The sequence below is a fragment of the Mytilus trossulus genome, chromosome 1 (genome assembly GCF_036588685.1).
Source record: "Mytilus trossulus isolate FHL-02 chromosome 1, PNRI_Mtr1.1.1.hap1, whole genome shotgun sequence".
Classification (NCBI taxonomy): Eukaryota; Metazoa; Mollusca; class Bivalvia; order Mytilida; family Mytilidae; genus Mytilus; species Mytilus trossulus.
In genome coordinates this window covers 69186042-69253841 of record NC_086373.1, presented here as the reverse complement: position 1 = coordinate 69253841, position 67800 = coordinate 69186042, and the positions used below count along the sequence as shown (strand labels likewise).

Here is a 67800-nt window from a genome sequence, read left to right as displayed (position 1 = left end):
TATTATAAATATCTTTTTATAGAAATGCTCATTCGTGATTTATTGCACAATTGTCACTAGCTTTTTCTTATTTAAAACTCTCCAAACAATAGAAAAACGTCATTTTATTCGTTATTTCTTATGAATAATACTGTTTTACTTGGCTACTTTTTTAGGTTCATATGTTTATCAAAATTAAACCATATAACAGTGTGCCGTTATATAAGATAACATAAATGTCCAGTTAAATATCTTGATCTTAATGTAATGCTGTTTTTCTAACAGTCAGTCGAATATTCATGTCTGAAAAGTCGCCGAAATTTTTGCGTCTTATCTTTTAAGAGTATTCTTCATTTTTTGAAATTGTAGTGAAATTAATAATAACAAATCGTAAATAATTGTATATTAATGAAGTAAGTTATCAATGTTTAAAAGAAAACAGTGTATACTAAATTTGTTTGAGATCAATCACATGTTTACGACTAATTGTCTAAAATATTACGTTGGCAATTGTATGTTCCTTTAAAGCATCTATTGATAGCAGTGCCTATATTTTTTGGGGCATAATTTGTCACCATAATGTGTTGAAAACTTCCGATGCAATTTAAAAACGTTATTTTTTCGCATTTTCTTATAAAAAAGACTGTCTTACGTGGCTTTATGTCTGGGTCAATATGTTTATCAAAATTAAACCACATTACACTGGGCCGTTATGTATGATGACATAAACGTACAGTTAGATATCTTGATCTTGATGTAATGCTGTTTTTCTAACAGTCAGTTGAATATTCATGTCTGAAAAGTCGCCGAAATATTTGCTGTTAATGTTAAATTTTTTGACAAGTTTTCAAATTCTAGTAAAATTAATAGTAGCAAATAGTCAATAATTGAATATTAAAGAAATATAACACAGTGATCACTAAATTTGTTAAAGTTCATAAAGTCTTTGTTTTCAAAAATAATTAGTCAGCTCAAATGTAAGACTATTCTTTAAGTTTTGAAATTCTAGTGAAATTAATAATTACTAATCGTAATTAATTGTATATTAATGAAGTAAGTTATAAATGAACAATAGAAAACAGTGTATACTAAATTTGTTTGAGGTTTATCTCGTGTTTACAAAAATAATCAATATCTGCGAATGCAGATTCGTGTGTTCGAATGCGTTTACGACTTATTGTCTAAAAAAATACGTAACCAATTGTATGTTCCTTTATAGCATCTATTGATAGCAGTGCCTATCAAATTTTTTTGGCATTATTTGTCACCAGCTTTGAAGTGTTGAAATTTTCCCATGCAATTGAAAAACGTTATTTTTTTTGCGTTTTCTTATAAATAAGATTGTCTTACGTGGCTTAATGTCTAGGTCAATATGTGTATCAAAATGATATTAGATTTTTTGACAAGTTTTCAAATTCTAGTAAAATTAATAGTAGCAAATAGTCAATGATTGCATATTAAAGAAATATTACACAGTGATCACTAAATGTGTTAAAGTTCATAAAGTCTTTTTTTTACAAAAATAATCAGTTAGCTCAAATGTAGACATCTGTGTTCGAATGCGTGTACGAGTAGTTTTCTGAAAACCAACGTTACCAATGTTATGTTTATTATAAACATCTTTTTATAGAAATGCTTATTTGTGTTTTATTGCACAATTGTCTCTAAGTTTTTCTTTTTTAAAACTCTCTAAACAATAGAAAAACGTCATTTTATTCGTAATTTCTTATAGATAATACTGTCTTACGTGGCTACTGGTTTAGGTTAATATGTTTATCAACATTAAACCATATAACAGTGTGCCATTATATAAGATAACATAAATGTACAGTTAAATATCTTGATCTTGATGTAATGCTGTTTTTCTAACAGTCAGTCGAATATTCATGTCTGAAAAGTCGCCGAAATATTTGCGTCTTGTCTTTTGAGAGTGTTCTTCAAGTTTTGAAATTCTAATGGAATTAATAGTTACAAATAGTAAATTATTGTTTATTTATGAAGTAAGTTATCAATGTACAATAGAAAACAGTGTATACTAAATTTTTTTGAAATCAATCATATTTTTACCAAAGTAATCAATATCCACGAATGCAGATACATGTGTTCGAATGCCTTTGCGACTACTTGTCTAAAATATTACGTTACCAATTGTATGATCATTTAAAGCATCTATTGTTAGCAGTGCCTATCTTTTTTTTGGCACAATTTGTCACCAGCTTTGATTAGTTGAAAATTTTCCATGCAATTGAAAAACGACATTTTATTTGCAATTAATTATCTTTAGGAAATATTATTTACAAAACTAAACTACATACAAGTGCGCCGTTATCAAAGGAAGAATAATTGTCCAGTTAAGTGTTTTATCGTGGTGTTTTGCATGTTTAATAACAGTTATTTGAATATACCTGTTTACAAAAGTTCATCCAAAAGATATGCTTCTGATTTGAAGAAACTATTCTACACAATCGGATAATCTCCTGAAAATGTAAATAAAAAATAGTCATTACTTGAATATTTATGCAGTAACTAATAATTGTACAAATTAAACAGTGTACATAGCAAAAATTAAGTTCATTTTTTTACGGAAATAATGAGTTACCCTTGGTGCAGATGTATATGTTCAAATGTTTTCACGACTGATTGTCTGAATTGTTAATTTACCCTTGGTATTTGTTTTGAACGCATCTTCTTATATAAAAGAGCTTATTTGTGTTAGTTTGCACACTATGTCACTAGCTTTGTCTTTTAAAAAACTTGTCTATAACTAGAAAACGCCATTTTATTTGCAATTTATTATTAATAAGATTGTCTTACGTAGCTACTTCTTGAGGTCAAAATGTCTATAAAATAAACCACATAACAAGGTGCCGTGATATAAAATAACATTAATGTACAGTTTAATATCTTAATCTTCATGTTTTGCTTTTTTATAGCAGTTAGCAGAATATTCCTGTCTAAAAAAAAGTCGCCAACATGTTTGCTGTAAATGTAATGAAATTATTTGACAAATTTGTAAAATTTGATAAAGTCTTTTTTTTACAAAAAATAATCAGTAAGCTCAAATGTAGATATATGAGTTCGAATGCGTGTTTGACTTAATGTCTGAAATATTATGTTACCAATGTAATGTTCATTTAAAGCATCTTTTATAAACGTGCTTATTTGTGTATTTTTGCACACTATGTTACTAGCTTTGTCTTTTTTTTTAAACTCTCCTAAAGTTCTTTTTTTTTTCAATTTCCTCTTAAATAATACTGTCTTACGTGGCTTTTTGTCGTGGTCAATATGTTTATAAAATTAAACCACATAACACTCTGCCGTTAAATAAGTTAACATAACTGTACAGTAAAATATCTTGATCTTTTTTCTTTTTTTTTTCAGAATTTAATATTTTATCAAAATACCTAGGCCCCCATTGTATATATAATTAACTGATAGTTGTCATCAAATAGGGTAAAAGTTAATCCTTAATATCGACTGTAGTGTTATAACCTAACTGGGATTCCGTTAATAGTACAACATCATAACTTCTTATTTATTAAAGAAAAAAGTGGATCTGTTATTTTATCATATTACTTTGAAATAAACCCACCTATGTTCTAGACACAAAATTTCATGTTGTGGAAAAAAACCTTCTCTTTTGACCGATCAGAATGGTTATTTCAGTAAATCTTTTAAAAATCATTCTGACCACCTAATTTGTTAGTTGTACAATAATCCAATATCATGATTGATAGGGTATTAGGCCTGATTATCCACAATGTCACTAATATATCACTATTCAACATGCCTCAGACACTTTATTTCACAAAGTCACCAATGGATTTCTATGCAATATGCATCATGGAATATCACACAAAATGTATAAACACGTTAACACATATATACAACATGTATTAACAATATCCACCAATTTATAATATCACCTTGGGATGTTCAATTATCCACAATTACACAATGACACAATGATGCGTGTACAATGCTTCCATGCACAATGAATTTATATGAACACAGCTAAACGCACACACTATCCCTTCGTTTGATATGTTTGAGCTATTGATTTTGCCACTGTATTAGGATTTACGTCAAAAGAGTAGGTTTCAGCTTCCCAATAGTGAAGCATTGGGAAGCTGAAATCATCACTTCGTAATTTTAACGGACGCCATCACGAGTATGTTTACCGTCATGAAATATTTGTTATATTAATGATATCGGATATGTTCCTAACATGTATGTCGTAACTACAATCCCGTTCTCTTTTCGAGAATGTGACCTTTCGAATTAGAGTTTTTACCTGTAATGTCTGTTTGTTAAGTTGTTGTTATACATTCGTTTGATGTGGGGTTTTTTTTGTCATTTAATTAGGGACTTTCCGTTTTGAATTTTCCTCTGAGCTCAGTAGTTTTGTGATTTTACTTTACACTGTTTATCACTTTGTATCTGAACCAAATGAATATATTCCAAACTGGTAAAATCAAACACACTTGACTTTCACTTATAAACTTCCACAATATAACGACTTGCAACACCAGCAAGTATACATCGTATATTCTGACTAATACACATCGATGAAGTATTCATATTTCCCAATAGTACAACTTGCAACACCAGGAAGTATACACCTTGCTATATCACTAATATACTGCCGCAATAGCAAAACTTGCAATGGCAGCAAGTACTGCTTGATTTCTTTTACTTGACTGGGCAGAGTTTTATCGGTTTGCTCATAATAGACTAGTTCATCTATATATAGGTGTTTTATACACTCATCAGTGAACTGTCCACATCATACACTCATTTTGTTTGTAAATTCGTTTGGTGACATGATAGGTGATTAGAAATCAATAATAATTGAAGTGGCAATCCTCTTTATCACACACATCTTCAAATAGACTGTCCTTATGTTAATCAAAACGTAAGCTCCACCCAATCAGGTGAATTAACATTTGTGATAAACACCTTGTATTCTCACTAATACAACAACGTAATATATAAGTTTCACTTTGTATCAATTACTTTTGATTAAGTTCGTAATTTGTTTTTCTTCACAAAAATAATCAGTAAGCTCAAATGCAGATATATGTGTGTGAATGCGTTTATGACTGTTTATCTGAAATATTACATCACAAATGTAATGTTTATGAAAAGCATCTTTTTATAGATATTCTTATTTGTGTTTTATTGCACATTTGTCATTAGTTTTGTCTTTTCAAAACCCTCCTAATACATGTAACAGTAAAAAATGTCATTTTTTCGCAATTTTTTATAAATAAGACTGTATAACGTGGCTACTTTTTTTCATCAATATGTTTCCCAACATTTAACCACATTATACTCTGCCGTTATATAAGATAACATAAACATGATAAATGTACAGTGAAATACCTTGATCTTGGTGTTAAGCTTTTTTTCTTACAGTCATTCGACTATCCCTGTCTGGAAAAGTTGCAGCAACCTTTGCGTCAAATTTAATGAGAGTATTCCTTAAGCATTAAAATTATTGTGAAATTAATTATTACAAATCGTCAACCATTGTATATTAATGAAGTAAGTAATCAAAATACAATAGAAACCCGTATATACTAAATTTGTTTCAGATCAATAATTGTTTTACAAAAATAATCAATATCCATAAATGCAGATACATGTATCTATTAATAGCATTGCCTATCTATTTTTTTTTGCATAATTTGTCACCAGCTCTGATGTGTTGAAGACTTCCCATGCAATTAAAAAACGTCATATTATTTGTAATTACTCATAAAATAAGCTTTTGTAAATATAACGGAATTTGATGAGACTGTCACCAAAGTCAGAGGGTTACCGCTATGAAACCAGGTTTAATTCACCATTTTCTAAATTTGAAAATGCCTTTACCAAGTCAGGAATATGAGTTCTTGTCCATTCGTTTTTGATGCGTTTTGGTATTATGTTTTGCCATGTGATTATGGACTTTCCAAATTGATTTTCCTCAAAGTTAAGTATTTTTTTGTTATTTTACTTTTAACGTTTAGTAAATATTATTCACAAACCTGAACTACATACAAGATCACCGTTATAATAGGAAGACTAAATGTGCAGTTGGTTGTCTTGATAGCGGTGTTTTGCATGTTTATTAACAGTTATTTGAATACCTGTTTACAAAAATTTGTCCAAGATGTATGCTTCTGATTTGAAGAAACTATTCCAAGAAATCAAAAAGTATCCTAAAAATAGAAAAAAAATTGTCAATATTTGTATATTTATGTAGTAAGTTATAATTGTACAAAAGAAACAGTGTACACTAAAAACAAAAAAGTTCTTTTTTTATTTTTTTTTTTGGGGGGGGATTATCAGTTACCTTTGGTACAGATATATGTGTTCGATTGTTTTTACGACTATTTGCCTGAACTCTTAAATTACCAATGTTATTCCTATTAAAAGCATTTTTTTTTATATAACAGTTCATATTTGTGGTTCATTGCACACTATGTCACTAGCTTCGTACTTCAAAAAACTCTTCTTACAATAGCAAATCGTCATTCTGTTTTCAATTTATTACAAATAAGTCTGTCTTACGTAGCTACGTGGTTTGGTCAAACTGTTTATCAAAATTAAACCACATGACACTGTGCCGTTATATGAAATAACCTAGTGTACAGTTAGATATCTTGATCTTCATGTTTTGCTTTTTTCTAACAGTAAGTCGAGTTTCTATCCCCAAGTTAAGAAATTGCAGTTAAATTAAGTTCATAAAAAAAAAATTTGTACAAAAATATTCAGATGCAGATATATGTTATTGAATGCGTTTACTACTAATTGTCTGTAAAATGACGTTTCCAACACAATGTTCATTACCAGCATCTTTTCATAAGAGTGCCTATTTGTGTTTTATTGCACATTTGTCATAAGCTTTGTCTTTTTCAAAATTAATCCTTCAGCTCAAATGTAGTCAGCTATCTTCGAATGCGTGTACGAGTAATTGTCTGAAAAACGACGTCACCAATGTTATGTTTATTATAAACATCTTTTTTATAGCAATGCTTATTTGTGTTTTATTGCACAATTGTCACTAGCTTTTTCTTATTTAAAACTCTCCAAACAATAGAAAAACGTCATTTTATTCGTTATTTCTTATGAGTAATACTGTTTTACTTGGCTACTTTTTTAGGTTCATATGTTTATCAAAATTAAACCATATAACAGTGTGCCGTTATATAAGATAACATAAATGTCCAGTTAAATATCTTGATCTTGATGTTATGCTGTTTTTCTAACAGTCAGTCGAATATTTATGTCTGAAAATTCGCCGAAATTTTTGCTTCTTATCTTTTAAGAGTATTCTTCATTTTTTGAAATTCTAGTGAAATTAATAATTACAAATCGTAAATAATTATATATTAATGAAGTAAGTTATCAATGTTTAATAGAAAACAGTGTATACTAAATTTGTTTGAGATCAATCACATGTTTACAAAAATAATCAATATCCGCGAATGCAGATACATGTGTTCGAATGTGTTTACGACTACATATGTAATTGTCTAATATATTACGTTTCCAATTGTATGTTCCTTTAAAGCATCTATTGATAGCAGTGCCTATATATTTTTTTGGCATAATTTGTCACCAGCTTTGATGTGTTGAAAACTTCCCATGCAATTGAAAAACGTTATTTTTTCGCATTTTCTTAAAAATAAGACTGTCTTACGTGGCTTAATGTCTGGGTCAATATGTTTATCAAAATTAAACCACATTACACTGGGCCGTTATGTTTGATGACATAAAAGTACAGTTAGATATCTTGATCTTGATGTAATGCTGTTTTTCTAACAGTCAGTTGCAAATTCATGTCTCAAAAGTCGCCGAAATTTTTGCTATTAATGTTTTTAGATTTTTTGACAAGTTTTTAAATTCTAGTAAAATTAATAGTAGCAAATAGTTTATGATTGTATATTAAAAAAATATTACACAGTGATCACTAAATGTGTTAAAGTTCATAAAGTCTTTTTTTTAATAATCAGTTAACTCAAATGTAGACTTGAATGCGTGTACGAGTAGTTTTCTGAAAACAAACGCTACCAATGTTATGTTTATTATAAACATCTTTTTATAGAAATGCTTATTTGTGTTTTATTGCACAATTGTCACTAAGTTTTTCTTTTTTCAAACTCTCTAAACAATAGAAAAAAATCATTGTATTCGTTATTTCTTATGAATAATACTGTTTTGCGTGGCTACATTTTTGGGTTAATATGTTTATCAAAATTAAACCATATTACAGTGTGCCGTTATATAAGATAACATAAATGTCCAGTTAAATATCTTGATCTTGATGTAATGCTGTTTTTCTAACAGTCAGCCGAATATTCATGTCTGAAAAAGACGCCGAAATTTTTGCGTCTTATTTTTTAGGAGTATTCTTCAAGTTTTGAAATTGTAGTGAAATTAATAATTACAAATCGTAAATAATTGTATATGAATGAAGTAAGTTATCAATGTACAATAGAAAACAGTGTATACTAAATTTTTTTGAGATCAATCATATGTTTACAAAAATAATCAATATCCACAAATGCAGATACATGTGTTCGAATGTGTTTACGACTAATTGTCTAATATAATACGTTACCAATTGTATGTTCCTTTAAGGCATCTATTGATAGCAGTGCCTATATTTATTTTGGCATAATTTGTCACCAGCTTTGATGTGTTGAAAACTTCCCATGCAATTGAAAAACGTTATTTTGTCGCATTTTCTTAAAAATAAGACTGTCTTACGTGGCTTAATGTCTGGGTCAATATGTTTATCAAAATTAAACCACATTACACTGGGCCGTTATGTATGATGACATAAAAGTACAGTTGGATATCTTGATCTTGATGTAATGCTGTTTTTCTAACAGTCAGTTGAATATTCATGTCTGAAAAGTCGCCGAAATTTTTGATGTTAATGTTATTAGATTTTTTGACAAGTTGTCAAATTCTAGTAAGAGTAATAGTAGCAAATAGTCAATAATTGTATCTTATAAGAAATATTACACAGTGATCACTAAATTTGTTAAAGTTCAAAAAGTCTTTTTTTACAAAAAAAAATCAGTCAGCTCAAATGTAGACATCTGTGTTCGAATGCGTGTACGAGTAAATATCTGAAATACGACGTTACCAATGTAATGTTTATTATAAAAATCTTTTTATAGAAATGCTCATTCGTGTTTTATTGCACAATTGTCACTAGCTTTTTCTTATTTAAAACTCTCCAAACAATAGAAAAACGTCATTTTATTCGTAATTTCTTATAAATAATACTGTTTTACGTGGCTACTGGTTGAGGTTAATATGTTTATCAACATTAAACCATATAACAGTGTGCCGTTATTTAAAATAACATAAATGTACAGTTAAATATCTTGATCTTGATGTTATGCTGTTTTTCTAACAGCCAGTCGAATATTCATGTCTGAAAAGTCGCCGAAATTTTTGCGTCTTATCTTTGAAGAGTATTCTTTAAGTTTTGAAATTCTAGTGAAATTAACTATCACAAATCGTAAATAATTGTGTATTAATGAAGTAAGTTATCAATGTACAATAGAAAACAGTGTATACTAAATTTGTTTCAGATCAATCACATGTTTACAAAAATAATCAATATCCGCGAATGCAGATACATGTGTTCGAATGTGTTTACGACTAATTGTCTATTATATTACGTTACCAATTGTATGTTCCTTTATAGCATCTATTGATAGCAGTGCCTATATTTATTTTGGCATAATTTGTCACCAGCTTTGATGTGTTGAAAACTTCCCATGCAATTGAAAAATGTTATTTTGTCGCATTTTCTTAAAAATAAGACTGTCTTACGTGGCTTAATGTCTGGGTCAATATGTTTATCAAAATTAAACCACATTACACTGGGCCGTTATGTATGATGACATAAAAGTACAGTTAGATATCTTGATCTTGATGTAATGCTGTTTTTCTAACAGTCAGTTGAATATTCATGTCTGAAAAGTCGCCGAAATTTTTGATGTTAATATTATTAGATTTTTTGACAAGTTGTCAAATTCTAGTCAGAGTAATAGTACCAAATAGTCAATAATTGTATATTAAAGAAATATTACACAATGATCATGAAATTTGTTGAAGTTCATAAAGTCTTTTTTTTATAAAAAAAAAAAACAGCTAGCTCAAATGTAGACATCTGTGTTCGAATGCGTGTACGAGTAGTTTTCTGATATCGTTACCAATGTTATGTTTATTATAAACATTTTTTTATAGAAATGCTTATTTGTGTTTTATTGCACAATTGTCACTAGGTTTTTCTTTTCTAAAACTCTCCAAACAATAGAAAAACGTCATTTTATTCGTTATTTCTTATGAGTAATACTGTTTTACTTGGCTACTTTTTTAGGTTCATATGTTTATCAAAATTAAACCATATAACAGTGTGCCGTTATATAAGATAACATAAATGTCCAGTTAAATATCTTGATCTTGATGTTATGCTGTTTTTCTAACAGTCAGTCGAATATTCATGTCTGAAAAGTTGCCGAAATTTTTGCGTCTTATCTTTTAAGAGTATTCTTCATTTTTTGAAATTCTAGTGAAATTAATAATTACAAATCGTAAATAATTGTATATAAATGAAGTAAGTTATCAATGTTTAATATAAAACAGTGTATACTAAATTTGTTTGAGATCAATCACATGTTTACAAAAATAATCAATATCCGCGAATGCAGATACATGTGTTCGAATGTGTTTACGACTACATATGTAATTGTCTAAAATATCACGTTGCCAATTGTATGTTCCTTTAAAACATCTATTGATAGCAGTGCCTATATTTTTTTTGGCATAATTTGTCACCAGCTTTGATGTGTTGAACACTTCCCATGCAATTGAAAAACGTTATTTTTTCGCATTTTCTTAAAAATAAGACTGTCTTACGTGGCTTTATGTCTGGGTCAATATGTTTATCAAAATCGAACCACATTACACTGGGCCGTTATGTTTGATGACATAAAAGTACAGTTAGATATCTTGATCTTGATGTAATGCTGTTTTTCTAACAGTCAGTTAAATATTCATGTCTGAAAAGTCGCCGAAATTTTTGATGTTAATGTTATTAGATTTTTTGACAAGTTGTCAAATTCTAGTAAGAGTAATAGTAGCAAATAGTCAATAATTGTATATTATAAGAAATATTACACAGTGATCACTAAATTGGTTAAACTTCATAAAGTCTTTTTTTACAAAAATAATCAGTCAGCTGAAATGTAGACATCTGTTATCGAATGCGTGAACGAGTAATTGTCTGAAATACGACGTTACCAATGTAATGTTTATTATAAACATCTTTTTATAGAAATGCTCATTCGTGATTTATTGCACAATTGTCACTAGCTTTTTCTTATTTAAAACTCTCCAAACAATAGAAAAACTTCATTTTATTCGTAATTTCTTATAAATAATACTGTCTTTCGTGGCTACTGGTTTAGGTTAATATGTTTATCAACATTAAACCATATAACAGTGTGCCGTTTTATAAAATAACATAAATGTACAGTTAAATATCTTGATCTTGATGTAATGCTGTTTTTCTAAGTCAGTCGAATATTCATGTCAGGAAGTCGCCGAAATTTTTGCGTCTTATCTTTGAAGAGTATTCTTTAAGTTTTGAAATTCTAGTGAAATTAACTATCACAAATCGTAAATAATTGTGTATTAATGAAGTAAGTTATCAATGTACAATAGAAAACAGTGTATACTAAATTTGTTTGAGATCAATCACAAGTTTACAAAAATAATCAATATCCGCGAATGCAGATACATGTGTTCGAATGTGTTTACGACTAATTGTCTAAAATATTACGTTGCCAATTGTATGTTTCTTTAAAGCATCTATTGATAGCAGTGCCTATATTTTTTTGGCATAATTTGTCACCGGCTTTGATGTGTTGAAAACTTCCCATGCAATTGAAAAACGTTATTTTTTCGCATTTTCTTATAAATAAGACTGTCTTACGTGGCTTAATGTCTGGGTCAATATGTTTATCAAAATTAAACCATATTACACTGGGCCGTTATGTATGATGACACAAAAGTACAGTTAGATATCTTGATCTTGATGTAATGCTGTTTTTCTAACAGTCAGTTGAATATTCATGTCTAAAAAGTCGCCGAACTTTTTGATGTTAATGTTATTAGATTTTTTGACAAGTTGTCAAATTCCAGTAAGAGTAATAGTAGCAAATAGTCAATAATTGTATATTAAATAAATATAACACAGTGATCACTAAATGTGTTAAATGTCATAAAGTCTTTTTTTTACAAAAATAATCAGTCAGCTCAAATGTAGACATCTGTGTTCGAATGCGTGTACCAGTCATTTTCTGAAATACGACGTTACCAATGTTATGTTAATTATAAACATCTTTTTATAGAAATGCTTATTTGTGTTTTATTGCACAATTGTCACTAGGTTTTCTTTTTTAAAACTCTCCAAACAATAGAAAAACGTCATTTTATTCGTTATTTCTTATTAATAGTACTGTTTTACGTGGCTACATTTTTGGGTTAATATGTTTATCAAAATTAAACCATATTACAGTGTGCCGTTATATAAGATAACAATAAATGTCCAGTTAAATATCTTGATCTTAATGTAATGCTGTATTTCTAACAGTCAGTCGAATATTCATGTCTGAAAAGTCGCCGAAATTTTTGCGTCTTATTTTTTAAGAGTATTCTTTAAGTCTTGAAATTCTAGTGAAATTAATAATTACTAATCGTAAATAATTGTATATTAATGAAGTAAGTTATAAATGAACAATAGAAAACAGTGTATACTAAATTTGTTTGAGGTTTATCTCGTGTTTACAAATATAATCAATATCCGCGAATGCAGATTCATGTGTTCGAATGCGTTTACGACTTCTTGTCTAAAAAAATACGTAACCAATTGTATGTTCCTTTATAGCATCTATTGATAGCAGTGCCTATATTATTTTTGGTATAATTTGTCACCAGCTTTGACGTGTTGAAATTTTCCTATGCGATTGAAAAACGTTATTTTTTCGCATTTTCTTAAAAATAAGACTGTCTTACGTGGCTTAATGTCTGGGTCAATATATTTATCAAAATTAAACCACATTACACTGGGCCGTTATGAATGATGACATAAACGTACAGTTAGCTATCTTGATCTTGATGTAATGCTGTTTTTCTAACAGTCAGTTGAATATTCATGTCTAAAAAGTCGCCGAAATTTTTGATGTTAATGTTATTAGATTTTTTGACAAGTTGTCAAATTCCAGTAAGAGTAATAGTAGCAAATAGTCAATAATTGTATATTAAATAAATATAACACAGTGATCACTAAATGTGTTAAATGTCATAAAGTCTTTTTTTTACAAAAATAATCAGTCAGCTCAAATGCAGACATCTGTGTTCGAATGCGCGTACCAGTCATTGTCTGAAATACGACGTTACCAATGTTATGTTAATTATAAACATCTTTTCATAGAAATGCTTATTTGTGTTTTATTGCACAATTGTCACTAGGTTTTCTTTTTTAAAACTCTCCAAACAATAGAAAAACGTCTTTTTATTCGTTATTTCTTATTAATAGTACTGTTTTACGTGGCTACATTTTTGGGTGAATATGTTTATTAAAATTAAACCATATTACAGTGTGCCGTTATATAAGATAACATTAATGTCCAGTTAAATATCTTGATCTTAATGTAATGCTGTTTTTCTAACAGTCAGTCGAATATTCATGTCTGAAAAGTCGCCGAAATTTTTGCGTCTTATTTTTTAAGAGTATTCTTTAAGTTTTGAAATTCTAGTGAAATTAATAATTACTTATCGTAAATAATTGTATATTAATGAAGTAAGTTATAAATGAACAATAGAAAACAATGTATACTAAATTTGTTTGAGGTTTATCTCGTGTTTACAAATATAATCAATATCCGCGAATGCAGATTCATGTGTTCGAATGCGTTTACGACTTCTTGTCTAAAAAAGTACGTAACCAATTGTATGTTCCTTTATAGCATCTATTGATAGCAGTGCCTATATTATTTTTGGTATAATTTGTCACCAGCTTTGACGTGTTGAAATTTTCCTATGCAATTGAAAAACGATATTTTTTCGCATTTTCTTAAAAATAAGACTGTCTTACGTGGCTTAATGTCTGGGTCAATATATTTATCAAAATTAAACCACATTACACTGGGCCGTTATGAATGATGACATAAACGTACAGTTAGCTATCTTGATCTTGATGTAATGCTGTTTTTCTAACAGTCAGTTGAATATTCATGTCTAAAAAGTCGCCGAAATTTTTGATGTTAATGTTATTAGATTTTTTGACAAGTTGTCAAATTCCAGTAAGAGTAATAGTAGCAAATAGTCAATAATTGTATATTAAATAAATATAACACAGTGATCACTAAATGTGTTAAATGTCATAAAGTCTTTTTTTTACAAAAATAATCAGTCAGCTCAAATGCAGACATCTGTGTTCGAATGCGCGTACCAGTCATTGTCTGAAATACGACGTTACCAATGTTATGTTAATTATAAACATCTTTTTATAGAAATGCTTATTTGTGTTTTATTGCACAATTGTCACTAGGTTTTCTTTTTTAAAACTCTCCAAACAATAGAAAAACGTCTTTTTATTCGTTATTTCTTATTAATAGTACTGTTTTACGTGGCTACATTTTTGGGTTAATATGTTTATTAAAATTAAACCATATTACAGTGTGCCGTTATATAAGATAACATTAATGTCCAGTTAAATATCTTGATCTTAATGTAATGCTGTTTTTCTAACAGTCAGTCGAATATTCATGTCTGAAAAGTCGCCGAAATTTTTGCGTCTTATTTTTTAAGAGTATTCTTTAAGTTTTGAAATTCTAGTGAAATTAATAATTACTAATCGTAAATAATTGTATCTTAATGAAGTAAGTTATAAATGAACAATAGAAAACAATGTATACTAAATTTGTTTGAGGTTTATCTCGTGTTTACAAATATAATCAATATCCGCGAATGCAGATTCATGTGTTCGAATGCGTTTACGACTTCTTGTCTAAAAAAGTACGTAACCAATTGTATGTTCCTTTATAGCATCTATTGATAGCAGTGCCGATATTTTTTTTGGTATAATTTGTCACCAGCTTTGACGTGTTGAAATTTTCCTATGCGATTGAAAAACGTTATTTTTTCGCATTTTCTTAAAAATAAGACTGTCTTACGTGGCTTAATGTCTGGGTCAATATATTTATCAAAATTAAACCACATTACACTGGGCCGTTATGAATGATGACATAAACGTACAGTTAGATATCTTGATCTTGATGTAATGCTGTTTTTTCTAACAGTCAGTTGAATATTCATGTCTAAAAAGTCGCCGAAATTTTTGATGTTAATGTTATTAGATTTTTTGACAAGTTGTCAAATTCCAGTAAGAGTAATAGTAGCAAATAGTCAATAATTGTATATTAAATAAATATAACACAGTGATCACTAAATGTGTTAAATGTCATAAAGTCTTTTTTTTACAAAAATAATCAGTCAGCTCAAATGCAGACATCTGTGTTCGAATGCGCGTACCAGTCATTGTCTGAAATACGACGTTACCAATGTTATGTTAATTATAAACATCTTTTTATAGAAATGCTTATTTGTGTTTTATTGCACAATTGTCACTAGGTTTTCTTTTTTAAAACTCTCCAAACAATAGAAAAACGTCTTTTTATTCGTTATTTCTTATTAATAGTACTGTTTTACGTGGCTACATTTTTGGGTTAATATGTTTATTAAAATTAAACCATATTACAGTGTGCCGTTATATAAGATAACATTAATGTCCAGTTAAATATCTTGATCTTAATGTAATGCTGTTTTTCTAACAGTCAGTCGAATATTCATGTCTGAAAAGTCGCCGAAATTTTTGCGTCTTATTTTTTAAGAGTATTCTTTAAGTTTTGAAATTCTAGTGAAATTAATAATTACTAATCGTAAATAATTGTATATTAATGAAGTAAGTTATAAATGAACAATAGAAAACAATGTATACTAAATTTGTTTGAGGTTTATCTCGTGTTTACAAATATAATCAATATCCGCGAATGCAGATTCATGTGTTCGAATGCGTTTACGACTTCTTGTCTAAAAAAGTACGTAACCAATTGTATGTTCCTTTATAGCATCTATTGATAGCAGTGCCTATATTATTTTTGGTATAATTTGTCACCAGCTTTGACGTGTTGAAATTTTCCTATGCGATTGAAAAACGATATTTTTTCGCATTTTCTTAAAAATAAGACTGTCTTACGTGGCTTAATGTCTGGGTCAATATATTTATCAAAATTAAACCACATTACACTGGGCCGTTATGAATGATGACATAAACGTACAGTTAGCTATCTTGATCTTGATGTAATGCTGTTTTTCTAACAGTCAGTTGAATATTCATGTCTAAAAAGTCGCCGAAATTTTTGATGTTAATGTTATTAGATTTTTTGACAAGTTGTCAAATTCCAGTAAGAGTAAAAGTAGCAAATAGTCAATAATTGTATATTAAATAAATATAACACAGTGATCACTAAATGTGTTAAATGTCATAAAGTCTTTTTTTTACAAAAATAATCAGTCAGCTCAAATGCAGACATCTGTGTTCGAATGCGCGTACCAGTCATTGTCTGAAATACGACGTTACCAATGTTATGTTAATTATAAACATCTTTTTATAGAAATGCTTATTTGTGTTTTATTGCACAATTGTCACTAGGTTTTCTTTTTTAAAACTCTCCAAACAATAGAAAAACGTCTTTTTATTCGTTATTTCTTATTAATAGTACTGTTTTACGTGGCTACATTTTTGGGTGAATATGTTTATTAAAATTAAACCATATTACAGTGTGCCGTTATATAAGATAACATTAATGTCCAGTTAAATATCTTGATCTTAATGTAATGCTGTTTTTCTAACAGTCAGTCGAATATTCATGTCTGAAAAGTCGCCGAAATTTTTGCGTCTTATTTTTTAAGAGTATTCTTTAAGTTTTGAAATTCTAGTGAAATTAATAATTACTAATCGTAAATAATTGTATATTAATGAAGTAAGTTATAAATGAACAATAGAAAACAATGTATACTAAATTTGTTTGAGGTTTATCTCGTGTTTACAAATATAATCAATATCCGCGAATGCAGATTCATGTGTTCGAATGCGTTTACGACTTCTTGTCTGAAAAAGTACGTAACCAATTGTATGTTCCTTTATAGCATCTATTGATAGCAGTGCCTATATTATTTTTGGTATAATTTGTCACCAGCTTTGACGTGTTGAAATTTTCCTATGCGATTGAAAAACGATATTTTTTCGCATTTTCTTAAAAATAAGACTGTCTTACGTGGCTTAATGTCTGGGTCAATATATTAATCAAAATTAAACCACATTACACTGGGCCGTTATGAATGATGACATAAACGTACAGTTAGCTATCTTGATCTTGATGTAATGCTGTTTTTCTAACAGTCAGTTGAATATTCATGTCTAAAAAGTCGCCGAAATTTTTGATGTTAATGTTATTAGATTTTTTGACAAGTTGTCAAATTCCAGTAAGAGTAATAGTAGCAAATAGTCAATAATTGTATATTAAATAAATATAACACAGTGATCACTAAATGTGTTAAATGTCATAAAGTCTTTTTTTTACAAAAATAATCAGTCAGCTCAAATGCAGACATCTGTGTTCGAATGCGCGTACCAGTCATTGTCTGAAATACGACGTTACCAATGTTATGTTAATTATAAACATCTTTTTATAGAAATGCTTATTTGTGTTTTATTGCACAATTGTCACTAGGTTTTCTTTTTTAAAACTCTCCAAACAATAGAAAAACGTCTTTTTATTCGTTATTTCTTATTAATAGTATTGTTTTACGTGGCTACATTTTTGGGTTAATATGTTTATTAAAATTAAACCATATTACAGTGTGCCGTTATATAAGATAACATTAATGTCCAGTTAAATATCTTGATCTTAATGTAATGCTGTTTTTCTAACAGTCAGTCGAATATTCATGTCTGAAAAGTCGCCGAAATTTTTGCGTCTTATTTTTTAAGAGTATTCTTTAAGTTTTGAAATTCTAGTGAAATTAATAATTACTAATCGTAAATAATTGTATCTTAATGAAGTAAGTTATAAATGAACAATAGAAAACAATGTATACTAAATTTGTTTGAGGTTTATCTCGTGTTTACAAATATAATCAATATCCGCGAATGCAGATTCATGTGTTCGAATGCGTTTACGACTTCTTGTCTAAAAAAGTACGTAACCAATTGTATGTTCCTTTATAGCATCTATTGATAGCAGTGCCTATATTTTTTTTGGTATAATTTGTCACCAGCTTTGACGTGTTGAAATTTTCCTATGCGATTGAAAAACGTTATTTTTTCGCATTTTCTTAAAAATAAGACTGTCTTACGTGGCTTAATGTCTGGGTCAATATATTTATCAAAATTAAACCACATTACACTGGGCCGTTATGAATGATGACATAAACGTACAGTTAGATATCTTGATCTTGATGTAATGCTGTTTTTCTAACAGTCAGTTGAATATTCATGTCTAAAAAGTCGCCGAAATTTTTGATGTTAATGTTATTAGATTTTTTGACAAGTTGTCAAATTCCAGTAAGAGTAATAGTAGCAAATAGTCAATAATTGTATATTAAATAAATATAACACAGTGATCACTAAATGTGTTAAATGTCATAAAGTCTTTTTTTTACAAAAATAATCAGTCAGCTCAAATGCAGACATCTGTGTTCGAATGCGCGTACCAGTCATTGTCTGAAATACGACGTTACCAATGTTATGTTAATTATAAACATCTTTTTATAGAAATGCTTATTTGTGTTTTATTGCACAATTGTCACTAGGTTTTCTTTTTTAAAACTCTCCAAACAATAGAAAAACGTCTTTTTATTCGTTATTTCTTATTAATAGTACTGTTTTACGTGGCTACATTTTTGGGTTAATATGTTTATTAAAATTAAACCATATTACAGTGTGCCGTTATATAAGATAACATTAATGTCCAGTTAAATATCTTGATCTTAATGTAATGCTGTTTTTCTAACAGTCAGTCGAATATTCATGTCTGAAAAGTCGCCGAAATTTTTGCGTCTTATTTTTTAAGAGTATTCTTTAAGTTTTGAAATTCTAGTGAAATTAATAATTACTAACCGTAAATAATTGTATATTAATGAAGTAAGTTATAAATGAACAATAGAAAATAGTGTATACTAAATTTGTTTGAGGTTTATCTCGTGTTTACAAATATAATCAATATCCACGAATGCAGATTCATGTGTTCGAATGCGTTCACGACTTCTTGTCTAAAAAAGTACGTAACCAATTGTATGTTCCTTTATAGCATCTATTGATAGCAGTGCCTATATTTTTTTTGGTATAATTTGTCACCAGCTTTGACGTGTTGAAATTTTCCTATGCGATTGAAAAACGTTATTTTTTCGCATTTTCTTAAAAATAAGACTGTCTTACGTGGCTTAATGTCTGGGTCAATATATTTATCAAAATTAAACCACATTACACTGGGCCGTTATGAATGATGACATAAACGTACAGTTAGATATCTTGATCTTGATGTAATGCAGTTTTTCTAACAGTCAGTTGAATATTCATGTCTAAAAAGTCGCCGAAATTTTTGATGTTAATGTTATTAGATTTTTTGACAAGTTGTCAAATTCCAGTAAGAGTAATAGTAGCAAATAGTCAATAATTGTATATTAAATAAATATAACACAGTGATCACTAAATGTGTTAAATGTCATAAAGTCTTTTTTTTACAAAAATAATCAGTCAGCTCAAATGTAGACATCTGTGTTCGAATGCGTGTACCAGTCATTGTCTGAAATACGACGTTACCAATGTTATGTTAATTATAAACATCTTTTTATAGAAATGCTTATTTGTGTTTTATTGCACAATTGTCACTAGGTTTTCTTTTTTAAAACTCTCCAAACAATAGAAAAACGTCTTTTTATTCGTTATTTCTTATTAATAGTACTGTTTTACGTGGCTACATTTTTGGGTTAATATGTTTATCAAAATTAAACCATATTACAGTGTGCCGTTATATAAGATAACATTAATGTCCAGTTAAATATCTTGATCTAAATGTAATGCTGTTTTTCTAACAGTCAGTCGAATATTCATGTCTGAAAAGTCGCCGAAATTTTTGCGTCTTATTTTTTAAGAGTATTCTTTAAGTTTTGAAATTCTAGTGAAATTAATAATTACTAACCGTAAATAATTGTATATTAATGAAGTAAGTTATAAATGAACAATAGAAAATAGTGTATACTAAATTTGTTTGAGGTTTATCTCGTGTTTACAAATATAATCAATATCCACGAATGCAGATTCATGTGTTCGAATGCGTTCACGACTTCTTGTCTAAAAAAGTACGTAACCAATTGTATGTTCCTTTATAGCATCTATTGATAGCAGTGCCTATATTTTTTTTGGTATAATTTGTCACCAGCTTTGACGTGTTGAAATTTTCCTATGCGATTGAAAAACGTTATTTTTTCGCATTTTCTTAAAAATAAGACTGTCTTACGTGGCTTAATGTCTGGGTCAATATATTTATCAAAATTAAACCACATTACACTGGGCCGTTATGAATGATGACATAAACGTACAGTTAGATATCTTGATCTTGATGTAATGCAGTTTTTCTAACAGTCAGTTGAATATTCATGTCTAAAAAGTCGCCGAAATTTTTGATGTTAATGTTATTAGATTTTTTGACAAGTTGTCAAATTCCAGTAAGAGTAATAGTAGCAAATAGTCAATAATTGTATATTAAATAAATATAACACAGTGATCACTAAATGTGTTAAATGTCATAAAGTCTTTTTTTTACAAAAATAATCAGTCAGCTCAAATGTAGACATCTGTGTTCGAATGCGTGTACCAGTCATTGTCTGAAATACGACGTTACCAATGTTATGTTAATTATAAACATCTTTTTATAGAAATGCTTATTTGTGTTTTATTGCACAATTGTCACTAGGTTTTCTTTTTTAAAACTCTCCAAACAATAGAAAAACGTCTTTTTATTCGTTATTTCTTATTAATAGTACTGTTTTACGTGGCTACATTTTTGGGTTAATATGTTTATCAAAATTAAACCATATTACAGTGTGCCGTTATATAAGATAACATTAATGTCCAGTTAAATATCTTGATCTAAATGTAATGCTGTTTTTCTAACAGTCAGTCGAATATTCATGTCTGAAAAGTCGCCGAAATTTTTGCGTCTTATTTTTTAAGAGTATTCTTTAAGTTTTGAAATTCTAGTGAAATTAATAATTACTAATCGTAAATAATTGTATATTCATGAAGTAAGTTATAAATGAACAATAGAAAACAGTGTATACTAAATTTGTTTGAGGTTTATCTCGTGTTTACAAATATAATCAATATCCGCGAATGCAGATTCATGTGTTCGAAGGCGTTTACGACTTCTTGTCCAAAAAAACATAACCAATTGTATGTTCCTTTATAGCATCTATTGATAGCAGTGCCTATATTTTTTTTGGTATAATTTTTCACCAGCTTTGATGTGTTGAAATTTTCCTATGCGATTGAAAAACGTTATTTTTTCGCATTTTCTTAAAAATAAGACTGTCTTACGTGGCTTAATGTCTGGGTCAATATATTTATCAAAATTAAACCACATTACACTGGGCCGTTATGTATGATCACATAAACGTACAGTTAGATATCTTGATCTTTATGTAATGCTGTTTTTCTAACAGTCAGTTGAATATTCATGTCTGAAAAGTCGCCGAAATATTTGCTGTTAATGTTAAATTTTTTGACAAGTTTTCAAATTCTAGTAAAATTAATAGTAGCAAATAGGCAATAATTAAATATTAAAGAAATATAACACAGTGATCACTAAATTTGTTAAAGTTCATAAAGTCTTTGTTTACAAAAATAATTAGTCAGCTCAAATGTAGACATCTGTGTTCGAATGCGTGTACGAGTAGTTTTCTGAAAACCAACGTTACCAATGTTATGTTTATTATAAACATCTTTTTATAGAAATGCTTATTTGTGTTTTATTGCACAATTGTCACTAAGTTTTTCTTTTTTAAAACTCTCTAAACAATAGAAAAACGTCATTTTATTCGTAATTTCTTATAAATAATACTGTCTTACGTGGCTACTGGTTTAGGTTAATATGTTTATCAAAATTAAACCATATAACAGTGTGCCGTTATATAAGATAACATAAATGTCCAGTTAAATATCTTGATCTTGATGTAATGCTGTTTTTCTAACAGTCAGTCGAATATTCATGTCTGAAAAGTCGCCGAAATTTTTGCGTCTTGTCTTTTGAGAGTGTTCTTCAAGTTTTGTAATTCTAATGGAATTAATAGTTACAAATAGTAAATAATTGTTTATTGATGAAGTAAGTTATCAATGTACAATAGAAAACAGTGTATAATAAAAAAATTTGAAATCAATCATATTTTTACCAAAGTAATCAATATCCACGAATGCAGATACATGTGTTCGAATGCCTTTGCGACTACTTGTCTAAAATATTACGTTACCAATTGTATGATCATTTAAAGCATCTATTGTTAGCAGTGCTTATCTTTTTTTGGCATAATTTGTCACCAGCTTTGATTAGTTGAAAACTTTCCATGCAATTGAAAAACGACATTTTATTTGCAATTATTTTTAGGAAATATTATTCACAAAACTAAACTACATACAAGTGCGCTGTTATCAAAGGAAGAATAATTGTCCAGTTAAGTGTTTTATCGTGGTGTTTTGCATGTTTAATAACAGTTATTTGAATATACCTGTTTACAAAAGTTCATCCAAAAGACATGCTTCTGATTTGAAGAAACTATTCTACACAATCGGATAATCTCCTGAAAATATAAATAAAAAATAGTCATTACTTGAATATTTATGCAGTAACTAATAATTGTACAAATTAAACAGTGTACATAGCAAAAATTAAGTTCATTTTTTTACGGCAATAATGAGTTACCCTTGGTGCAGATGTATATGTTCAAATGTTTTCACGACTGATTGTCTGAATTGTTAATTTACCCTTGTTATTTGTTTTGAACGCATCTTCTTATATAAAAGAGCTTATTTGTGTTAGTTTGCACACTATGTCACTAGTTTTGTCTTTTATAAAACTTGTCTATAACTAGAAAACGCCATTTTATTTGCAATTTATTATAAATAAGACTGTCTTACGTAGCTACTTCTTGAGGTCAAAATGTCTATAAAATAAACCACATAACAAGGTGCCGTGATATAAAATAACATTAATGTACAGTTTAATATCTTAATCTTCATGATTTGCTTTTTTATAGCATTTAGCAGAATATTCCTGTCTAAAAAAAAGTCGCCAACATGTTTGCTGTAAATGTAATGAAATTATTTGACAAATTTGTAAAAGTTGATAAAGTCTTTTTTTTACAAAAAATAATCAGTAAGCTCAAATGTAGATATATGAGTTCGAATGCGTGTTTGACTTAATGTCTGAAATATTATGTTACCAATGTAATGTTCATTTAAAGCATCTTTTATAAACGTGCTTATTTGTGTATTTGTGCACACTATGTTACTAGCTTTGTCTTTTTTTTTAAACTCTCCTAAATCTTTTAAAAATCATTCTGACCACCTAATTTGTTAGTTGTACAATAATCCAATATCATGATTGATAGGGTATTAGGCCTGATTATCCACAATGTCACTAATATATCACTATTCAACATGCCTCAGACACTTTATTTCACAAAGTCACCAATGGATTTCTATGCAATATGCATCATGAAATATCACACAAAATGTATAAACACGTTAACACATATATACAACATGTATTAACAATATCCACCAATTTATAATATCACCTTGGGATGTTCAATTATCCACAATTACACAATGACACAATGATGCGTGTACAATGCTTCCATGCACAATGAATTTATACGAACACAGCTAAACGCACACACTATCCCTTCGTTTGATATGTTTGAGCTATTGATTTTGCCACTGTATTAGGATTTACGTCAAAAGAGTAGGTTTCAGCTTCCCAATAGTGAAGCATTGGGAAGCTGAAATCATCACTTCGTAATTTTAACGGAAGCCATCACGAGTATGTTTACCGTCATGAAATATTTGTTATATTAATGATATCAGATATGTTCCTAACATGTATGTCGTAACTACAATCCCGTTCTCTTTTCGAGAATGTGACCTTTCGAATTAGAGTTTTTACCTGTAATGTCTGTTTGTTAAGTTGTTGTTGTCCATTCGTTTGATGTGGTTTTTTTTTGTCATTTAATTAGGGACTTTCCGTTTTGAATTTTCCTCGGAGCTCAGTAGTTTTGTGATTTTACTTTACACTGTTTATCATTTTGAATCTGAACCAAATGAAAATATTCCAAACTGGTAAAATTAAACACAGTTGACTTTCACTTATAAACTTCCACAATATAACAACTTGCAACACCAGCAAGTATACATCGTGTATTCTGACTAATACACATCGATGAAGTATTCATATTTCCCAATAGTACAACTTGCAACACCAGGAAGTATACACCTTGCTATATCACTAATATACTGCCGCAATAGCAAAACTTGCAATGGCAGCAAGTACTGCTTGATTTCTTTTACTTGACTGGGCAGAGTTTTATCGGTTTGCTCATAATAGACTAGTTCATCTATATATAGGTGTTTTATACACTCATCAGAGAACTGTCCACATCATACACTCATTTTGTTTGTAAATTCGTTTGGTGACATGATAGGTGATTAGAAATCAATAATAATTGAAGTGGCAATCCTCTTTATCACACACATCTTCAAATAGACTGTCCTTATGTTAATCAAAACGTAAGCTCCACCCAATCAGGTGAATTAACATGTGTGATAAACACCTTGTATTTGCACTAATACAACAACGTAATATATAAGTTTCACTTTGTATCAATTACTTTTGATTAAGTTCGTAATTTGTTTTTCTTCACAAAAATAATCAGTAAGCTCAAATGCAGATATATGTGTGTGAATGCGTTTATGACTGTTTATCTGAAATATTACATCACAAATGTAATGTTTATGAAAAGCATCTTTTTATAGATATTCTTATTTGTGTTTTATTGCACATTTGTCATTAGTTTTGTCTTTTCAAAACCCTCCTAATACATGTAACAGTAAAAAATGTCATTTTTTCGCAATTTTTTATAAATAAGACTGTATAACGTGGCTACTTTTTTTCATCAATATGTTTCCCAACATTTAACCACATTATACTCTGCCGTTATATAAGATAACATAAACATGATAAATGTACAGTGAAATACCTTGATCTTGGTGTTAAGCTTTTTTTCTTACAGTCATTCGACTATCCCTGTCTGGAAAAGTTGCAGCAACCTTTGCGTCAAATTTAATGAGAGTATTCCTTAAGCATTAAAATTATTGTGAAATTAATTATTACAAATCGTCAACCATTGTATATTAATGAAGTAAGTAATCAAAATACAATAGAAACCCGTATATACTAAATTTGTTTCAGATCAATAATTGTTTTACAAAAATAATCAATATCCATAAATGCAGATACATGTATCTATTAATAGCATTGCCTATCTATTTTTTTTTTGCATAATTTGTCACCAGCTCTGATGTGTTGAAGACTTCCCATGCAATTAAAAAACGTCATATTATTTGTAATTACTCATAAAATAAGCTTTTGTAAATATAACAGAATTTGATGAGACTGTCACCAAAGTCAGAGGGTTACCGCTATGAAACCAGGTTTAATTCACCATTTTCTAAATTTGAAAATGCCTGTACCAAGTCAGGAATATGAGTTCTTGTCCATTCGTTTTTTATGCGTTTTGGTATTATGTTTTGCCATGTGATTATGGACTTTCCAAATTGATTTTCCTCAAAGTTAAGTATTTTTTTGTTATTTTACTTTTAACGTTTAGTAAATATTTTTCACAAACCTGAACTACATACAAGATCGCCGTTATAATAGGAAGACTAAATGTGCAGTTGGTTGTCTTGATAGCGGTGTTTTGCATGTTTATTAACAGTTATTTGAATACCTGTTTACAAAAATTTGTCCAAGATGTATGCTTCTGATTTGAAGAAACTATTCCAAGAAATCAAAAAGTATCCTAAAAATAGAAAAAAAATTGTCAATATTTGTATATTTATGTAGTAAGTTATAATTGTACAAAAGAAACAGTGTACACTAAAAACAATAAAGTTCCTTTTTTATTTGGGGGGGGGGATTATCAGTTAACTTTGGTACAGATATATGTGTTCGAATGTTTTTACGACTATTTGCCTGAACTCTTAAATTACCAATGTTATTCCTATTGAAAGCATTTTTTTATATAACAGTTCATATTTGTGGTTCATTGCACACTATGTCACTAGCTTCGTACTTCAAAAAACTCTTCTTACAATTCTAGCAAATCGTCATTCTGTTTTCAATTTATTATAAATAAGTCTGTCTTACGTAGCTACGTGGTTTGGTCAAACTGTTTATCAAAATTAAACCACATGACACTGTGCCGTTATATGAAATAACATAGTGTACAGTTATATATCTTGATCTTCATGTTTTGCTTTTTTCTAACAGTAAGTCTAGTTTCTATCCCCAAGTTAAGAAATTGCAGTTAAATTAAGTTCATAAAAAAAAAATTTGTACAAAAATATTCAGATGCAGATATATGTTATTGAATGCGTTTACGACTAATTGTCTGTAAAATGACGTTTCCAACACAATGTTCATTAAAAGCATCTTTTCATAAGAGTGCCTATTTGTGTTTTATTGCACATTTGTCATAAGCTTTGTCTTTTTCACAATTAATCCGTCAGCTCAAATGTAGGCATCTATCTTCGAATGCGTGTACGAGTAATTGTCTGAAAAACGACGTCACCAATGTTATGTTTATTATAAACATCTTTTTTATAGCAATGCTTATTTGTGTTTTATTGCACAATTACAACTGGCTTTTTCTTTTTTAAAACTCTCCAAACAATAGAAAAACGTCATTTTGTTAGTTATTTCTTATGAATAATACTGTTTTACGTGGCTACATTTTTGGGTTAATATGTTTATCAAAATTAAACCATATAACAGTGTGCCGTTATATAAGATAACATAAATGTCCAGTTAAATATCTTGATCTTGATGTTATGCTGTTTTTCTAACAGTCAGTCGAATAATTATGTCTGAAAATTCGCCAAAATTTTTGCGTCTTATCTTTTAAGAGTATTCTTCATTTTTTGAAATTCTAGTGAAATTAATAATTACAAATCGTAAATAATTATATATTAATGAAATAAGTTATCAATGTTTAATAGAAAACAGTGTATTCTAAATTTGTTTGAGATCAATCACATGTTTACAAAAATAATCAATATCCGCGAATGCAGATACATGTGTTCGAATGTGTTTACGACTAATTGTCTAAAATATTACGTTGCCAATTGTATGTTCCTTTAAAGCATCTATTGATAGCAGTGCCTATATTTTTTTTGGCATAATTTGTCACCAGCTTTGATGTTTTGAAAACTTCCCATGCAATTGAAAAACGTTATTTTTTCGCATTTTCTTAAAAATAAGACTGTCTTACGTGGCTTAATGTCTGGGTCAATATGCTTATCAAAATTAAACCACATTACACTGGGCCGTTATGTTTGATGACATAAAAGTACAGTTAGATATCTTGATCTTGATGTAATGCTGTTTTTCTAAGTAAGTTGCAAATTCATGTCTCAGAAGTCGCCGAAATTTTTGCTATTAATGTTATTAGATTTTTTGACAAGTTTCAAATTCTAGTAAAATTAATAGTAGCAAATAGTCAATGATTGTATATTAAAGAAATATTACACAGTGATCACTAAATGTGTTAAACTTCATAAAGTCTTTGTTTACAAAAATAATCAGTTAGCTCAAATGTAGACATCTGTGTTCGAATGCGTGTACGAGTAGTTTTCTGAAGTACGACGTTACCAATGTTATGTTGATTATAAACATTTTTTTATAGAAATGCTTATTTGTGTTTTATTGCACAATTGTCACTAGGGTTTTCCTTTTTAAAACTCTCCAAACAATAGAAAAACGTCATTTTATTCGTTATTTCTTATGAATAATACTGTTTTACTTGGCTACTTTTTTAGGTCCATATGTTTATCAAAATTAAACCATATAACAGTGTGCCGTTATATAAGATAACATAAATGTCCAGTTAAATATCTTGATCTTGATGTTATGCTGTTTTTCTAACAGTCAGTCGAATATTTATGTCTGAAAATTCGCCGAAATTTTTGCGTCTTATCTTTTAAGAGTATTCTTAATTTTTTGAAATTCTAGTGAAATTAATAATTACAAATCGTAAATAATTGTATATAAATGAAGTAAGTTATCAATGTTTAATAGAAAACAGTGTATTCTAAATTTGTTCGAGATCAATCACATGTTTACAAAAATAATCAATATCCGCGAATGCAGATACATGTGTTCGAATGTGTTTACGACTAATTGTCTAAAATATTACGTTGCCAATTGTATGTTCCTTTAAAGCATCTATTGATAGCAGTGCCTATATTTTTTTTGGCATAATTTGTCACCAGCTTTGATGTTTTGAAAACTTCCCATGCAATTGAAAAACGTTATTTTTTCGCATTTTCTTAAAAATAAGACTGTCTTACGTGGTTTAATGTCTGGGTCAATATGTTTATCAAAATTAAACCACATTACACTGGGCCGTTATGTATGATTACATAAAAGTACAGTTAGATATCTTGATCTTGATGGAATGCTGTTTTTCTAACAGTCAGTTGAATATTCATGTCTGAAAAGTTGCCGAAATTTTTGATGTTAATGTTATTAGATTTTTTGACAAGTTTTCAAATTCTAGTAAAATTAATAGTAGCAAATAGTCAATGATTGTATATTAAAGAAATATTACACAGTGATCACTAAATTTGTTAAAGTTCATAAAGTCTTTTTTTTACAAAAATAATCAGTTAGCTCAAATGTAGACATCTGTGTTCGAATGCGTGCACGAGTAGTTTTCTGAAATGCAACGTTACCAATGTTATGTTTATTATAAACATCTTTTTATAGAAATGCTTATTTGTGTTTTATTGCACAATTGTCACTAAGTTTTTCTTTTTTAAAACTCTCTAAACAATAGAAAAACGTCATTTTATTCGTAATTTCTTATAAATAATACTGTCTAACGTGGCTACTGGGTTAGGTTAATATGTTTATCAACATTAAACCATATAACAGTGTGCCATTATATAAGATAACATAAATGTACAGTTAAATATCTTGATCTTGATGTAATGCTGTTTTTCTAACAGTCAGTCGAATATTCATGTCTGAAAAGTCGCCGAAATTTTTGCGTCTTGTCTTTTGAGAGTGTTCTTCAAGTTTTGAAATTCTCATGGAATTAATAGTAACAAATAGTAAATAATTGTTTATTGATGAAGTAAGTTATCAATGTACAATAGAAAACAGTGTATACTAAAATTTTTTGAAATCAATCATATTTTTACCAATTTGATAGTAATCAATATCCACGAATGCAGATACATGTGTTCGAATGCCTTTGCGACTACTTGTCTAAAATATTACGTTACCAATTGTATGATCATTTAAAGCATCTATTGTTAGAGTGCCTATCTTTTTTTTGGCATAATTTGTCACCAGCTTTGATTAGTTGAAAACTTTCCATGTAATTGAAAAACGACATTTTATTTGCAATTAATTATTTTTAGGAAATATTATTTACAAAACTAAACTACATACAAGTGCGCCGTTATCAAAGGAAGAATAATTGTCCAGTTAAGTGTTTTATCGTGGTGTTTTGCATGTTTAATAACAGTTATTTGAATATACCTGTTTACAAAAGTTCATCCAAAAGATATGCTTCCGATTTGAAGATACTATTCTACACAATCGGATAATCTCCTGAAAATATAAATAAAAAATAGTCATTACTTGAATATTTATGCAGTAACTAATAATTGTACAAATTAAACAGTGTACATAGCAAAAATTAAGTTCATTTTTTTACGGCAATAATGAGTTACCCTTGGTGCAGATGTATATGTTCAAATGTTTTCACGACTGATTGTCTGAATTGTTAATTTACCCTTGTTATTTGTTTTGAACGCATCTTCTTATATAAAAGAGCTTATTTGTGTTAGTTTGCACACTATGTCACTAGCTTTGTCTTTTAAAAAACTTGTCTATAACTAGAAAACGCCATTTTATTTGCAATTTATTATAAATAAGACTGTCTTACGTAGCTACTTCTTGAGGTCAAAATGTCTATAAAATAAACCACATAACAAGGTGCCGTGATATAAAATAACATTAATGTACAGTTTAATATCTTAATCTTCATGTTTTGCTTTTTTATAGCAGTTAGCAGAATATTCCTGTCTAAAAAAAAGTCGCCAACATGTTTGCTGTAAATGTAATGAAATTATTTGACAAATTTGTAAAAGTTGATAAAGTCTTTTTTTTACAAAAAATAATCAGTAAGCTCAAATGTAGATATATGAGTTCGAATGCGTGTTTGACTTAATGTCTGAAATATTATGTTACCAATGTAATGTTCATTTAAAGCATCTTTTATAAACGTGCTTATTTGTGTATTTTTGCACACTATGTTACTAGCTTTGTCTTTTTTTTTTGCAATTTCCTCTTAAATAATACTGTCTTACGTGGCTTTTTGTCGTGGTCAATATGTTTATAAAATTAAACCACATAACACTCTGCCGTTAAATAAGTTAACATAACTGTACAGTAAAATATCTTGATCTTGTTTTTTTGTTTTTTCAGAATTTCATATTTTATCAAAATACCTAGGCCCCCATTGTATATATAATTAACTGATAGTTGTCATCAAATAGGGTAAAAGTTAATCCTTAATATCGACTGTAGTGTTATAACCTAACTGGGACTCCGTTAATAGTACAACATCATAACTTCTTATTTATTAAAGAAAAAAGTGGATCTGTTATTTTATCATATTACTTTGAAATAAACCCACCTATGTTCTAGACACAAATTTCATATTGTGGAAAAAAACCTTCTCTTTTGACCGATCAGAATGGTTATTTCAGTAAATCTTTTAAAAATCATTCTGACCACCTAATTTGTTAGTTGTACAATAATCCAATATCATGATTGATAGGGTATTAGGCCTGATTATCCACAATGTCACTAATATATCACTATTCAACATGCCTCAGACACTTTATTTCACAAAGTCACCAATGGATTTCTATGCAATATGCATCATGAAATATCACACAAAATGTATAAACACGTTAACACATATATACAACATGTATTAACAATATCCACCAATTTATAAAATCACCTTGGGAAGTTCAATTATCCACAATTACACAATGACACAGTGATGCGTGTACAATGCTTCCATGCACAATGAATTTATATGAACACAGCTAAACGCACACACTATCCCTTCGTTTGATATGTTTCAGCTATTGATTTTGCCACTGTATTAGGATTACGTCAAAAGAGTAGGTTTCAGCTTCCCAATAGTGAAGCATTGGGAAGCTGAAATCATCACTTCGTAATTTTAACGGACGCCATCACGAGTATGTTTACCATCATGAAATATTTGTTATATTAATGATATCGGATATGTTCCTAACATGTATGTCGTAACTACAATCCCGTTCTCTTTTCGAGAATGTGACCTTTCGAATTAGAGTTTTTACCTGTAATGTCTGTTTGTTAAGTTGTTGTTGTCCATTCGTTTGATGTGGGTTTTTTTTGTCATTTAATTAGGGACTTTCCGTTTTGAATTTTCCTCGGAGCTCAGTAGTTTTGTGATTTTACTTTACACTGTTTATCACTTTGAATCTGAACCAAATGAATATATTCCAAACTGGTAAAATTAAACACAGTTGACTTTCACTTATAAACTTCCACAATATAACGACTTGCAACACCAGCAAGTATACATCGTATATTCTGACTAATACACATCGATGAAGTATTCATATTTCCCAATAGTACAACTTGCAACACCAGGAAGTATACACCTTGCTATATCACTAATATACTGCCGCAATAGCAAAACTTGCAATGGCAGCAAGTACTGCTTGATTTCTTTTACTTGACTGGGCAGAGTTTTATCGGTTTGCTCATAATAGACTAGTTCATCTATATATAGGTGTTTTATACACTCATCAGTGAACTGTCCACATCATACACTCATTTTGTTTGTAAATTCGTTTGGTGACATGATAGGTGATTAGAAATCAATAATAATTGAAGTGGCAATCCTCTTTATCACACACATCTTCAAATAGACTGTCCTTATGTTAATCAAAACGTAAGCTCCACCCAATCAGGTGAATTAACATTTGTGATAAACACCTTGTATTCTCACTAATACAACAACGTAATATATAAGTTTCACTTTGTATCAATTACTTTTGATTAAGTTCGTAATTTGTTTTTCTTCACAAAAATAATCAGTAAGCTCAAATGCAGATATATGTGTGTGAATGCGTTTACGACTGTTTATCTGAAATATTACATCACAAATGTAATGTTTATCAAAAGCATCTTTTTATAGATAATCTTATTTGTGTTTTTTATTGCACATTTGTCATTAGTTTTGTCTTTTCAAAACCCTCCTAATACATGTAACAGTAAAAAATGTCATTTTTTCGCAATTTTTTATAAATAAGACTGTATAACGTGGCTACTTTTTTTCATCAATATGTTTCCCAACATTTAACCACATTATACTCTGCCGTTATATAAGATAACATAAATGTACAGTGAAATACCTTGATCTTGGTGTTAAGCTTTCTTTCTTACAGTCATTCGACTATCCCTGTCTGGAAAAGTTGCCGCAACTTTTGCGTCAAATCTAATGAGAGTATTCCTTAAGTATTAAAATTCTTGTAAAATTAATTATTACAAATCGTCAACAATTGTATATTAATGAAGCAAGTTCTCAAAATACAGTAGAAACCCGTATATACTAAATTTGTTTCAGATCAATAACTGTTTTACAAAAAAAATCAATATCCACGAATGCAGATACATGTGTTCGGATGCGTTAACGACTAATTGTCTGAAATTTTACGTTACCAATTGTATGTTCATTTAAAGTATCTATTAATAGCATTGCCTATCTATTTTTTTGGCATAATTTGTCACCAGCTCTGATGTGTTGAAGACTTCTCATGCAATTGAAAAACGTCATATTATTTGTAATTACTCATAAAATAAGCTTTTGTAAATATAACAGAATTTGATGAGACTGTCACCAAAGTCAGAGGGTTACCGCTATGAAACCAGGTTTAATTCACCATTTTCTAAATTTGAAAATGCCTGTACCAAGTCAGGAATATGAGTTCTTGTCCATTCGTTTTTGATGCGTTTTGGTATTATGTTTTGCCATGTGATTATGGACTTTCCAAATTGATTTTCCTCAAAGTTAAGTATTTTTTTGTTTTTTTACTTTTAACCCTTAGTAAATATTATTCACAAACCTGAACTACATACAAGATCGCCGTTATAATAGGAAGACTAAATGTGCAGTTGGTTGTTTTGATAGCGGTGTTTTGCATGTTTATTAACAGTTATTTGAATACCTGTTTACAAAAATTTGTCCAAGATGTATGCTTCTGATTTGAAGAAACTATTCCAAGAAATCAAAAAGTATCCTAAAAATAGAAAAAAAAATTGTCAATATTTGTATAATTATGTAGTAAGTTATAATTGTACAAAAGAAACAGTGTACACTAATAACAATAAAGTTCTTTTTTTATTTAAGGGGGGGATTATCAGTTACCTTGGGTGCAGATATATGTGTTCGAATGTTTTTACGACTATTTGCCTGAACTCTTAAATTACCAATGTTATTCCTATTAAAAGCATTTTTTTTATTTAACAGTTCATATTTGTGGTTCATTGCACACTATGTCACTAGCTTCGTACTTCAAAAAACTCTTCTTACAATTCTAGCAAATCGTCATTCTGTTTTCAATTTATTATAAATAAGTCTGTCTTACGTAGCTACGTGGTTTGGTCAAACTGTTTATCAAAATTAAACCACATGACACTGTGCCGTTATATGAAATAACATAGTGTACAGTTATATATCTTGATCTTCATGTTTTGCTTTTTTCTAACAGTAAGTCGAGTTTCTATCCCCAAGTTAAGAAATTGCAGTTAAATTAAGTTCATAAAAAAAATATTTGTACAAAAATATTCAGATGCAGATATATGTTATTGAATGCGTTTACGACTAATTGTCTGTAAAATGACGTTTCCAACACAATGTTCATTAAAAGCATCTTTTCATAAGAGTGCCTATTTGTGTTTTATTGCACATTTGTCATAAGCTTTGTCTTTTTCAAAATTAATCCGTCAGCTCAAATGTAGGCATCTATCTTCGAATGCGTGTACGAGTAATTGTCTGAAAAACGACGTCACCAATGTTATGTTTATTATAAACATCTTTTTTATAGCAATGCTTATTTGTGTTTTATTGCACAATTACAACTGGCTTTTTCTTTTTTAAAACTCTCCAAACAATAGAAAAACGTCATTTTTTTCGTAATTTCTTATAAATGATATTGTTTTAGTTGGCTACTTTTTTAGGTTCATATGTTTATCAAAATTAAACCATATAACAGTGTGCCGTTATATAAGTTAACATAAATGTCCAGTTAAATATCTTGATCTTGATGTTATGCTGTTTTTCTAACAGTCAGTCGAATATTCATGTCTGAAAAGTCGCCAAAATTTTTGCGTCTTATCTTTTAAGAGTATTCTTCATTTTTTGAAATTCTAGTGAAATTAATAATTACAAATCGTAAATAATTGTATATTAATGAAGTAAGTTATCAATGTTTAAAAGAAATCAGTGTATACTAAATTTGTTTGAGATCAATCACATGTTTAAAAAAATAATCAATATCCGCGAATGCAGATACATGTGTTCGAATGTGTTTACGACTAATTGTCTAATATATTACGTTACCAATTGTATGTTCCTTTAAGGCATCTATTGATAGCAGTGCCTATATTTATTTTGGCATAATTTGTCACCAGCTTTGATGCGTTGAAAACTTCCCATGCAATTGAAAAACGTTATTTTGTCGCATTTTCTTAAAAATAAGACTGTCTTACGTGGCTTAATGTCTGGGTGAATATACTTATCAAAATTAAACCACATTACACTGGGCCGTTATGTTTGATGACATAAAAGTACAGTTAGATATCTTGGTCTTGATGTAATGCTGTTTTTCTAACAGTCAGTTGCAAATTCATGACTCAAACGTCGCTAAAAATTTTTGCTATTAATGTTATTAGATTTTTTGACAAGTTTTCAAATTCTAGTAAAATTAATAGTAGCAAATAGTCAATGATTGTATATTAAAGAAATATTACACAGTGATCACTAAATGTGTTAAAGTTTATAAAGTCTTTTTTTTACAAAATAATCAGTTAGCTCAAATGTAGACATCTGTGTTCGAATGCGTGTACGAGTAGTTTTCTGAAAACCAACGCAACCAATGTTATGTTTATTATAAACATCTTTTTATAGAAATGCTTATTTGTGTTTTATTGCACAATTGTCACTAAGTTTTTCTTTTTTCAAACTCTCTAAACAATAGAAAAACGTCATTGTATTCGTTATTTCTTATGAATAATACTGTTTTGCGTGGCTACATTTTTGGGTTAATACGTTTATCAAAATTAAACCATATTACAGTGTGCTTTTATATAAGATAACATAAATGTCCAGTTAAATATCTTGATCTTGATGTAATGCTGTTTTTCTAACAGTCAGTTGAATATTCATGTCTGAAAATTCGCCAAAATGTTTGATGTTAATGTTATTAGATTTTTTGACAAATTGTCAAATTCTAGTAAGAGTAATAGTAGCAAATAGTCAATAATTGTATATTATAAGAAATTTTACAGTGATCATTAAATTTGTTAAAGTTCACAAAAGTCTTTTTTTACAAAAAAAAAATCAGTCAGCTCAAATTTAGACATCTGTGTTCGAATGCGTGTACGAGTAAATATCTGAAATACGACGTTGCCAATGTAATATTTATTATAAACATCTTTTTATAGAAATGCTCATTCGTGTTTTATTGCACAATTGTCACTAGCTTTTTCTTATTTAAAACTCTCCAAACAATAGAAAAACGTCATTTTATTCGTAATTTCTTATAAATAATACTGTTTTACGTGGCTACTGGTTTAGGTTAATATGTTTATCAACATTAAACCATATAACAGTGTGTCGTTATATAAAATAACATAAATGTACAGTTAAATATCTTGATCTTGATGTAATGCTGTTTTTCTAACAGTCAGTCGAATATTCATGTCTGAAAAGTCGCCGCAATTTTTGATGTTAATATTATTAGATTTTTTGACAACTTGTCAAATTCTAGTCAGAGTAATAGTAGCAAAGAGTCAATGATTGTATATTAAAGAAATATTACACAGTGATCACTAAATGTGTTAAAGTTCATAAAGTCTTTTTTTTACAAAAATAATCAGTTAGCTCAAATGTAGACATCTGTGTTCGAATGCGTGTACGAGTAGTTTTCTGAAATACGACGTTACCAATGTTATGTTTATTATAAACATTTTTTTATAGAAATGCTTATTTGTGTTTTATTGCACAATTGTCACTAGGGTTTTCTTTTTTAAAACTCTCCAAACAATAGAAAAACGTCATTGTATTCGTTATTTCTTATAAATAATACTGTCTTACTTGGCTACTTTTTTAGGTTCATATTATTATCAAAATTAAACCATATAACAGTGTGCCGTTATATAAGATAACATAAATGTCCAGTTAAATATCTTGATCTTGATGTTATGCTGTTTTTCTAACAGTCAGTCGAATATTCATGTCTGGAAATTCGCCGAAATTTTTCTGTCTTATCTTTTAAGAGTATTTTTCATTTTTTGAAATTCTAGTGAAATTAATAATTACAAATCGTAAATAATTGTATATTAATGAAGTAAGTTATCAATGTTTAATAGAAAACAGTGTATACTAAATTTGTTTGAGATCAATCACATGTTTACAAAAATAATCAATATCCGCGAATGCAGATACATGTGTTCGAATGTGTTTACGACTACATATGTAATTGTCTAAAATATTACGTTGCCAATTGTATGTACCTTTAAAGCATCTATTGATAGCAGTGCCTATATTTTTTTTTGGCATAATTTGTCACCAGCTTTGATGTGTTGAAAACTTCCCATGCAATTGAAAAACGTTATTTTTCGCATTTTCTTAAAAATAAGACTGTCTTACGTGGCTTAATGTCTGGGTCAATATGTTTATCAAAATTAAACCACATTACACTGGGCCGTTATGTTTGATGACATAAAAGTACAGTTAGATATCTTGATCTTGATGTAATGCTGTTTTTCTAACAGTCAGTTGCAAATTCATGTCTCAAAAGTCGCCGTGTTAAATTTTTTGACAAGTTTTCAAATTCTAGTAAAATTAATAGTAGCAAATAGTCAATGATTGTATATTAAAGAATTATTACACAGTGATCACTAAATGTGTTAAAGTTCATAAAGTCTTTTTTTACAAAAATGATCAGTTAGCTCAAATGTAGACATCTGTGTTCGAATGCGTGTACGAGTAGTTTTCTGAAATACGACGTTACCAATGTTATGTTTATTATAAACATTTTTTTATAGAAATGCTTATTTGTGTTTTATTGCACAATTGTCACTAGGGTTTTCTTTTTCAAAACTCTGCAAACAATAGAAAAACGTCATTTTATTCGTTATTTCTTATGAATAATACTGTTTTACTTGGCTACTTTTTCAGGTTCATGTGTTTATCAAAATTAAACCATATTACAGTGTGCCGTTATATAAGATAACATAAATGTCCAGTTAAATATCTTGATCTTAATGTTATGCTGTTTTTCTAACAGTCAGTCGAATAATTATGTCTGAAAATTCGCCGAAATTTTTGCGTCTTATCTTTGAAGAGTATTCTTCATTTTTTGAAATTCTAGTGAAATTAATAATTACAAATCGTAAATAATTATATATTAATGAAGTAAGTTATCAATGTTTAATAGAAAACAGTGTATACTAAATTTGTTTGAGATCAATCACATGTTTACAAAAATAATCAATATTCGCGAATGCAGATACATGTGTTCGAATGTGTTTACGACTACATATGTAATTGTCTAAAATATTACGTTGCCAATTGTATGTTCCTTTAAAGCATCTATTGATAGCAGTGCCTATATTTTCTTTTGGCATAATTTGTCACCAGCTTTGATATGTTGAAAACTTCCCATGCAATTGAAAAACGTTAATTTTCGCATTTTCTTAAAAATAAGACTGTCTTACGTGGCATAATGTCTGGGTCAATATGTTTATCAAAATTAAACCACATTACACTGGGCCGTTATGTATGATGACATAAAAGTACAGTTAGATATCTTGATCTTGATGTAATGCTGTTTTTCTAACAGTCAGTTGAATATTCATGTCTGAAAAGTCGCCGAAATTCTTGATGTTAATATTATTAGATTTTTTGACAAGTTGTCAAATTCTAGTCAGAGTAATAGTAGCAAATAGTCAATATTTGTATATTAAAGAAATATTACACAATGATCACGAAATTTGTTGAAGTTCATAAAGTCTTTTTATTATAAAAAAAAAACCAGCTAGCTCAAATGTAGAGATCTGTGTTCGAATGCGTGTACGAGTAGTTTTCTGAAATACGACGTTACCAATGTTATGTTTATTATAAACATTTTTTTATAGAAATGCTTATTTGTGTTTTATTGCACAATTGTCACTAGGTTTTTCTTTTCTAAAACTCTCCAAACAATAGAAAAACGTAATTTTATTCGTTATTTCTTATGAATAATACTGTTTTACTTGGCTATTTTTTTAGGTTCATATGTTTATCAAAATTAAACCATATAACAGTGTGCCGTTATATAAGATAACATAAATGTCCAGTTAAATATCTTGATCTTGATGTTATGCTGTTTTTGTAACAGTCAGTCGAATATTCATGTCTGAAAAGTCGCCGAAATTTTTGCGTCTTATCTTTTTAGAGTATTCTTCATTTTTTGAAATTCTAGTGAAATTAATAATTACAAATCGTAAATAATTGTATATTAATGAAGTAAGTTATCAATGTTTAATAGAAAACAGTGTATACTAAATTTGTTTGAGATCAATCACATGTTTACAAAAATAATCAATATCCGCGAATGCAGATATATGTGTGTGAATGCGTTTATGACTGTTTATCTGAAATATTACATCACAAATGTAATGTTTATCAAAAGCATCTTTTTATAGATATTCTTAGTTGTGTTTTATTGCACATTTGTCATTAGTTTTGTCTTTTCAAAACCCTCCTAATACATGTAACAGTAAAAAATGTCATTTTTTCGCAATTTTTTATAAATAAGACTGTATAACGTGGCTACTTTTTTTCATCAATATGTTTCCCAACATTTAACCACATTATACTCTGCCGTTATATTAGATAACATAAACATGATAAATGTACAGTGAAATACCTTGATCTTGGTGTTAAGCTTTCTTTCTTACAGTCATTCGACTATCCCTGTCTGGAAAAGTTGCAGCAACTTTTGCGTCAAATTTAATGAGAGTATTCCTTAAGCATTAAAATTATTGTGAAATTAATTATTACAAATCGTCAACAATTGTATATTAATGAAGTAAGTAATCAAAATACAATAGAAACCCGTATATACTAAATTTGTTTCAGATCAATAATTGTTTTACAAAAATAATCAATATCCATAAATGCAGATACATGTATCTATTAATAGCATTGCATAATTTGTCACCAGCTCTGATGTGTTGAAGACTTCCCATGCAATTAAAAAACGTCATATTATTTGTAATTACTCATACAATAAGCTTTTGTAAATATAACGGAATTTGATGAGACTGTCACCAAAGTCAGAGGGTTACCGCTATGAAACCAGGTTTAATTCACCATTTTCTAAATTTGAAAATGCCTTTACCAAGTCAGGAATATGAGTTCTTGTCCATTCGTTTTTGATGCGTTTTGGTATTATGTTTTGCCATGTGATTATGGACTTTCCAAATTGATTTTCCTCAAAGTTAAGTATCTTTTTGTTATTTTACTTTTAACGTTTAGTAAATATTATTCACAAACCTGAACTACATACAAGATCGCCGTTATAATAGGAAGACTAAATGTGCAGTTGGTTGTCTTGATAGCGGTGTTTTGCATGTTTATTAACAGTTATTTGAATACCTGTTTACAAAAATTTGTCCAATATGTATGCTTCTGATTTGAAGAAACTATTCCAAGAAATCAAAAAGTATCCTAAAAATAGAAAAAAAAATTGTCAATATTTGTATATTTATGTAGTAAGTTATAATTGTACAAAAGAAACAGTGTACACTAAAAACAATAAAGTTCTTTTTTTATTTTTTTGGGGGGGATTATCAGTTACCTTTGGTACAGATATATGTGTTCGAATGTTTTTACGACTATTTGCCTGAACTCTTAAATTACCAATGTTATTCCTATTAAAAGCATTTTTTTTTATATAACAGTTCATATGTGTGGTTCATTGCACACTATGTCACTAGCTTCGTACTTCAAAAAACTCTTCTTACAATAGCAAATCGTCATTCTGTTTTCAATTTATTACAAATAAGTCTGTCTTACGTAGCTACGTGGTTTGGTCAAACTGTTTATCAAAATTAAACCACATGACACTGTGCCGTTATATGAAATAACCTAGTGTACAGTTATATATCTTGATCTTCATGTTTTGCTTTTTTCTAACAGTAAGTCGAGTTTCTATCCCCAAGTTAAGAAATTGCAGTTAAATTAAGTTCATAAAAAAACATTTGTACAAAAATATTCAGTTGCAGATATATGTTATTGAATGCGTTTACGACTAATTGTCTGTAAAATGACGTTTCCAACACAATGTTCATTAAAAGCATCTTTTCATAAGAGTGCCTATTTGTGTTTTATTGCACATTTGTCATAAGCTTTGTCTTTTTCAAAATTAATCCGTCAGCTCAAATGTAGTCAGCTATCTTCGAATGCGTGTACGAGTAATTGTCTGAAAAACGACGTCATCATTGTTATGTTTATCATAAACATCTTTTTTATAGCAATGCTTATTTGTGTTTTATTGCACAATTGTCACTAGGTTTTTCTTTTTTAAAACTCTCCAAACAATAGAAAAACGTCATTTTTTTCGTAATTTCTTATAAATGATATTGTTTTAGTTGGCTACTTTTTTAGGTTCATATGTTTATCAAAATTAAACCATATAACAGTGTGCCGTTATATAACATAACATAAATGTCCAGTTAAATATCTTGATCTTGATGTTATGCTGTTTTTCTAACAGTCAGTCGAATATTCATGTCTGAAAAGTCGCCGAAATTTTTGCGTCTTATCTTTTTAGAGTATTCTTCATTTTTTGAAATTCTAGTGAAATTAATAATTACAAATCGTAAATAATTGTATATTAATGAAGTAAGTTATCAATGTTTAATAGAAAACAGTGTATACTAAATTTGTTTGAGATCAATCACATGTTTACAAAAATAATCAATATCCGCGAATGCAGATACATGTGTTCGAATGTGTTTACGACTAATTGTCTAAAATATTACGTTGCCAATTGTATGTTCCTTTAAAGCATCTATTGATAGCAGTGCCTATATTTTTTTAGGCATAATTTGTCACCAGCTTTGATGTGTTGAAAACTTCCCATGCAATTGAAAAACGTTATTTTGTCGCATTTTCTATAAAAGACTGTCTTACGTGGCTTAATGTCTGGGTCAATATGTTTATCAAAATTAAACCACATTACACTGGGCCGTTATATAAGATAACATAAATGTCCAGTTAAATATCTTGATCTTGATGTTATGCTGTTTTTCTAACAGTCAGTTGAATATTCATGTCTGAAAAGTCGCCGAAATTTTTGCGTCTTATCTTTTAAGAGTATTCTTCATTTTTTGAAATTCTAGTGAAATTAATAATTACAAATCGTAAATAATTGTATAGTAATGAAGTAAGTTATCAATGTTTAATAGAAAACAGTGTATACTAAATTTGTTTGAGATCAATCACATGTTTACAAAAATAATCAATATCCGCGAATGCAGATACATGTGTTCGAATGTGTTTACGACTAATTGTCTAAAATATTACGTTGCCAATTGTATGTTCCTTTAAAGCATCTATTGATAGCAGTGCCTATATTTTTTTAGGCATAATTTGTCACCAGCTTTGATGTGTTGAAAACTTCCCATGCAATTGAAAAACGTTATTTTGTCGCATTTTCTATAAAAGACTGTCTTACGTGGCTTAATGTCTGGGTCAATATGTTTATCAAAATTAAACCACATTACACTGGGCCGTTATATAAGATAACATAAATGTCCAGTTAAATATCTTGATCTTGATGTTATGCTGTTTTTCTAACAGTCAGTTGAATATTCATGTCTGAAAAGTCGCCGAAATTTTTGCGTCTTATCTTTTAAGAGTATTCTTCATTTTTTGAAATTCTAGTGAAATTAATAATTACAAATCGTAAATAATTGTATAGTAATGAAGTAAGTTATCAATGTTTAATAGAAAACAGTGTATACTAAATTTGTTTGAGATCAATCACATGTTTACAAAAATAATCAATATCCGCGAATGCAGATACATGTGTTCGAATGTGTTTACGACTAATTGTCTAAAATATTACGTTGCCAATTGTATGTTCCTTTAAAGCATCTATTGATAGCAGTGCCTATATTTTTTTGGGCATAATTTGTCACCAGCTTTGATGTGTTGAAAACTTCCCATGCAATTGAAAAACGTTATTTTTTCGCATTTTCTTATAAATAAGACTGTCTTATGTGGCTTAATGTCTGGGTCAATATGTTTATCAAAATTAAACCACATTACACTGGGCCGTTATGTATGATGACATAAAATTACAGTTAGATATCTTGATCTTGATGTAATGCTGTTTTTCTAACAGTCAGTTGAATATTCATGTCTGAAAAGTCGCCGAAATTTTTTATGTTAATGTTATTAGATTTTTTTTACAAGTTGTCAAACTCTAGTAAGAGTAATAGTAGCAAATAGTCAATAATTGTATATTAAAGAAATATTACAAAATGATCACTAAATTTGTTGAAGTTCATAAAGTTTTTTTTTTATAAAAAAAAACCGGCTAGCTCAAAAATAGATATCTGTGTTCGAATGCGTGTACGAGTAGTTTTCTGAAATACGACGTTACCAATGTTATGTTTATTATAAACATCTTTTTATAGAAATGCTTATTTGTGTTTTATTGCACAATTGTCACTAGGTTTTCTTTTTTAAAACTCTCCAAACAATAGAAAAACGTCATTTTATTCGTTATTTCTTATTAATAGTACTGTTTTACGTGGCTACATTTTTGGGTTAATATGTTTATCAAAATTAAACCATATTACAGTGTGCCGTTATATAAGATAACATAAATGTCCAGTTAAATATCTTGATCTTAATGTAATGCTGTTTTTCTAACAGTCAGTCGAATATTCATGTCTGAAAAGTCGCCGAAATTTTTGCGTCTTATTTTTTAAGAGTATTCTTTAAGTTTTGAAATTCTAGTGAAATTAATAATTACTAATCGTAAATAATTGTATATTAATGAAGTAAGTTATAAATGAACAATAGAAAGCAGTGTATACTAAATTTGTTTGAGGTTTATCTCGTGTTTACAAATATAATCAATATCCGCGAATGCAGATTCATGTGTTCGAATGCGTTTACGACTTGTTGTCCAAAAAAACATAACCAATTGTATGTTCCTTTATAGCATCTATTGATGGCAGTGCCTATATTTTTTTTGGTATAATTTGTCACCAGCTTTGATGTGTTGAAATTTTCCTATGCGATTGAAAAACGTTATTTTTTCGCATTTTCTTAAAAATAAGACTGTCTTACGTGGCTTAATGTCTGGGTCAATATATTTATCAAAATTAAACCACATTACACTGGGCCGTTATGAATGATGACATAAACGTACAGTTAGATATCTTGATCTTGATGTAATGCTGTTTTTCTAACAGTCAGTTGAATATTCATGTCTAAAAAGTCGCCGAAAATTTTGATGTTAATGTTATTAGATTTTTTGACAAGTTGTCAAATTCCAGACAGAGTAATAGTAGCAAATAGTCAATAATTGTATATTAAATAAATATAACACAGTGATCACTAAATGTGTTAAATGTCATAAAGTCTTTTTTTTACAAAAATAATCAGTCAGCTCAAATGTAGACATCTGTGTTCGAACGCGTGTACCAGTCATTGTCTGAAATACGACGTTACCAATGTTATGTTAATTATAAACATCTTTTTATAGAAATGCTTATTTGTGTTTTATTGCACAATTGTCACTAGGTTTTCTTTTTTAAAACTCTCCAAACAATAGAAAAACGTCATTTTATTCGTTATTTCTTATTAATAGTACTGTTTTACGTGGCTACATTTTTGGGTTAATATGTTTATCAAAATTAAACCATATTACAGTGTGCCGTTATATAAGATAACATAAATGTCCAGTTAAATATCTTGATCTTAATGTAATGCTGTTTTTCTAACAGTCAGTCGAATATTCATGTCTGAAAAGTCGCCGAAATTTTTGCGTCTTATTTTTTAAGAGTATTCTTTAAGTTTTGAAATTCTAGTGAAATTAATAATTACTTATCGTAAATAATTGTATATTAATGAAGTAAGTTATAAATGAACAATAGAAAGCAGTGTATACTAAATTTGTTTGAGGTTTATCTCGTGTTTACAAATATAATCAATATCCGCGAATGCAGATTCATGTGTTCGAATGCGTTTACGACTTGTTGTCCAAAAAAACATAACCAATTGTATGTTCCTTTATAGCATCTATTGATGGCAGTGCCTATATTTTTTTTGGTATAATTTGTCACCAGCTTTGATGTGTTGAAATTTTCCTATGCGATTGAAAAACGTTATTTTTTCGCATTTTCTTAAAAATAAGACTGTCTTACGTGGCTTAATGTCTGGGTCAATATATTTATCAAAATTAAACCACATTACACTGGGCCGTTATGAATGATGACATAAACGTACAGTTAGATATCTTGATCTTGATGTAATGCTGTTTTTCTAACAGTCAGTTGAATATTCATGTCTAAAAAGTCGCCGAAAGTTTTGATGTTAATGTTATTAGATTTTTTGACAAGTTGTCAAATTCCAGTAAGAGTAATAGTAGCAAATAGTCAATAATTGTATATTAAATAAATATAACACAGTGATCACTAAATGTGTTAAATGTCATAAAGTCTTTTTTTTACAAAAATAATCAGTCAGCTCAAATGTAGACATCTGTGTTCGAATGCGTGTACCAGTCATTGTCTGAAATACGACGTTACCAATGTTATGTTAATTATAAACATCTTTTTATAGAAATGCTTATTTGTGTTTTATTGCACAATTGTCACTAGGTTTTCTTTTTTAAAACTCTCCAAACAATAGAAAAACGTCATTTTATTCGTTATTTCTTATTAATAGTACTGTTTTACGTGGCTACATTTTTGGATTAATATGTTTATCAAAATTAAATCATATTACAGTGTGCCGTTATATAAGATAACATAAATGTCCAGTTAAATATCTTGATCTTAATGTAATGCTGTTTTTCTAACAGTCAGTCGAATATTCATGTCTGAAAAGTCGCCGAAATTTTTGCGTCTTATTTTTTAAGAGTATTCTTTAAGTTTTGAAATTCTAGTGAAATTAATAATTACTAATCGTAAATAATTGTATATTAATGAAGTAAGTTATAAATGAACAATAGAAAACAGTGTATACTAAATTTGTTTGAGGTTTATCTCGTGTTTACAAATATAATCAATATCCGCGAATGCAGATTCATGTGTTCGAATGCGTTTACGACTTCCTTGTCCAAAAAAACATAACCAATTGTATGTTCCTTTATAGCATCTATTGATAGCAGTGCCTATATTTTTTTTGGTATAATTTGTCACCAGCTTTGATGTGTTGAAATTTTCCTATGCGATTGAAAAACGTGATTTTTTCGCATTTTCTTAAAAATAAGACTGTCTTACGTGGCTTAATGTCTGGGTCAATATATTTATCAAAATTAAACCACATTACACTGGGCCGTTATGAATGATGACATAAACGTACAGTTAGATATCTTGATCTTGATGTAATGCTGTTTTTCTAACAGTCAGTTGAATATTCATGTCTAAAAAGTCGCCGAAAGTTTTGATGTTAATGTTATTAGATTTTTTGACAAGTTGTCAAATTCCAGTAAGAGTAATAGTAGCAAATAGTCAATAATTGTATATTAAATAAATATAACACAGTGATCACTAAATGTGTTAAATGTCATAAAGTCTTTTTTTTACAAAAATAATCAGTCAGCTCAAATGTAGACATCTGTGTTCGAATGCGTGTACCAGTCATTGTCTGAAATACGACGTTACCAATGTTATGTTAATTATAAACATCTTTTTATAGAAATGCTTATTTGTGTTTTATTGCACAATTGTCACTAGGTTTTCTTTTTTAAAACTCTCCAAACAATAGAAAAACGTCATTTTATTCGTTATTTCTTATTAATAGTACTGTTTTACGTGGCTACATTTTTGGGTTAATATGTTTATCAAAATTAAACCATATTACAGTGTGCCGTTATATAAGATAACATAAATGTCCAGTTAAATATCTTTATCTTAATGTAATGCGGTTTTTCTAACAGTCAGTCGAATATTCATGTCTGAAAAGTCGCCGAAATTTTTGCGTCTTATTTTTTTAAGAGTATTCTTTAAGTTTTGAAATTCTAGTGAAATTAATAATTACTAATCGTAAATAATTGTATATTAATGAAGTAAGTTATAAATGAACAATAGAAAACAGTGTATACTAAATTTGTTTGAGGTTTATCTCGTGTTTACAAATATAATCAATATCCGCGAATGCAGATTCATGTGTTCGAATGCGTTTACGACTTCTTGTCTAAAAAAATACGTAACCAATTGTATGTTCCTTTATAGCATCTATTGATAGCAGTGCCTATATTTTTTTTGGTATACTTTGTCACCAGCTTTGACGTGTTGAAATTTTCCTATGCGATTGAAAAACGTTATTTTTTCGCATTTTCTTAAAAATAAGACTGTCTTACGTGGCTTAATGTCTGGGTCAATATATTTATCAAAATTAAACCACATTACACTGGGCCGTTATGAATGATGACATAAACGTACAGTTAGATATCTTGATCTTGATGTAATGCTGTTTTTCTAACAGTCAGTTGAATATTCATGTCTAAAAAGTCGCCGAAATTTTTGATGTTAATGTTATTAGATTTTTTGACAAGTTGTCAAATTCCAGTAAGAGTAATAGTAGCAAATAGTCAATAATTGTATATTAAATAAATATAACACAGTGATCACTAAATGTGTTAAATGTCATAAAGTCTTTTTTTTACAAAAATAATCAGTCAGCTCAAATGTAGACATCTGTGTTCGAATGCGTGTACCAGTCATTGTCTGAAATACGACGTTACCAATGTTATGTTAATTATAAACATCTTTTTATAGAAATGCTTATTTGTGTTTTATTGCACAATTGTCACTAGGTTTTCTTTTTTAAAACTCTCCAAACAATAGAAAAACGTCATTTTATTCGTTATTTCTTATTAATAGTACTGTTTTACGTGGCTACATTTTTGGGTTAATATGTTTATCAAAATTAAACCATATTACAGTGTGCCGTTATATAAGATAACATAAATGTCCAGTTAAATATCTTTATCTTAATGTAATGCTGTTTTTCTAACAGTCAGTCGAATATTCATGTCTGAAAAGTCGCCGAAATTTTTGCGTCTTATTTTTTTAAGAGTATTCTTTAAGTTTTGAAATTCTAGTGAAATTAATAATTACTAATCGTAAATAATTGTATATTAATGAAGTAAGTTATAAATGAACAATAGAAAACAGTGTATACTAAATTTGTTTGAGGTTTATCTCGTGTTTACAAATATAATCAATATCCGCGAATGCAGATTCATGTGTTCGAATGCGTTTACGACTTCTTGTCTAAAAAATACGTAACCAATTGTATGTTCCTTTATAGCATCTATTGATAGCAGTGCCTATATTTTTTTTGGTATACTTTGTCACCAGCTTTGACGTGTTGAAATTTTCCTATGCGATTGAAAAACGTTATTTTTTCGCATTTTCTTAAAAATAAGACTGTCTTACGTGGCTTAATGTCTGGGTCAATATATTTATCAAAATTAAACCACATTACACTGGGCCGTTATGAATGATGACATAAACGTACAGTTAGATATCTTGATCTTGATGTAATGCTGTTTTTCTAACAGTCAGTTGAATATTCATGTCTAAAAAGTCGCCGAAATTTTTGATGTTAATGTTATTAGATTTTTTGACAAGTTGTCAAATTCCAGTAAGAGTCATAGTAGCAAATAGTCAATAATTGTATATTAAATAAATATAACACAGTGATCACTAAATGTGTTAAATGTCATAAAGTCTTTTTTTTACAAAAATAATCAGTCAGCTCAAATGTAGACATCTGTGTTCGAATGCGTGTACCAGTCATTGTCTGAAATACGACGTTACCAATGTTATGTTAATTATAAACATCTTTTTATAGAAATGCTTATTTGTGTTTTATTGCACAATTGTCACTAGGTTTTCTTTTTTAAAACTCTCCAAACAATAGAAAAACGTCATTTTATTCGTTATTTCTTATTAATAGTACTGTTTTACGTGGCTACATTTTTGGGTTAATATGTTTATCAAAATTAAACCATATTACAGTGTGCCGTTATATAAGATAACATAAATGTCCAGTTAAATATCTTGATCTTAATGTAATGCTGTTTTTCCACAGTCAGTCGAATATTCATGTCTGAAAAGTCGCCGAAATTTTTGCGTCTTATTTTTTAAGAGTATTCTTTAAGTTTTGAAATTCTAGTGAAATTAATAATTACTAATCGTAAATAATTGTATATTAATGAAGTAAGTTATAAATGAACAATAGAAAACAGTGTATACTAAATTTGTTTGAGGTTTATCTCGTGTTTACAAATATAATCAATATCCGCGAATGCAGATTCATGTGTTCGAATGCGTTTACGACTTCCTTGTCCAAAAAAACATAACCAATTGTATGTTCCTTTATAGCATCTATTGATAGCAGTGCCTATATTTTTTTTGGTATAATTTGTCACCAGCTTTGATGTGTTGAAATTTTCCTATGCGATTGAAAAACGTGATTTTTTCGCATTTTCTTAAAAATAAGACTGTCTTACGTGGCTTAATGTCTGGGTCAATATATTTATCAAAATTAAACCACATTACACTGGGCCGTTATGAATGATGACATAAACGTACAGTTAGATATATTGATCTTGATGTAATGCTGTTTTTCTAACAGTCAGTTGAATATTCATGTCTAAAAAGTCGCCGAAAGTTTTGATGTTAATGTTATTAGATTTTTTGACAAGTTGTCAAATTCCAGTAAGAGTAATAGTAGCAAATAGTCAATAATTGTATATTAAATAAATATAACACAGTGATCACTAAATGTGTTAAATGTCATAAAGTCTTTTTTTTACAAAAATAATCAGTCAGCTCAAATGCAGACATCTGTGTTCGAATGCGCGTACCAGTCATTGTCTGAAATACGACGTTACCAATGTTATGTTAATTATAAACATCTTTTTATAGAAATGCTTATTTGTGTTTTATTGCACAATTGTCACTAGGTTTTCTTTTTTAAAACTCTCCAAACAATAGAAAAACGTCATTTTATTCGTTATTTCTTATTAATAGTACTGTTTTACGTGGCTACATTTTTGGGTTAATATGTTTATCAAAATTAAACCATATTACAGTGTGCCGTTATATAAGATAACATAAATGTCCAGTTAAATATCTTTATCTTAATGTAATGCGGTTTTTCTAACAGTCAGTCGAATATTCATGTCTGAAAAGTCGCCAAAATTTTTGCGTCTTATTTTTTAAGAGTATTCTTTAAGTTTTGAAATTCTAGTGAAATTAATAATTACTAATCGTAAATAATTGTATATTAATGAAGTAAGTTATAAATGAACAATAGAAAACAGTGTATACTAAATTTGTTTGAGGTTTATCTCGTGTTTACAAATATAATCAATATCCGCGAATGCAGATTCATGTGTTCGAATGCGTTTACGACTTCTTGTCTAAAAAAATACGTAACCAATTGTATGTTCCTTTATAGCATCTATTGATAGCAGTGCCTATATTTTTTTTTTTTTGGTATAATTTGTCACCAGCTTTGACGTGTTGAAATTTTCCTATGCGATTGAAAAACGTTATTTTTTCGCATTTTCTTAAAAATAAGACTGTCTTACGTGGCTTAATGTCTGGGTCAATATATTTATCAAAATTAAACCACATTACACTGGGCCGTTATGAATGATGACATAAACGTACAGTTAGATATCTTGATCTTGATGTAATGCTGTTTTTCTAACAGTCAGTTGAATATTCATGTCTAAAAAGTCGCCGAAATTTTTGATGTTAATGTTATTAGATTTTTTGACAAGTTATCAAATTCCAGTAAGAGTAATAGTAGCAAATAGTCAATAATTGTATATTAAATAAATATAACACAGTGATCACTAAATGTGTTAAATGTCATAAAGTCTTTTTTTTACAAAAATAATCAGTCAGCTCAAATGTAGACATCTGTGTTCGAATGCGTGTACCAGTCATTGTCTGAAATACGACGTTACCAATGTTATGTTAATTATAAACATCTTTTTATAGAAATGCTTATTTGTGTTTTATTGCACAATTGTCACTAGGTTTTCTTTTTTAAAACTCTCCAAACAATAGAAAAACGTCATTTTATTCGTTATTTCTTATTAATAGTACTGTTTTACGTGGTTACATTTTTGGGTTAATATGTTTATCAAAATTAAACCATATTACAGTGTGCCGTTATATAAGATAACATAAATGTCCAGTTAAATATCTTGATCTTAATGTAATGCTGTTTTTCTAACAGTCAGTCGAATATTCATGTCTGAAAAGTCGCCGAAATTTTTGCGTCTTATTTTTTAAGAGTATTCTTTAAGTTTTGAAATTCTAGTGAAATTAATAATTACTAATCGTAAATAATTGTATATTAATGAAGTAAGTTATAAATGAACAATAGAAAACAGTGTATACTAAATTTGTTTGAGGTTTATCTCGTGTTTACAAATATAATCAATATCCGCGAATGCAGATTCATGTGTTCGAATGCCTTTGCGACTACTTGTCTAAAATATTACGTTACCAATTGATGTAATGCAGTTTTTCTAACAGTCAGTCGAATATTCATGTCTGAAAAGTCGCCGAAATTTTTGCGTCTTGTCTTTAGAGAGTGTTCTTCAAGTTTTGTAATTCTAATGGAATTAATAGTTACAAATAGTAAATAATTGTTTATTGATGAAGTAAGTTATCAATGTACAATAGAAAACAGTGTATACTAAAAAAATTTGAAATCAATCATATTTTTACCAAAGTAATCAATATCCACGAATGCAGATACATGTGTTCGAATGCCTTTGCGACTACTTGTCTAAAATATTAAGTTACCAATTGTATGATCATTTAAAGCATCTATTGTTAGCAGTGCCTATCTTTTTTTTTGGCATAATTTGTCACCAGCTTTGATTAGTTGAAAACTTTCCATGCAATTGAAAAACGACATTTTATTTGCAATTAATAATTTTTAGGAAATATTATTTACAAAACTAAACTACATACAAGTGCGCCGTTATCAAAGGAAGAATAATTGTCCAGTTAAGTGTTTTATCGTGGTGTTTTGCATGTTTAATAACAGTTATTTGAATATACCTGTTTACAAAAGTTCATCCAAAAGACATGCTTCTGATTTGAAGAAACTATTCTACACAATCGGATAATCTCCTGAAAATATAAATAAAAAAAAGTCATTACTTGAATATTTATGCAGTAACTAATAATTGTACAAATTAAACAGTGTACATAGCAAAAATTAAGTTCATTTTTTTACGGAAATAATGAGTTACCCTTGGTGCAGATGTATATGTTCAAATGTTTTCACGACTGATTGTCTGAATTGTTAATTTACCCTTGTTATTTGTTTTGAACGCATCTTCTTATATAAAAGAGCTTATTTGTGTTAGTTTGCACACTATGTCACTAGCTTTGTCTTTTAAAAAACTTGTCTATAACTAGAAAACGCCATTTTATTTGCAATTTATTATAAATAAGACTGTCTTACGTAGCTACTTCTTGAGGTCAAAATGTCTATAAAATAAACCACATAACAAGGTGCCGTGATATAAAATAACATTAATGTACAGTTTAATATCTTAATCTTCATGTTTTGCTTTTTTATAGCAGTTAGCAGAATATTCCTGTCTAAAAAAAAGTCGCCAACATGTTTGCTGTAAATGTAATGAAATTATTTGACAAATTTGTAAAAGTTGATAAAGTCTTTGTTTTACAAAAAATAATCAGTAAGCTCAAATGTAGATATATGAGTTCGAATGCGTGTTTGACTTAATGTCTGAAATATTATGTTACCAATGTAATGTGCATTTAAAGCATCTTTTATAAACGTGCTTATTTGTGTATTTTTGCACACTATGTTACTAGCTTTGTCTTTTTTTTTAAACTCTCCTAAAGTTCTTTTTTTTTTGCAATTTCCTCTTAAATAATACTGTCTTACGTGGCTTTTTGTCGTGGTCAATATGTTTATAAAATTAAACCACATAACACTCTGCCGTTAAATAAGTTAACATAACTGTACAGTAAAATATCTTGATCTTTTTTCTTTTTTTTTCAGAATTTCATATTTTATCAAAATACCTAGGCCCCCATTGTATATATAATTAACTGATAGTTGTCATCAAATAGGGTAAAAGTTAATCCTTAATATCGACTGTAGTGTTATAACCTAACTGGGACTCCGTGAATAGTACAACATCATAACTTCTTATTTATTGAAGAAAAAAGTGGATCTGTTATTTTATCATATTACTTTGAAATAAACCCACCTATGTTCTAGACACAAAATTTCATGTTGTGGAAAGTAACCTTCTCTTTTGACCGATCAGAATGGTTATTTCAGTAAATCTTTTAAAAATCATTCTGACCACCTAATTTGTTAGTTGTACAATAATCCAATATCATGATTGATAGGGTATTAGGCCTGATTATCCACAATGTCACTAATATATCACTATTCAACATGCCTCAGACACTTTATTTCACAAAGTCACCAATGGATTTCTATGCAATATGCATCATGAAATATCACACAAAATGTATAAACACGTTAACACATATATACAACATGTATTAACAATATCCACCAATTTATAATATCACCTTGGGATGTTCAATTATCCACAATTACACAATGACACAATGATACGTGTACAATGCTTCCATGCACAATGAATTTATATGAACACAGCTAAACGCACACACTATCCCTTCGTTTGATATGTTTGAGCTATTGATTTTGCCACTGTATTAGGATTTACGTCAAAAGAGTTGGTTTCAGCTTCCCAATAGTGAAGCATTGGGAAGCTGAAATCATCACTTCGTAATTTTAACGGACGCCATCACGAGTATATTTACCGTCATGAAATATTTGTTATATTAATGATATCAGATATGTTCCTAACATGTATGTCGTAACTACAATCCCGTTCTCTTTTCGAGAATGTGACCTTTCGAATTAGAGTTTTTACCTGTAATGTCTGTTTGTTAAGTTGTTGTTGTCCATTCGTTTGATGTGGGTTTTTTTGTCATTTAATTAGGGACTTTCCGTTTTGAATTTTCCTCGGAGCTCAGTAGTTTTGTGATTTTACTTTACACTGTTTATCACTTTGAATCTGAACCAAATGAATATATTCCAAACTGGTAAAATTAAACACAGTTGACTTTCACTTATAAACTTCCACAATATAACAACTTGCAACACCAGCAAGTATACATCGTGTATTCTGACTAATACACATCGATGAAGTATTCATATTTCCCAATAGTACAACTTGCAACACCAGGAAGTATACACCTTGCTATATCACTAATATACTGCCGCAATAGCAAAACTTGCAATGGCAGCAATTACTGCTTGATTTCTTTTACTTGACTGGGCAGAGTTTTATCGGTTTGCTCATAATAGACTAGTTCATCTATATATAGGTGTTGTATACACTCATCAGTGAACTGTCCACATCATACACTCATTTTGTTTGTAAATTCGTTTGGTGACATGATAGGTGATTAGAAATCAATAATAATTGAAGTGGCAATCCTCTTTATCACACACATCTTCAAATAGACTGTCCTTATGTTAATCAAAACGTAAGCTCCACCCAATCAGGTGAATTAACATTTGTGATAAACACCTTGTATTCTCACTAATACAACAACGTAATATATAAGTTTCACTTTGTATCAATTACTTTTGATTAAGTTCGTAATTTGTTTTTCTTCACAAAAATAATCAGTAAGCTGAAATGCAGATATATGTGTGTGAATGCGTTTATGACTGTTTATCTGAAATATTACATCACAAATGTAATGTTTATCAAAAGCATCTTTTTATAGATATTCTTATTTGTGTTTTATTGCACATTTGTCATTAGTTTTGTCTTTTCAAAACCCTCCTAATACATGTAACAGTAAAAAAATGTCATTTTTTCGCAATTGTTTATAAATAAGACTGTATAACGTGGCTACTCTGCCGTTATATAAGATAACATAAACATGATAAATGTACAGTGAAATACCTTGATCTTGGTGTTAAGCTTTCTTTCTTACAGTGATTCGACTAACTCTGTCTGGAAAAGTTGCCGCAACTTTTGCGTCAAATCTAATGAGAGTATTCCTTAAGTATTAAAATTCTTGTAAAATTAATTATTACAAATCGTCAACAATTGTATATTAATGAAGTAAGTTATCAAAATACAATAGAAACCCGTATATACTAAATTTGTTTCAGATCAATAATTGTTTTACAAAAATAATCAATATCCATAAATGCAGATACATGTATCTATTAAAAGCATTGCCTATCTATTTTTTGTTTGCATAATTTGTCACCAGCTCTGATGTGTTGAAGACTTCCCATGCAATTAAAAAACGTCATATTATTTGTAATTACTCATAAAATAAGCTTTTGTAAATATAACAGAATTTGATGAGACTGTCACCAAAGTCAGAGAGTTACCGCTATGAAACCAGGTTTAATTCACCATTTTCTAAATTTGAAAATGCCTGTACCAAGTCAGGAATATGAGTTCTTGTCCATTCGTTTTTGATGCGTTTTGGTATTATGTTTTGCCATGTGATTATAGACTTTCCAAATTGATTTTCCTCAAAGATAAGTATTTTTTTGTTATTTTACTTTTAACGTTTAGTAAATATTATTCACAAACCTGAACTACATACAAGATCGCCGTTATAATAGGAAGACTAAATGTGCAGTTGGTTGTCTTGATAGCGGTGTTTTGCATGTTTATTAACAGTTATTTGAATACCTGTTTACAAAAATTTGTCCAAGATGTATGCTTCTGATTTGAAGAAACTATTCCAAGAAATCAAAAAGTATCCTAAAAATAGAAAAAAAAATTGTCAATATTTGTATATTTATGTAGTAAGTTATAATTGTACAAAAGAAACAGTGTACACTAAAAACAATAAAGTTCTTTTTTTATTTGGGGGGGATTATCAGTTACCTTTGGTACAGATATATGTGTTCGAATGTTTTTACGACTATTTGCCTGAACTCTTAAATTACCAATGTTATTCCTATTGAAAGCATTTTTTTATATAACAGTTCATATTTGTGGTTCATTGCACACTATGTCACTAGCTTCGTACTTCAAAAAACTCTTCTTACAATTATAGCAAATCGTCATTCTGTTTTCAATTTATTATAAATAAGTCTGTCTTACGTAGCTACGTGGTTTGGTCAAACTGTTTATCAAAATTAAACCACATGACACTGTGCCGTTATATGAAATAACATAGTGTACAGTTAGATATCTTGATCTTCATGTTTTGCTTTTTTCTAACAGTAAGTCTAGTTTCTATCCCCAAGTTAAGAAATTGCAGTTAAATTAAGTTCATAAAAAAAAAATTTGTACAAAAATATTCAGATGCAGATATATGTTATTGAATGCGTTTACGACTAATTGTCTGTAAAATGACGTTTCCAACACAATGTTCATTAAAAGCATCTTTTCATAAGAGTGCCTATTTGTGTTTTATTGCACATTTGTCATAAGCTTTGTCTTTTTCAAAATTAATCCGTCAGCTCAAATGTAGGCATCTATCTTCGAATGCGTGTACGAGTAATTGTCTGAAAAACGACGTCACCAATGTTATGTTTATTATAAACATCTTTTTTATAGCAATGCTTATTTGTGTTTTATTGCACAATTACAACTGGCTTTTTCTTTTTTAAAACTCTCCAAACAATAGAAAAACGTCATTTTTTCGTAATTTCTTATAAATGATATTGTTTTAGTTGGCTACTTTTTTAGGTTCATATGTTTATCAAAATTAAACCATATAACAGTGTGCCGTTATATAAGATAACATAAATGTCCAGTTAAATATATTGATCTTGATGTTATGCTGTTTTTCTAACAGTCAGTCGAATATTCATGTCTGAAAAGTCGCCGAAATTTTTGCGTCTTATCTTTTAAGAGTATTCTTCATTTTTTGAAATTCTAGTGAAATTAATAATTACTTATCGTAAATAATTGTATATTAATGAAGAAAGTTATCAATGTTTAATAGAAAACAGTGTATACTAAATTTGTTTGAGATCAATCACATGTTTACAAAAATAATCAATATCCGCGAATGCAGATACATGTGTTCGAATGTGTTTACGACTAATTGTCTAAAATATTACGTTGCCAATTGTATGTTCCTTTAAAGCATCTATTGATAGCAGTGCCTATTTTTTTTTTTTTTTTATATAATTTGTCACCAGCTTTGATGTGTTGAAAACTTCCCATGCAATTGAAAAGCGTTTTTTTTCGCATTTTCTTAAAAATAAGACTGTCTTACGTGGCTTAATGTCTGGGTCAATATGTTTATCAAAATTAAACCACATTACACTGGGCCGTTATGTATGATGACATAAAAGTACAGTTAGATATCTTGATCTTGATGTAATGCTGTTTTTCTAACAGTCAGTTGAATATTCATGTCTGAAAAGTCGCCGAAATTTTTGATGTTAATGTTATTAGATTTTTTGACAAGTTGTCAAATTCTAGTAAGAGTAATAGTAGCAAATAGTCAATAATTGTATATTGAAGAAATATTACACAGTGATTACTAAATTTGTTGAAGTTCATACAGTCTGTTTTTTATAAAAAAAAAAAAAAAACAGCTAGCTCAAATGTAGATATCTGTGTTCGAATGCGTGTACGTACGAGTAGTTTTCTGAAATACGACGTTACCAATGTTATGTTTATTATAAACATTTTTTATAGAAATGCTTATTTGTGTTTTATTGCACAATTGTCACTAGGTTTTTCTTTTTTAAAACTCTCCAAACAATAGATAAACGTCATTTTATTCGTTATTTCTTATGAATAATACTGTTTTACTTGGCTACTATTTTAGGTTTATATGTTTATCAAAATTAAACCATATAACAGTGTGCCGTTATATAAGATAACAGAAATGTCCAGTTAAATATATTGATCTTGATGTTATGCTGTTTTTCTAACAGTCAGTCGAATATTCATGTCTGAAAAGTCGCCGAAATTTTTGCGTCTTATCTTTTAAGAGTATTCTTCATTTTTTTAAATTCTAGTGAAATTAATAATTACAAATCGTAAATAATTGTATATTAATGAAGTAAGTTATCAATGTTTAATAGAAAAAAGTGTATACTAAATTTGTTTGAGATCAATCACATGTTTACAAAAATAATCAATATCCGCGAATGCAGATACATGTGTTCGAATGTGTTTACGACTAATTGTCTAAAATATTACGTTGCCAATTGTATGTTCCTTTAAAGCATCTATTGATAGCAGTGCCTACTTTTTTTTGGCATAATTTGTCACCAGCTTTGATGTGTTGAAAACTTCCCATGCAATTGAAAAACGTTATTTTTTCGCATTTTCTTAAAAATAAGACTGTCTTACGTGGCTTAATGTCTGGGTCAATATGTTTATCAAAATTAAACCACATTACACTGGGCCGTTATGTTTGATGACATAAAAGTACAGTTAGATATCTTGATCTTGATGTAATGCTGTTTTTCTAACAGTCAGTTGCAAATTCATGTCTCAAAAGTCGCCGAAATTTTTGCTATTAATGTTATTAAATTTTTTGACAAGTTTTCAAATTCTAGTAAAATTAATAGTAGCAAATAGTCAATGATTGTATATTAAAGACATATTACACAGTGATCACTAAATGTGTTAAAGTTCATAAAGTCTTTTTTTACAAAAATAATCAGTTAGCTCAAATGTAGACATCTGTGTTCGAATGCGTGTACGAGTAGTTTTCTGAAATACGACGTTACCAATGTTATGTTTATTATAAACATTTTTTTATAGAAATGCTTATTTGTGTTTTATTGCACAATTGTCACTAGGGTTTTCTTTTTTAAAACTCTCCAAACAATAGAAAAACGTCATTTTATTCGTTATTTCTTATGAATAATACTGTTTTACTTGGCTACTTTTTCAGGTTCATATGTTTATCAAAATTAAACCATATAACAGTGTGCCGTTATATAAGATAACATAAATGTCCAGTTAAATATCTTGATCTTGATGTTATGCTGTTTTTCTAACAGTCAGTCGAATAATTATGTCTGAAAATTCGCCGAAATTTTTGCGTCTTATCTTTTAAGAGTATTCTTCATTTTTTTAAATTCTAGTGAAATTAATAATTACAAATCGTAAATAAGTGTATATTAATGAAGTAAGTTATCAATGTTTAATAGAAAAAAGTGTATACTAAATTTGTTTGAGATCAATCACATGTTTACAAAAATAATCAATATCCGCGAATGCAGATACATGTGTTCGAATGTGTTTACGACTAATTGTCTAAAATATTACGTTGCCAATTGTATGTTCCTTTAAAGCATCTATTGATAGCAGTGCCTACTTTTTTTTTGGCATAATTTGTCACCAGCTTTGATGTGTTGAAAACTTCCCATGCAATTGAAAAACGTTATTTTTTCGCATTTTCTTAAAAATAAGACTGTCTTACGTGGCTTAATGTCTGGGTCAATATGTTTATCAAAATTAAACCACATTACACTGGGCCGTTATGTTTGATGACATAAAAGTACAGTTAGATATCTTGATCTTGATGTAATGCTGTTTTTCTAACAGTCAGTTGCAAATTCATGTCTCAAAAGTCGCCGAAATTTTGGCTTTTAATGTTATTAAATTTTTTGACAAGTTTCAAATTCTAGTAAAATTAATAGTAGCAAATAGTCAATGATTGTATATTAAAGAAATATTACACAGTGATCACTAAATGTGTTAAAGTTCATAAAGTCTTTTTTTTACAAAAATAATCAGTTAGCTCAAATGTAGACATCTGTGTTCGAATGCGTGTACGAGTAGTTTTCTGAAATACGACGTTACCAATGTTATGTTTATTATAAACATTTTTTTATAGAAATGCTTATTTGTGTTTTATTGCACAATTGTCACTAGGGTTTTCCTTTTTAAAACTCTCCAAACAATAGAAAAACGTCATTTTATTCGTTATTTCTTATGAATAATACTGTTTTACTTGGCTACTTTTTTAGGTCCATATGTTTATCAAAATTAAACCATATAACAGTGTGCCGTTATATAAGATAACATAAATGTCCAGTTAAATATCTTGATCTTGATGTTATGCTGTTTTTCTAACAGTCAGTCGAATATTTATGTCTGAAAATTCGCCGAAATATTTGCGTCTTATCTTATAAGAGTATTCTTCATTTTTTGAAATTCTAGTGAAATTAATAATTACAAATCGTAAATAATTGTATATTAATGAAGTAAGTTATCAATGTTTAATAGAAAACAGGGTATACTAAATTTGTTTGAGATCAATCACATGTTTACAAAAATAATCAATATCCGCGAATGCAGATACAAGTGTTCGAATGTGTTTACGACTACATATGTAATTGTCTAATATATTACGTTGCAAATTGTATGTTCCTTTAAAGCATCTATTGATAGCAGTGCCTATATATTTTTTTGGCATAATTTGTCACCAGCTTTGATGTGTTGAAAACTTCCCATGCAATTGAAAAACGTTATTTTTTCGCGTTTTCTTAAAAATAAGACTGTCTTACGTGGCTTAATGTCTGGGTCAATATGTTTATCAAAATTAAACCACATTACACTGGGCCGGTATGTTTGATGACATAAAAGTACAGTTAGATATCTTGATCTTGATGTAATGCTGTTTTTCTAACAGTCAGTTGCCAATTCATGTCTCAAAAGTCGCCGAAATTTTTGCTATTAATGTTATAAGATTTTTTGACAAGTTTTCAAATTCTAGTAAAATTAATAGTAGCAAATAGTCAATGATTGTATATTAAAGAAATATTACACAGTGATCACTAAATGTGTTAAAGTTCATAAAGTCTTTTTTTTACAAAAAAAATCAGTTAGCTCAAATGCAGACATCTGTGTTCGAATGCGTGTACGAGTAGTTTTCTGAAAACCAACGCCACCAATGTTATGTTTATTATAAACATCTTTTTATAGAAATGCTTATTTGTGTTTTATTGCTTAATTGTCACTAAGTTTTTCTTTTTTCAAACTCTCTAAACAATAGAAAAACGTCATTGTATTCGTTATTTCTTATGAATAATACTGTTTTGCGTGGCTACATTTTTGGGTTAATATGTTTATCAAAATTAAACCATATTACACTGGGCCGTTATGTATGATGACATAAATGTCCAGTTAAATATCTTGATCTTGATGTAATGCTGTTTTTCTAACAGTCAGCCGAATATTCATGTCTGAAAAAGACGCCGAAAGTTTTGCGTCTTATTTTTTAGGAGTATTCTTCAAGTTTGAAATTGTAGTGAAATAAATAATTACAAATCGTAAATAATTGTATATGAATGAAGTAAGTTATCAATGTACAATAGAAAACAGTGTATACTAAATTTTTTTGAGATCAATCATATGTTTACAAAAAAAATCAATATCCACAAATGCAGATACATGTGTTCGAATGTGTTTACGACTAATTGTCTAAAAAATTACGTTACCAATTGTATGTTCCTTCAAGGAATCTATTGATAGCAGTGCCTATATTTATTTTGGCATAATTTGTCACCAGCTTTGATGTGTTGAAAACTTCCCATGCGATTGAAAAACGTTATTTTTTCGCATTTTCTTAAAAATAAGACTGTCTTACGTGGCTTAATGTCTGGGTCAATATGTTTATCAAAATTAAACCACATTACACTGGGCCGTTATGTTTGATGACATAAAAGTACAGGTATATATCTTGATCTTGATGTAATGCTGTTTTTCTAACAGTCAGTTGAATATTCATGTCTGAAAAGTCGCCGAAATTTTTGATGTTAATGTTATTAGATTTTTTGACAAGTTGTCAAATTCTAGAAAGAGTAATAGTAGCAAATAGTCAATAATTGTATATTATAAGAAATATTACACAGTGATCACTAAATTTGTTAAAGTTCAAAAAGTCTTTGTTTACAAAAAAAATCAGTCAGCTCAAATGTAGACATCTGTGTTAGAATGCGTGTACGAGTAAATATCTGAAAAACGACGTTACCAATGTAATGTTTATTATAAACATTTTGTTATAGAAATGCTCATTCGTGTTTTATTGCACAATTGTCACTAGCTTTTTCATATTTAAAACTCTCCAAACAATAGAAAAACGTCATTTTATTCGTAATTTCTTATAAATAATACTGTTTTACGTGGCTACTGGTTTAGGTTAATATGTTTATCAACATTGAACCATATAACAGTGTGGCGTTATATAAAATAGCATAAATGTACAGTTAAATATCTTGATCTTGATGTAATGCTGTTTTTCTAACAGTCAGTCGAATATTCATGTCTGAAAAGTCGCCGAAATTTTTGCGTCTTATCTTTGAAGAGTATTCTTTAACTTTTGAAATTCTAGTGAAATTAACTATCACAAATCGTAAATAATTGTGTATTAATGAAGTAAGTTATCAATGTACAATTAGAAAACAGTGTATACTAAATTTGTTTGAGATCAATCACATGTTTACAAAAATAATCAATATCCGCGAATGCAGATACATGTGTTCGAATGTGTTTACCACTAATTGTCTAATATATTACGTTACCAATTGTATGTTCCTTTAAGGCATCTATTGATAGCAGTGCCTATATTTATTTTGGCATAATTTGTCACCAGCTTTGATGTGTTGAAAACTTCCCATGCAATTGAAAAACGTTATTTTGTCGCATTTTCTTAAAAATAAGACTGTCTTACGTGGCTTAATGTCTGGGTCAATATGTTTATCAAAATTAAACCACATTACACTGGGCCGTTATGTATGATGACATAAAAGTACAGTTAGATATCTTGATCTTGATGTAATGCTGTTTTTCTAACAGTCAGTTGAATATTCATGTCTGAAAAGTCGCCGAAATTTTTGATGTTAATGTTATTAGATTTTTTGACAAGTTGTCAAATTCTAGTAAGAGTAATAGTAGCAAATAGTCAATAATTGTATATTGAAGAAATATTACACAGTGATTACTAAATTTGTTGAAGTTCATACAGTCTGTTTTTTATAAAAAAAAAACAAAACAGCTAGCTCAAATGTAGATATCTGTGTTCGAATGCGTGTACGTACGAGTAGTTTTCTGAAATACGACGTTACCAATGTTATGTTTATTATAAACATTTTTTTATAGAAATGCTTATTTGTGTTTTATTGCACAATTGTCACTAGGTTTTTCTTTTTTAAAACTCTCCAAACAATAGATAAACGTCATTTTATTCGTTATTTCTTATGAATAATACTGTTTTACTTGGCTACTATTTTAGGTTTATATGTTTATCAAAATTAAACCATATAACAGTGTGCCGTTATATAAGATAACAGAAATGTCCAGTTAAATATATTGATCTTGATGTTATGCTGTTTTTCTAACAGTCAGTCGAATATTCATGTCTGAAAAGTCGCCGAAATTTTTGCGTCTTATCTTTTAAGAGTATTCTTCATTTTTTTAAATTCTAGTGAAATTAATAATTACAAATCGTAAATAATTGTATATTAATGAAGTAAGTTATCAATGTTTAATAGAAAAAAGTGTATACTAAATTTGTTTGAGATCAATCACATGTTTACAAAAATAATCAATATCCGCGAATGCAGATACATGTGTTCGAATGTGTTTACGACTAATTGTCTAAAATATTACGTTGCCAATTGTATGTTCCTTTAAAGCATCTATTGATAGCAGTGCCTACTTTTTTTTGGCATAATTTGTCACCAGCTTTGATGTGTTGAAAACTTCCCATGCAATTGAAAAACGTTATTTTTTCGCATTTTCTTAAAAATAAGACTGTCTTACGTGGCTTAATGTCTGGGTCAATATGTTTATCAAAATTAAACCACATTACACTGGGCCGTTATGTTTGATGACATAAAAGTACAGTTAGATATCTTGATCTTGATGTAATGCTGTTTTTCTAACAGTCAGTTGCAAATTCATGTCTCAAAAGTCGCCGAAATTTTTGCTATTAATGTTATTAAATTTTTTGACAAGTTTTCAAATTCTAGTAAAATTAATAGTAGCAAATAGTCAATGATTGTATATTAAAGACATATTACACAGTGATCACTAAATGTGTTAAAGTTCATAAAGTCTTTTTTTACAAAAATAATCAGTTAGCTCAAATGTAGACATCTGTGTTCGAATGCGTGTACGAGTAGTTTTCTGAAATACGACGTTACCAATGTTATGTTTATTATAAACATTTTTTTATAGAAATGCTTATTTGTGTTTTATTGCACAATTGTCACTAGGGTTTTCTTTTTTAAAACTCTCCAAACAATAGAAAAACGTCATTTTATTCGTTATTTCTTATGAATAATACTGTTTTACTTGGCTACTTTTTCAGGTTCATATGTTTATCAAAATTAAACCATATAACAGTGTGCCGTTATATAAGATAACATAAATGTCCAGTTAAATATCTTGATCTTGATGTTATGCTGTTTTTCTAACAGTCAGTCGAATAATTATGTCTGAAAATTCGCCGAAATTTTTGCGTCTTATCTTTTAAGAGTATTCTTCATTTTTTTAAATTCTAGTGAAATTAATAATTACAAATCGTAAATAAGTGTATATTAATGAAGTAAGTTATCAATGTTTAATAGAAAAAAGTGTATACTAAATTTGTTTGAGATCAATCACATGTTTACAAAAATAATCAATATCCGCGAATGCAGATACATGTGTTCGAATGTGTTTACGACTAATTGTCTAAAATATTACGTTGCCAATTGTATGTTCCTTTAAAGCATCTATTGATAGCAGTGCCTACTTTTTTTTTGGCATAATTTGTCACCAGCTTTGATGTGTTGAAAACTTCCCATGCAATTGAAAAACGTTATTTTTTCGCATTTTCTTAAAAATAAGACTGTCTTACGTGGCTTAATGTCTGGGTCAATATGTTTATCAAAATTAAACCACATTACACTGGGCCGTTATGTTTGATGACATAAAAGTACAGTTAGATATCTTGATCTTGATGTAATGCTGTTTTTCTAACAGTCAGTTGCAAATTCATGTCTCAAAAGTCGCCGAAATTTTGGCTTTTAATGTTATTAAATTTTTTGACAAGTTTCAAATTCTAGTAAAATTAATAGTAGCAAATAGTCAATGATTGTATATTAAAGAAATATTACACAGTGATCACTAAATGTGTTAAAGTTCATAAAGTCTTTTTTTTACAAAAATAATCAGTTAGCTCAAATGTAGACATCTGTGTTCGAATGCGTGTACGAGTAGTTTTCTGAAATACGACGTTACCAATGTTATGTTTATTATAAACATTTTTTTATAGAAATGCTTATTTGTGTTTTATTGCACAATTGTCACTAGGGTTTTCCTTTTTAAAACTCTCCAAACAATAGAAAAACGTCATTTTATTCGTTATTTCTTATGAATAATACTGTTTTACTTGGCTACTTTTTTAGGTCCATATGTTTATCAAAATTAAACCATATAACAGTGTGCCGTTATATAAGATAACATAAATGTCCAGTTAAATATCTTGATCTTGATGTTATGCTGTTTTTCTAACAGTCAGTCGAATATTTATGTCTGAAAATTCGCCGAAATTTTTGCGTCTTATCTTATAAGAGTATTCTTCATTTTTTGAAATTCTAGTGAAATTAATAATTACAAATCGTAAATAATTGTATATTAATGAAGTAAGTTATCAATGTTTAATAGAAAACAGTGTATACTAAATTTGTTTGAGATCAATCACATGTTTACAAAAATAATCAATATCCGCGAATGCAGATACAAGTGTTCGAATGTGTTTACGACTACATATGTAATTGTCTAATATATTACTTTGCAAATTGTATGTTCCTTTAAAGCATCTATTGATAGCAGTGCCTATATATTTTTTTGGCATAATTTGTCACCAGCTTTGATGTGTTGAAAACTTCCCATGCAATTGAAAAACGTTATTTTTTCGCGTTTTCTTAAAAATAAGACTGTCTTACGTGGCTTAATGTCTGGGTCAATATGTTTATCAAAATTAAACCACATTACACTGGGCCGGTATGTTTGATGACATAAAAGTACAGTTAGATATCTTGATCTTGATGTAATGCTGTTTTTCTAACAGTCAGTTGCCAATTCATGTCTCAAAAGTCGCCGAAATTTTTGCTATTAATGTTATAAGATTTTTTGACAAGTTTTCAAATTCTAGTAAAATTAATAGTAGCAAATAGTCAATGATTGTATATTAAAGAAATATTACACAGTGATCACTAAATGTGTTAAAGTTCATAAAGTCTTTTTTTTACAAAAAAAATCAGTTAGCTCAAATGTAGACATCTGTGTTCGAATGCGTGTACGAGTAGTTTTCTGAAAACCAACGTTACCAATGTTATGTTTATTATAAACATCTTTTTATAGAAATGCTTATTTGTGTTTTATTGCACAATTGTCACTAAGTTTTTCTTTTTTCAAACTCTCTAAACAATAGAAAAACGTCATTGTATTCGTTATTTCTTATGAATAATACTGTTTTGCGTGGCTACATTTTTGGGTTAATATGTTTATCAAAATTAAACCATATTACACTGGGCCGTTATGTATGATGACATAAATGTCCAGTTAAATATCTTGATCTTGATGTAATGCTGTTTTTCTAACAGTCAGCCGAATATTCATGTCTGAAAAAGACGCCGAAAGTTTTGCGTCTTATTTTTTAGGAGTATTCTTCAAGTTTGAAATTGTAGTGAAATTAATAATTACAAATCGTAAATAATTGTATATGAATGAAGTAAGTTATCAATGTACAATAGAAAACAGTGTATACTAAATTTTTTTGAGATCAATCATATGTTTACAAAAAAAATCAATATCCACAAATGCAGATACATGTGTTCGAATGTGTTTACGACTAATTGTCTAAAAAATTACGTTACCAATTGTATGTTCCTTCAAGGAATCTATTGATAGCAGTGCCTATATTTATTTTGGCATAATTTGTCACCAGCTTTGATGTGTTGAAAACTTCCCATGCGATTGAAAAACGTTATTTTTTCGCATTTTCTTAAAAATAAGACTGTCTTACGTGGCTTAATGTCTGGGTCAATATGTTTATCAAAATTAAACCACATTACACTGGGCCGTTATGTTTGATGACATAAAAGTACAGGTATATATCTTGATCTTGATGTAATGCTGTTTTTCTAACAGTCAGTTGAATATTCATGTCTGAAAAGTCGCCGAAATTTTTGATGTTAATGTTATTAGATTTTTTGACAAGTTGTCAAATTCTAGAAAGAGTAATAGTAGCAAATAGTCAATAATTGTATATTATAAGAAATATTACACAGTGATCACTAAATTTGTTAAAGTTCAAAAAGTCTTTGTTTACAAAAAAAAATCAGTCAGCTCAAATGTAGACATCTGTGTTAGAATGCGTGTACGAGTAAATATCTGAAAAACGACGTTACCAATGTAATGTTTATTATAAACATTTTGTTATAGAAATGCTCATTCGTGTTTTATTGCACAATTGTCACTAGCTTTTTCTCATTTAAAACTCTCCAAACAATAGAAAAACGTCATTTTATTCGTAACTTCTTATAAATAATACTGTTTTACGTGGCTACTGGTTTAGGTTAATATGTTTATCAACATTGAACCATATAACAGTGTGGCGTTATATAAAATAGCATAAATGTACAGTTAAATATCTTGATCTTGATGTAATGCTGTTT

At 28.8% G+C, this 67800-nt stretch overlaps 2 long non-coding RNA genes across 3 annotated transcripts; both read right to left on the bottom strand.

The window, feature by feature from the left end:
- Positions 1-31792: 31792 nt before the first annotated feature.
- Positions 31793-33834, bottom strand: LOC134709799 (uncharacterized). 2 transcript variants are annotated; one of them, XR_010106050.1, is made up of 3 exons: positions 33758-33834; positions 32945-33042; positions 31793-32676 (listed from the first exon to the last, which is right to left on the bottom strand). It is a non-coding gene; the product is annotated as an uncharacterized LOC134709799 (long non-coding RNA). The 2 variants fall into 2 exon arrangements; XR_010106052.1 differs by having other exon boundaries at positions 33656-33799.
- A 6321-nt stretch (positions 33835-40155) lies between these two features.
- On the bottom strand, positions 40156-53904 carry LOC134709792 (uncharacterized). Its single transcript, XR_010106047.1, has 3 exons — positions 53336-53904; positions 52149-52220; positions 40156-40527 (listed from the first exon to the last, which is right to left on the bottom strand). It is a non-coding gene; the product is annotated as an uncharacterized LOC134709792 (long non-coding RNA).
- Between the last annotated feature and the right edge of the window lie 13896 nt (positions 53905-67800).